Raw genomic sequence first — 72,089 nt, 5'->3', positions numbered from 1 at the left:
TCAATGGCCCTTTTGGACATCCTTCTCTTGTAGCACAAACAATAAGAAAATGTGAAAAGTGTTCCACAGTTCATCTATCGAGGAGGGAATATACAATGCAATTTAAAAATGTTTCTAGCAAGATAGAAAAAAGGAGAAATTGCATTTATTACAACATTCACTTAGACCAATACTTGATTCTTTGACAATGCCTAATCATGCTTCATTTTAGATTATTTTATGTTATTTTAGGAGTCCCTGGGTGGTGCAGTTAAGTGCTCAGCTGCTAACCAAAAGGTTGGAGGTTCAAGTGCACTCAGAGGTACCTCAGAAGAAAGATCAGGTGATCTACTTTAAAAAAAAAAAAAAGCATTGAATTCCCATGAAGCCACAGTTTTACTCTGACACACCTGGGGTCACCACAAGTCAGAATCAACTTGATGGCACCTGGTAATAGTACATTTTAGTGGCGTAGTGGTTAAGTGCTACGGCTGCTAACCAAAGGGTCAGCAGTTCAACTCCACCAGGTGCTCCTTGGAAACTCTGTGGGGCAGTTCTACTCTGTCCTGTAGGGTCGCTATGAGTCGGAATTGACTCCACGGCTCTATGTTTAGGTTTATGATTAAAATGTATTTCCTCTTATTCTTTGAACATTTCTGAAAAATAGGTAAAATAAAAGAATAATTTTCATTTACAGGTGGAATGAGAAGAAGCTTGCAAGCAACAAAAGTTTCTAAACAAAAATCAAATTGGATAATATGCTTGAAAAATAAAAATTCTAATGCTGTCCTCATCCATCAGAAAACTTTAATCTCTTTTTCACATATTTCTTGGTTGGTTTTATTTTTTAATGATTTTTTAAATTTAATTTCCATTATGGTGTTATGGTTAGAGATACACAATTATGGTTCACTGAAGTTTACAAGTCATTTGAGTGTAGCAATTCTTTCAGGGCATGTGCTTTGTTCGTGCTCTGTAATACTGTCTGGAGCATCCTTTAAACCTTCCCATAAGACCAGAGGAAAAGAATGGAGTGGTGAATGTGGGTAAAGAATATACCCAGGTGGACAGACAGAGCCTGTATTTTGAAATGCTTGAATGCTCTGGACTTTGTTCATGACTTTCCAAGGTATTCCCCATGAAATGGTATTCTGAAGACAAGCTCTTCAAATGTTAGAAACCAAGAGGTGGGCCAAGAGCCTAAAGCTTGGAAAAGCAAATTAAACATTTTAAAAGTAAGTCTGCTTGAAATGTATTTTGATTGTATTTACAGATATCTCTGTAAAGCATAATGGTGTTTTGGGGGGTTTTAGTTATTGGGTTTTCTTCCCCCCAACCCCCCACCCCCTACCCCCACCCACCATAGTACATTTTTTTAATGAACTTGTTTGCAATAACAAAAATATTTTCATCTGCTGGTTAAGTATGATCAAATTAAAGCTCAGATGACGGTGTTAGGTATACTGCATATCAGTAGAGTTGGTTTAAATATTCTTTTATTTTACATGGCAATTGTCAAAAGGTGAAAGCAGACACTAAAACCAGTCTCATTATACTGAAGGTTATCAAAACCCATTAAAGAATTGTTTTGCTCCTTTCTCCCTTTATGCATGGCCTTCTAGTTGGTGTCAAAATAGAAACTAGAAAAAAAGAAAGTTGTTTATGTGGCTGAATTAATTTGATTACAAAGTAAGTTCCTGATGTACTGACTTGGTCTTGTGGCCACTACATAAATACTATTTCAGAATGACGAGTGGGGATTTACTTAGATCACTTTTTTAAAACACCGCCCTAAGTTGAAGTAAAATGTTAACCTTGGGCCTGCTGCCTTCAATTTTATAAGAAGACTGGGATTTTTTTTTTTTTTTAACCAATCATCACTAATGGATAAAGTAGGGGGGAGATAAGTTATTTTCTAGATAAAGGTGCAGTCCATATCCTCACATGGAAACCTCCAGGACCAAGGAACAGCCACCTCTGCCTTTGCACAGCTTCCTGAGTGATTCAGGTATACAGCCAGGATTGAGAAGGGCTGATCGGGCTAATCAGGGTTACAGTTGAGAGAAGCATGCTCAAAGAGGGCTGAACATGTACTTAATTCATGTGTTTTTGCTCTACAGTGTATCTGAAGTGTGCACTATCAAACGAGATTGGCTCCCGCTGACATTCATTAGATCAAATACATTCTCCCAGAAAGGCATTGAGTTTGACTCTTTTTCTCTTTCTTCCCTTTTCATATTTATGTTTAGCTGTAAGCATCGAGTTCTAAGTTTTAATACTCAATGGTCAGTGTGATAAAAGATATAAGGATTCTTGCAAAAAATATGTATTAAAATGTACTCTGCTGAACTGTGATCCAATATTGCATACTTTGGGCTACTCTGTTTACATTATGAAAGCAATAGACAAAACAACAACAACGAGAAAAATACAGCTGGAGTTTAATAAAGATTTTCCCCAGCACATTAGAGGCTTACTATATAAAGCTACATATTTTTCTAATGCTTTGTAGTGGAATTACAAGTGTTTCGGTTTAATTCTCACACATGCATTTGGGATACATGAGAGACTTATATGTTAATTATGTCCACATTTATAATAAAGCTTCTTATTGGCGTGGAATTATAGGCGGTTGGAGGACGAGACCTGATCATACAGGAAAGAAATCTCTTCCTTCAACATTTTTTAAAATGTGCAATTTAATAATTATTTAGTAGTAATCCTTCCAAGCATGGTGAAATCACTGTATTAGCTGACCATGTTTGGAGTAGAGGAGAAAGCTTAATAAATATGTCCATATTTTTTGTAAGATAATACCAGGTGATTTGCAGGAGTATGATATCAGATATGTTCCTAATACGTTAGTTTGGTAGTTAAGTTTTCATCTAAATAAAATATACTAAATTCACGCATAGACTTTGATATATGTGTATGTAAAAAAAAAAAATTGTTTTATCACACATATGATATATATCATACATTTATACCACATATATGTATATATATGAACAAAATAGCTTAAAAACTTTCTGTGTTCTCTAGAGTTTTATTGTTTCTAAAATGCAGGTCATAGTTGTATAGGTCACAGTTATCACTTATTTCTGAAGACAAGTTTTCATAGAGTCTCTTTTGCTGTGAATAGGGCTAACTACTTTTTCTTCTTAAATTATGCTGTAGACAGATGTTTTCTGGCATAGTCTATAAGATATAAAAAAGCAAATAAACCCATATAAGTGTTAAGAAAGCATAGATCCAAGATTACTGTTCAAAGTCATAACATACATGTTCCTAGATTGTTTAAACAGGGAAAGTCTCAAATGTCTGCTTAATAAAGGTTATATAGCCTTCATCCATTATTTGAACTTCTTGTTTTAATAACTGTTGACACAACATTCAAAAACAAATCACACTACGATAATTTAAAAACGCAGCTTAACCCTTAACTGTTCTAAAAATAGTAGTTACAGATCTTTTTTCTGAAAAAAAATGGTTTATTGCATATAGATATCAGTAGATAACTTTTGCAAAAAAAGGTTAGGATAAAGATTTCATATTTGTAAAGGCACATATGAAACATTATACAATAATAAGAAGGGCATGAGAACATAATATGCAACTAAGACCATCATCTAAATAAGACTTTATAAAAACAGGAAACAGGAGGCGGAGCCAAGATGGTGGACTAGGAGACGCTACCTTGGATCCCTCTTACAACAAAGACACGGAAAAAACAAGTGAATCGATCACATACTTAACAATCTATGAACCCTGAACAACAAACACAGATTTAGAGACAGAGAACGAACTAATACGGGGAAGCAGAGATTGTTTCCAGAGCCTGGAGCCAGCGTACCAGTCAGGTACGGCACAAGCACAGAGAGCTGCTCCACCCCCCTGAACTAACCCCGGGAGGGAGACCAGCCGGTTCCGCGGGCGGCGTGGGACGCAGCCGGTAGGAGAAGTCCCCGGGAGGCAGTGACTGGTCTTGGAGCAGGAAGAGCAGCGTCCCAGCCGGGGAAACATCTCGTCGGGATTTGGACTGGACGCAGGTATGGCATAAACACGGAGAGCTGCTCCACCCCCCTGAACTAACCCCGGGAAGGGGCCCAGCCGGGTCGCGCGGCATGGGACGCAGCCGATAGGAGAAGTCCCCGGGAGGCAGCGACGGGTATTGGAGTGGGGAGAACAGCGTCCCAGCCAGGACACTCGGTCACGGCACAAGCACGGGGAGCTACTCCACCCATCTGAACTAACCCCGGGAGGGGGCCTACCTGGTTTGCGGGGGCGACACGGCCACGCGGCTGGAGGGACGAGAAGTCCCCGGGAGGCAGCGACTGATTTTGGAGTCGAGAGTGCACCGTCCCAGTAGGGGAGCCTTCACGCTGGGCGTGGGGCTGGAAGCGGAGGATCTGACCGTGACTCCAGCGGGCCAGACCCCCCGGGCAATCTCCACACAGCCAGCACACATAGGCGACATGCCCACGGGAATCTCAGATATAAAAGTCATTCCAAGCAAGACAAGCAACTCTGGCTATATTCTGAGGTGCTACTCTCCTATCTCTCTGTTCCCTCCCCCACCCTCCCCAGGCGGCTTCATTAACATCTGAATAGCCTGAGCCAGAGGAAGAACTCTGATAGGGATCTGACTGCATTTTTTTTTAGCGGATTTTCAGGAAAAACTAGTTTCCCAGTGATGGCTCGGAGACAACAATCCATATCAAACCACTTAAAGAAGCAGACCATGACAGCTTCTCCAACCCCCCAAACAAAAGAATCAAAATCTTTCCCAAATAAAGATACAGTCGTGGAATTATCAGATACAGAATATAAAAAACTAATTTACAGAATGCTTAAAGATATCACAAATGAAATTAGGATAACTGCAGAAAAAGCCAAGGAACACACTGATAAAACTGTTGAAGAACTCTAAAAGATTATTCAAGAACATAGTGGAAAAATTAATAAGTTGCAAGAATCCATAGAGAGACAACATGTAGAAATCCAAAAGATTAACAATAAAATTATAGAATTAGACAACGCAATAGGAAGTCAGAGGAGCAGACTCGAGCAATTAGAATGCAGACTGGGACATCTGGAGGACCAGGGAATCAACACCAACATAGCTGAAAAAAAATCAGATAAAAGAATTTAAAAAAATGAAGAAACCCTAAGAATCATGTGGGACTCTATCAAGAAGGATAACCTGCGGATGATTGGAGTCCCAGAACAGGGAGGGGGGACAGAAAACACAGAGAAAATAGTTGAAGAACTCCTGACAGAAAACTTCCCTGACATCATGAAAGACGAAAGGATATCTATCCAAGATGCTCATCGAACCCCATTTAAGATTGATCCAAAAAGAAAAACACCAAGACATATTATCATCAAACTCACCAAAACCAAAGATAAACAGAAAATTTTAAAAGCAGCCAGGGAGAAAAGAAAGGTTTCCTTCAAGGGAGAATCAATAAGAATAAGTTCAGACTACTCAGCAGAAACCATGTGGGCAAGAAGGGAATGGGACAACATATACAGAACACTGAAGGAGAAAAACTGCCAGCCAAGGATCATATATCCAGCAAAACTCTCTCTGAAATATGAAGGCGAAATTAAGGTATTTACAGACAAACACAAGTTTAGAGAATTTGCAAAAAACCAAACCAAAGCTACAAGAAATACTAAAGGGTATTGTTTGGTCAGAGAACCAATAATATCAGATATCAGCACAACACAAGGTCACAAAACAGAACGTCCTGATATCAACTCAAATAGGGAAATCACAAAAACAAACAAATTAAGATTAATTAAAAAAAGAAATACACATAACAGGGAATCATGGAAGTCAATAGGTAAAAGATCACAATAATCAAAAAGAGGGACTAAATACAGGAGGCATTGAACTGCCATATGGAGAGTGATACAAGGCGATATAGAACAATACAAGTTAGGTTTTTACTTAGAAAAATAGGGGTAAATAATAAGGTAACCACAAAAAGGTATAACAACTCCATAACTCAAGATAAAAGCCAAGAAAAACGTAACGACTCAACTAACGTAAAGTCAAACACTATGAAAATGAGGATCTCACAATTTACTAAGAAAAACGCCTCAGCACAAAAAAGTATGCGGAAAAATGAAATTCTCAACAACACACATAAAAAGGCATCAAAATGACAGCACTAAAAACTTATTTATCGATAATTACCCTGAATGTAAACAGACTAAATGCACCAATAAAGAGACAGAGAGTCACAGACTGGATAAAGAAACACGATCCATCTATATGCTGCCTACAAGAGACACACCTTAGACTTAGAGACACAAACAAACTAAAACTCAAAGGATGGAAAAAAGTATATCAAGCAAACAATAAGCAAAAAAGAAGAGGAGTAGCAATATTAATTTCTGACAAAATAGACTTTAGACTTAAATCCACCACAAAGGATAAAGAAGGACACTATATAATGATGAAAGGGACAATTGATCAGGAAGACATAACCATATTAAATATTTATGCACCCAATGACAGGGCTGCAAGATACATAAATCAAATTATAACAGAATTGAAAAGTGAGATAGATACCTCCACAATTATAGTAGGAGACTTCAACACACCACTTTCGGAGAAGGACAGGACATCTAGTAAGAAGCTCAATAGAGACACGGAAGACCTACTTACAACAATCAACCAACTTGACCTCATTGACTTATACAGAACTCTCCACCCAACTGCTGCAAAGTATACTTTTTTTTCTAGCGCACAAGGAACATTCTCTAGAATAGAGCACATGTTAGGTCATAAAACAAACCTTTGCAGAGTCCAAAACATCGAAATATTACAAAGCATCTTCTCAGACCACAAGGCAGTAAAACTAGAGATCAAAAACAGAAAAACTAGGGAAAAGAAATCAAATACTTGGGAAATGAACAATACCCTCCTGAAAAAAGACTGGGTTATAGAAGACATCAAGGAGGGAGTAAGGAAATTCATAGAATGCAACGAGAATGAAAATACTTCCTATCAAAACCTCTGGGACACAGCAAAAGCAGTGCTCAGAGGCCAATTTATATCAATAAATGCACACATACAAAAAGAAGAAAGAGCCAAAATCAGAGAACTGTCCCTACAACTTGAACAAATAGAAAGTGAGCAACAAAAGAATCCATCAGGCACCAGAAGAAAACAAATAATAAAAATTAGAGCTGAACTAAATGAATTAGAGAACAGAAAAACAATTGAAGGAATTAACAAAGCCAAAAGCTGGTTCTTCAAAAAAATTAACAAAATTGATAAACCATTGGCTAGACTGACTAAAGAAATACAGGAAAGGAAACAAATAACCCGAATAAGAAACGAGAAGGACCACATCACAACAGAACCAAATGAAATTAAAAGAATCATTTCAGATTACTACGAAAAATTGTACTCTAACAAATTTGAAAACCTAGAAGAAATGGATGAATTCTTGGAAAAACACTACCTACCTAAACTAACACATACAGAAGTAGAACAACTAAATAGACCCATAACAAAAAAAGAGATTGAAACGGTAATCAAAAAACTCCCAACAAAAAAAAGTCCTGGCCCGGATGGCTTCACTGCAGAGTTCTACCAAACTTTCAGGGAAGAGTTAACACCACTACTTCTGAAGGTATTCCAAAGCATAGAAAATGACGGAATACTACCCAACTCAATCTATGAAGCCACCATCTCCCTGATACCAAAACCAGGTAAAGACATTACAAAAAAGGAAAATTATAGACCTATATCCCTCATGAACATAGATGCAAAAATCCTCAACAAAATTCTAGCCAATAGAATCCAACAACACATCAAAAAAATAATTCACCCTGATCAAGTGGGATTTATACCAGGTATGCAAGGCTGGTTTAATATCAGAAAAACCATTAATGTAATCCACCACATAAATAAAATAAAAGACAAAAACCACATGATCTTATCAATTGATGCAGAAAAGGCATTTGACAAAGTCCAACACCCATTCATGATAAAAACTCTTACCAAAATAGGAATTGAAGGAAAATTCCTCAACATAATAAAGGGCATCTATGCAAGGCCAACAGCCAATATCACTCTAAATGGAGAGAACCTGAAAGCATTTCCCTTGAAAACGGGAACCAGACAAGGATGCCCTTTATCACCGCTCTTATTCAACATCGTGTTGGAAGTCTTAGCCAGGGCAATTAGGCTAGACAAAGAAATAAAAGGTATCCGGATTGGCAAGGAGGAAGTAAAGTTATCACTATTCGCAGATGACATGATCTTATACACAGAAAACCCTAAGGAATCCTCCAGAAAACTACCGAAACTAATAGAAGAGTTTGGCAGAGTCTCAGGTTATAAAATAAACATACAAAAATCACTTGGATTCCTCTACATCAACAAAAAGAACACCGAAGAGGAAATAACCAAATCAATACCATTCACAGTAGCCCCCAAGAAGATAAGATACTTAGGAATAAATCTTACCAAGGATGTAAAAGACCTATACAAAGAAAACTACAAAGCTCTACTACAAGAAATTCAAAAGGACATACTTAAGTGGAAAAACATACCTTGCTCATGGATAGGAAGACTTAACATAGTAAAAATGTCTATTCTACCAAAAGCCATCTCTACATATAATGCACTTCCGATCCAAATTCCAGTGTCATATTTTAAGGGGATAGAGAAACAAATCACCAATTTCATATGGAAGGGAAAGAAGCCCCGGATAAGCAAAGCACTACTGAAAAAGAAGAAGAAAGTGGGAGGCCTCACTTTACCTGACTTCAGAACCTATTACACAGCCACAGTAGTCAAAACAGCCTGGTACTGGTACAACAACAGGCACATAGACCAATGGAACAGAATTGAGAAACCAGACATAGATCCATCCATGTATGAGCAGCTGATATTTGACAAAGGACCAGTGTCAATTAATTGGGGAAAAGATAGTCTTTTTAACAAATGGTGCTGGCATAACTGGATATCCATTTGCAAAAAAATGAAACAGGACCCATACCTCGCACCATGCACAAAAACTAACTCCAAGTGGATCAAAGACCTAAACATAAAGACTAAAACGATAAAGATCATGGAAGAAAAAATTGGGACAACCCTAGGAGCCCTAATACAAGGTATAAACAGAATACAAAATATTACCAAAAATGATGAAGAGAAACCCGATAACTGGGAGCTCCTAAAAATCAAACACCTATGCTCATCTAAAGACTTCTCCAAAAGAGTAAAAAGACCACCTACAGACTGGGAAAGAATTTTCAGCTATGACATCTCCGACCAGCGCCTGATCTCTAAAATCTACATGATTCTGTCAAAACTCAACCACAAAAAGACAAACAACCCAATCAAGAAGTGGGCAAAGGATATGAACACACATTTCACTAAAGAAGATATTCAGGCAGCCAACAGATACATGAGAAAATGCTCTCGATCATTCGCCATTAGAGAAATGCAAATTAAAACTACGATGAGATTCCATCTCACACCAGCAAGGCTGGCATTAATCCAAAAAACACAAAATAATAAATGTTGGAGAGGCTGCAGAGAGATTGGAACTCTTATACACTGCTGGTGGGAATGTAAAATGGTACAACCACTTTGGAAATCTATCTGGCGTTTATCTTAAACAGTTAGAAATAGAACTACCATACAACCCAGAAATCCCACTCCTCGGAATATACCCTAGAGATACAAGAGTCTTCACACAAACAGATATATGCACACCCATGTTTACTGCAGCTCTGTTTACAATAGCAAAAAGCTGGAAGCAACCAAGGTGTCCGTCAACGGATGAATGGGTGAATAAATTGTGGTATATTCACACAATGGAATACTACGCATCGATAAAGAATAGTGACGAATCTGTGAAACATTTCATAACATGGCGGAACCTGGAAGGCATTATGCTGAGCGAAATTAGTCAGAGGCAAAAGGACAAATATTGTATAAGACCACTATTATAAGATTTTGAGAAATAGTAAACCTGAGAAGAACACATACTTTTGTGGTTACGAGGCGGGGAGGGAGGTAGGGTGGGAGAGGGTTTTTTTATTGATTAATCAGTAGATAAGAACTGCTTTAGGTGAAAGGAAAGACAACACTCAGTACATGGAAGGTCAGCTCAATTGGACTGGACCAAAAGCAAAGAAGTTTCCGGGATAAAATGAATGCTTCAAAGGTCAGCAGAGCAAGCGCGGGGGTCTGGGGAACATGGTTTGAGGGGACTTCTAAGTCAATTGGCAAAATAATTCTATTATGAAAACATTCTGCATCCCACTTGGAAATGTGGCGTCTGGGGTCTTAAATGCTAACAAGCGGCCATCTAAGATGCATCAATTGGTCTCAACCCACCTGGAGCAAAGGAGAATGAAGAACACCAAGGCCACACGACAACTAAGAGCCCAAGGACAAAAAGGGCCACATGAACCAGAGACCTACATCATCCTGAGACCAGAAGAACTAGTTGGTGCCCAGCCACAATCGATGACTGCCCTGACAGGGAGCACAGCAGAGGACCCCTGAGGGAGCAGGAGATAAGTGGGATAGAGACCCCAAATTCTCATAAAAAGACCAAACTTAATGGTCTGACTGAGACTAGAGGAATCCCGGCGGCCATGCTCCCCAAACCTTCTGTTGGCACAGGACAGGAACCATCCCTGAAGACAACTCATCAGACATGAAAGGGACTGGTCAGCGGGTGGGAGAGAGATGCTGATGAAGAGTGAGCTAATTAAATCAGGTGGACACTTGAGATTGTGCTGGCAACTCTTGTCTGGAGGGGGGCTGGGAGGATAGAGAGAGAGGGAAGCCGGCAAAATTGTCAAGAAAGGAGAGACTGAAAGGGCTGACTCAAGAAGGGGAGAGCAAGTGGGAGTAGGGAGTGAGATGTATGTAAACTTATATGTGACAGACTGATTGGATTTGTAAACGTTCACTTGAAGCTTAATAAAAGTTATTAAAAAAAAAACAGGAAACAGCGCAAAAATACTGTCAAAAGTCAGTTTTATACACCTAGTAACTATGTATAAAACTGACAAGCACAAGCTTATTTACTGATATAAAATAGCACATAGAATAGCATGCACAGTTTTATTTAAGGCTTTTATATATATCAAATTGTTAGGGAGTTTATACCAAACTAAAGTTGACATGGGTATTGATAAAAAATTTGACATGGGTATTGGTAAAAATCAGTCCCCCACTTAAAAAAAACCCACTTAGGGAATATCATATAAGCTTGTCTGTCCCTCTGACCCTTTACGATTATAGTTTGGTGGGAGAGGGACTGCGCTTCCCTTTTGCAGCATAGCGAGTAACACCCATGGGGAGGAGAATGTGCTCTCAGGATCCCAAGTCCCAACCTGGAATGCATTTCTTAGGGCAATAACACACTAGGTGGTGGTTAAATTTCCAGCTCGGCTCCCAAAAGGCAGCTGGATCTTGCCAATAGATTTTTAATCGGGTACAAGTGTTACTAAAATCTAGATGGACTTTAGATTTTTCACAATATATGCCTAGATTCAGTTAACTTGAATGATATTCTAGAGTATCACCAATAATTGACCTTTATCATCAAACAAATGAACCATTTCCATTTGATGTTACTATCGTAATAATTAAGGCAAAATTTCCATGTTAACCCTCCACGGAAAACCTGTCTTATTCTTCCACATAACAGCACTCGTTCATGGAGTCATTAGTGTCCTAATTATTTTTTGTCAGCTTAATAATGTAAAAGCAATTTTTCCTGCACACTTCATTTAAGAAATAAGGCGTGAAATTGTAAAACTGTTAAATTCAAAGAACTCTCCTTTCAGCATGCTGTGAATGAGATCTCTTAAGATGATTCATATTAGAAAAAAATCTTGTAGACCATATATTTTAAATGTCATGCATCTGTTTATTTTCCTTCATCTTTTTTCTTTGATCTTTTTTCCTTTATATAAAATTTTAAAAATACAAAACAGGAAAAAAATACGTATAAAACATAAACATATTTCTACTGCCTAGAATGCCTACTAGTGATATTTCATCATATATTTCCTTACTCATTTTTAAAATAAAATAAAAATTCAGAGATTTAGCTAAAATCTCTTTTAATGAACCTCCTCAGAACTAGCCTCCAAATTCTCCAGAAGCTAGAACTATCTGACTTTCATGTGAATTCTTCCAACCTATTTACTGTGAGACTAGTATATGTGTGTTCTGAAATAGTAAATGGTTATGTGTTATATTATCATCCTCCATCTTTCTATTTTCAGTCAGTCTTCCATGTTGATCTATCTAGGACCAGTGCCAACATTTTGAGCAGTCCTCCATTAATGGACCATTAGGTTGTTTCAAATTTGTCACGGTTATAATTATTTATAAAATGCAAGTATTTGCACAGGTGTCCTTTTTCTCTGGAGTATGTTTCCAGAAATAAAATATCTGAATTCTTGGGTAGACATGTTTTCAAGTCAACTAGAGGCTGCCATATTGCTTTTCAAAGTAACTGTGCCACTAACCACTAACATTGTCATACCTTTTCATTTTGGGGAATCTTTTTTTTTTTTTTTAATTAACTTTTATTAAGCTTCAAGTGAACGTTTACAAATCCAATCAGTCTGTCACATATAAGTTTACATACATCTTACTCCCTACTCCCACTTGCTCTCCCCCTCTTGAGTCAACCCTTTCAGTCACTCCTTTTGTGACAATTTTGCCAGCTTCCCTCTCTCTCTATCCTCCCATCCCCCCTCCAGACAAGAGTTGCCAACACACTCTCAAGTGTCCACCTGATTTAATTAGCTCACTCTTCATCAGCATCTCTCTCCCACCCGCTGACCAGTCCCTTTCATGTCTGATGAGTTGTCTTCGGGGATGGTTCCTGTCCTGTGCCAATAGAAGGTTTGGGGAGCATGGCCGCCGGGATTCCTCTAGTCTCAGTCAGACCATTAAGTATGGTCTTTTTATGAGAATTTGGGGTCTGCATCCCACTGATCTCCTGCTCCCTCAGGGGTCCTCTGCTGTGCTCTCTGCCAGGGCAGTCATCGATTGTGGCCGGGCACCAACTAGTTCTTCTAGTCTCAGGTTGATATAGGTCTCTGGTTCATGTGGCCCTTTCTGTCTCTTGGGCTCTTAGTTGTCGTGTGGCCTTGGTGTTCTTCATTTTCCTTTGCTCCAGGTGGGTTGAGACCAATTGATGCATCTTAGATGGCCGCTTGTTAGCATTTAAGACCCCAGACGCCACATTTCCAAGTGGGATGCAGAATGTTTTCTTAATAGAATTATTTTGCCAATTGACTTAGAAGTCCCCTCAAACCATGTTCCCCAGACCCCCGCCCCTGCTCCGCTGACCTTTGAAGCATTCATTTTATCCCGGAAACTTCTTTGCTTTTGGTCCAGTCCAATTGAGCTGACGTTCCATGTATTGAGCGTTGTCTTTCCCTTCACCCAAAGCAGTTCTTATCTACTGATTAATCCTTAAGAAACCCTCTCCCTCCCTCCCTCCCTCTCCTCTTCGTAACCACAAAAGTATGTGTTCTTCTCAGTTTTTACTATTTCTCAAGATCTTATAATAGTGGTCTTATACAATATTTGTCCTTTTGCCTCTGACTAATTTCGCTCAGCATAATGCCTTCCAGGTTCCGCCATGTTATGAAATGTTTCACAGATTCGTCACTGTTCTTTATCGATGCGGAGTATTCCATTGTGTGAATATACCACAATTTATTCACCCATTCATCCGTTGACGGACACCTTGGTTGCTTCCAGCTTTTTGCTATTGTAAACAGAGCTGCAGTAAACATGGGTGTGCATATATCTGTTTGTGTGAAGACTCTTGTATCTCTAGGGTATATTCCGAGGAGTGGGATTTCTGGGTTGTATGGTAGTTCTATTTTTAACTGTTTAAGATAAACGCCAGATAGATTTCCAAAGTGGTTGTACCATTTTACATTCCCACCAGCAGTGTATAAGAGTTCCAATCTCTCTGCAGCCTCTCCAACATTTATTATTTTGTGTTTTTTGGATTAATGCCAGCCTTGCTGGTGTGAGATGGAATCTCATCGTAGTTTTAATTTGCATTTCTCTAATGGCGAATGATCGAGAGCATTTTCTCATGTATCTGTTGGCTGCCTGAATATCTTCTTTAGTGAAATGTGTGTTCATATCCTTTGCCCACTTCTTGATTGGGTTGTTTGTCTTTTTGTGGTTGAGTTTTGACAGAATCATGTAGATTTTAGAGATCAGGCGCTGGTCGGAGATGTCATAGCTGAAAATTCTTTCCCAGTCTGTAGGTGGTCTTTTTACTCTTTTGGAGAAGTCTTTAGATGAGCATAGGTGTTTGATTTTTAGGAGCTCCCAGTTATCGGGTTTCTCTTCATCATTTTTGGTAATATTTTGTATTCTGTTTATACCTTGTATTAGGGCTCCTAGGGTTGTCCCAATTTTTTCTTCCATGATCTTTATCGTTTTAGTCTTTATGTTTAGGTCTTTGATCCACTTGGAGTTAGTTTTTGTGCATGGTGCGAGGTATGGGTCCTGTTTCATTTTTTTGCAAATGGATATCCAGTTATGCCAGCACCATTTGTTAAAAAGACTATCTTTTCCCCAATTAATTGACACTGGTCCTTTGTCAAATATCAGCTGCTCATACATGGATGGATCTATGTCTGGTTTCTCAATTCTGTTCCATTGGTCTATGTGCCTGTTGTTGTACCAGTACCAGGCTGTTTTGACTACTGTGGCTGTGTAATAGGTTCTGAAGTCAGGTAAAGTGAGGCCTCCCACTTTCTTCTTCTTTTTCAGTAGTGCTTTGCTTATCCGGGGCTTCTTTCCCTTCCATATGAAATTGGTGATTTGTTTCTCTATCCCCTTAAAATATGACACTGGAATTTGGATCGGAAGTGCATTATATGTAGAGATGGCTTTTGGTAGAATAGACATTTTTACTATGTTAAGTCTTCCTATCCATGAGCAAGGTATGTTTTTCCACTTAAGTATGTCCTTTTGAATTTCTTGTAGTAGAGCTTTGTAGTTTTCTTTGTATAGGTCTTTTACATCCTTGGTAAGATTTATTCCTAAGTATCTTATCTTCTTGGGGGCTACTGTGAATGGTATTGATTTGGTTATTTCCTCTTCGGTGTTCTTTTTGTTGATGTAGAGGAATCCAAGTGATTTTTGTATGTTTATTTTATAACCTGAGACTCTGCCAAACTCTTCTATTAGTTTCGGTAGTTTTCTGGAGGATTCCTTAGGGTTTTCTGTGTATAAGATCATGTCATCTGCGAATAGTGATAACTTTACTTCCTCCTTGCCAATCCGGATACCTTTTATTTCTTTGTCTAGCCTAATTGCCCTGGCTAAGACTTCCAACACGATGTTGAATAAGAGCGGTGATAAAGGGCATCCTTGTCTGGTTCCCGTTTTCAAGGGAAATGCTTTCAGGTTCTCTCCATTTAGAGTGATATTGGCTGTTGGCCTTGCATAGATGCCCTTTATTATGTTGAGGAATTTTCCTTCAATTCCTATTTTGGTAAGAGTTTTTATCATGAATGGGTGTTGGACTTTGTCAAATGCCTTTTCTGCATCAATTGATAAGATCATGTGGTTTTTGTCTTTTATTTTATTTATGTGATGGATTACATTAATGGTTTTTCTGATATTAAACCAGCCTTGCATACCTGGTATAAATCCCACTTGATCAGGGTGAATTATTTTTTTGATGTGTTGTTGGATTCTATTGGCTAGAATTTTGTTGAGGATTTTTGCATCAATGTTCATGAGGGATATAGGTCTATAATTTTCTTTTTTTGTAATGTCTTTACCTGGTTTTGGTATCAGGGAGATGGTGGCTTCATAGAATGAGTTGGGTAGTATTCCGTCATTTTCTATGCTTTGGAATACCTTCAGAAGTAGTGGTGTTAACTCTTCTCTGAAAGTTTGGTAGAACTCTGCAGTGAAGCCGTCCGGGCCAGGGCTTTTTTTTGTTGGAAGTTTTTTGATTACCGTTTCAATCTCTTTTTTTTTTTGTTATGGGTCTATTTAGTTGTTCTACTTCTGAATGTGTTAGTTTAGGTAGGTAGTGTTTTTCCAAGAATTCATCCATTTCTTCTAGGTTTTCAAATTTGTTAGAGTACAATTTTTCGTAGTAATCTGAAATGATTCTTTTAATTTCATTTGGTTCTGTTGTGATGTGGTCCTTCTCGTTTCTTATTCGGGTTATTTGTTTCCTTTCCTGTATTTCTTTAGTCAGTCTAGCCAATGGTTTATCAATTTTGTTAATTTTTTTGAAGAACCAGCTTTTGGCTTTGTTAATTCTTTCAATTGTTTTTCTGTTCTCTAATTCATTTAGTTCAGCTCTAATTTTTATTATTTGTTTTCTTCTGGTGCCTGATGGATTCTTTTGTTGCTCACTTTCTATTTGTTCAAGTTGTAGGGACAGTTCTCTGATTTTGGCTCTTTCTTCTTTTTGTATGTGTGCATTTATTGATATAAATTGGCCTCTGAGCACTGCTTTTGCTGTGTCCCAGAGGTTTTGATAGGAAGTATTTTCATTCTCGTTGCATTCTATGAATTTCCTTACTCCCTCCTTGATGTCTTCTATAACCCAGTCTTTTTTCAGGAGGGTATTGTTCATTTCCCAAGTATTTGATTTCTTTTCCCTAGTTTTTCTGTTTTTGATCTCTAGTTTTATTGCCTTGTGGTCTGAGAAGATGCTTTGTAATATTTCGATGTTTTGGACTCTGCAAAGGTTTGTTTTATGACCTAATATGTGTTCTATTCTAGAGAATGTTCCATGTGCGCTAGAAAAAAAAGTATACTTTGCAGCAGTTGGGTGGAGAGTTCTGTATAAGTCAATGAGGTCAAGTTGGTTGATTATTGTAAGTAGGTCTTCCGTGTCTCTATTGAGCTTCTTACTAGATGTCCTGTCCTTCTCCGAAAGTGGTGTGTTGAAGTCTCCTACTATAATTGTGGAGGTATCTATCTCACTTTTCAATTCTGTTATAATTTGATTTATGTATCTTGCAGCCCTGTCATTGGGTGCATAAATATTTAATATGGTTATGTCTTCCTGATCAATTGTCCCTTTTATCATTATATAGTGTCCTTCTTTATCCTTTGTGGTGGATTTAAGTCTAAAGTCTATTTTGTCAGAAATTAATATTGCTACTCCTCTTCTTTTTTGCTTATTGTTTGCTTGATATATTTTTTTCCATCCTTTGAGTTTTAGTTTGTTTGTGTCTCTAAGTCTAAGGTGTGTCTCTTGTAGGCAGCATATAGATGGATCGTGTTTCTTTATCCAGTCTGTGACTCTCTGTCTCTTTATTGGTGCATTTAGTCCATTTACATTCAGGGTAATTATCGATAAATAAGTTTTTAGTGCTGTCATTTTGATGCCTTTTTATGTGTGTTGTTGAGAATTTCATTTTTCCGCATACTTTTTTGTGCTGAGGCGTTTTTCTTAGTAAATTGTGAGATCCTCATTTTCATAGTGTTTGACTTTATGTTAGTTGAGTCGTTACGTTTTTCTAGGCTTTTATCTTGAGTTATGGAGTTGTTATACCTTTTTGTGGTTACCTTATTATTTACCCCTATTCTTCTAAGTAAAAACCTAACTTGTATTGTTCTATATCGCCTTGTATCACTCTCCATATGGCAGTTCAATGCCTCCTGTATTTAGTCCCTCTTTTTGATTATTGTGATCTTTTACCTATTGACTTCCATGATTCCCTGTTATGTGTATTATTTTATTTATTTATTTTTAATTAATCTTAATTTGTTTGTTTTTGTGATTTCCCTATTTGAGTTGATATCAGGACGTTCTGTTTTGTGACCTTGTATTGTGCTGGTACCTGATATTATTGGTTTTCTGACCAAACAATATCCTTTAGTATTTCTTGTAGCTTTGGTTTGGTTTTTGCAAATTCTCTAAACTTGTGTTTATCTGTAAATACCTTAATTTCGCCTTCATATTTCAGAGAGAGTTTTGCTGGATATATGATCCTTGGCTGGCAGTTTTTCTCCTTCAGTGTTCTGTATATGTTGTCCCATTCCCTTCTTGCCCACATGGTTTCTGCTGAGTAGTCTGAACTTATTCTTATTGATTCTCCCTTGAAGGAAACCTTTCTTTTCTCCCTGGCTGCTTTTAAAATTTTCTGTTTACCTTTGGTTTTGGTGAGTTTGATGATAATATGTCTTGGTGTTTTTCTTTTTGGATCAATCTTAAATGGGGTTCGATGAGCATCTTGGATAGATATCCTTTCGTCTTTCATGATGTCAGAGAAGGTTTGTGTCAGGAGTTCTTCAACTATTTTCTCTGTGTTTTCTGTCCCCCCTCCCTGTTCTGGGACTCCAATCACCCACAAGTTATCCTTCTTGATAGAGTCCCACATGATTCTTAGGGTTTCTTCATTTTTTTAAATTCTTTTATCTGATTTTTTTTCAGCTATGTTGGTGTTGAATCACTGGTCCTCCAGAAGTCCCAGTCTACATTCTAATTGCTCAAGTCTGCTCCTCTGACTTCCTATTGCATTGTCTAATTCTGTAATTTTATTGTTAATCTTTTGGATTTCTACATGCTGTCTCTCTATGGATTCTTGCAACTTATTAATTTTTCCACTATGTTCTTGAATAATCTTTTTGAGTTCTTCAACAGTTTTATCGGTGTGTTCCTTGGCTTTTTCTGCAGTTTACCTTATTTCATTTGTGATGTCTTGAAGCATTCTGTAAATTAGTTTTTTATATTCTGTATCTGATAATTCCAGGATTGTATCTTCATTTGGGAAAGATTTTGATTCTTTTGTTTGGGGGGTTGGAGAAGCTGTCATGGTCTGCTTCTTTATGTGGACTGCTGTCTCCGAGCCATCACTGGGAAACTAGTTTTTCCAGAAAATCCGCTAAAAAAAAATGCAGTCAGATCCCTATCAGAGTTCTCCCTCTGGCTCAGGCTATTCGGATGTTAATGAAGCCGCCTGGGGAGGGTGGGGGAGGGATCAGAGAGCTAGGAGAGTAGCACCTCAGAATATAGCCAGAGTTGCTTGTCTTGCTTGGAGTGACTATTATATCTGAGATTTCCGTGGGGTGTGTCGCCTATGTGTGCTGGCTGTGTGGACATTGCCCCCGGGGGTCTGGCCCGCTGGAGTCACGGTCAGATCCTCCGCTGTCAACCCTACGCCCAAGGTTAAGGTTCCCCTACTGGGACGGTGCACTCCCCACTCCAAAATCAGTCGCTGCCTCCAGGGGACTCCCCATCCCGCCTGCCGCGTCTCCGAGCCACCCCCGAGACCCGGCTGGGCCCCCCCCCGGGGTCAGGTCAGGAGAGCGGAGCAGCTCCCCATGCCTGCACCACGACCGTGCGTCCCGGCTGGGAAGTCGCTCTCCTGGGGACTTCTCCCACTGGCTGCGCCGTCACGCCGCCCACGCAAACCGGCTGGGCCCCCCCCGGAGTCAGTTCAGGGGGATGGAGCTTCTCCCCGTGCTTATGCCGCGCCCGCGGCCCGCCAAAATCCCGGCGGCACGGCTCCCCGGCTGGGACACTGCTTTCCCCGCTCCAAGACCAGTCACTGCCTCCCAGGGACTTCTCCCACTGGCTGCACTGCCACGCCGCCCGCGTGAACCGGCTAGGCCCCCTCCCGGAATGAGTTCGGGGGTCAGGACTGGGCCCCTTGTTTGTGCCGTCTGCACCCCTGGGCTCTGCCCCAAATCGGGCGCCGAAGGTCACCTGACTGGTACGCTGGCTCCAAGGTCTGAAAACAATCGCTGCCTCCCCGTATTTGTTCGTTTTCTGCCTCTAAATCTGTGTTTGTTGTTCAGAGTTCATAGATTGTTATGTATGTGATCGATTCACTTGTTTTTCTGAGTCTTTGTTGCAAGAGGGATCCGCAGTACTGTCCACCTAGTCCACCATCTTGGCCCCGCCTCCCTTTGGGGGAATCTTATGGGGAATAAAGTGCCTTGTTTCATTTATTTTGCATTTTAATGTCTTTTATGGTTATTTAAATATCATGTACACACACATGAAAACATACATATGAAAAGCATCAAAACTTACAGAAGTGTATGATTGAGAAATGAATTATCTGATAATCCCATTACTCTGAGATAACCACTTTTTAAAATTTGGCCATATAACTTTCCATATTTTTTTCTAAGTATATGTTAGTTAAATACAACCCAATACAATTATATATTGATTACATAAAAATGAGATGGTAGAGGGAGGGGTAGGTGAAGTTAAGAAAAGGTTTTTGAGATGGAGGAAATAACAGCACAGTTGTATGCTGGTGGGAAAAGCTCAGTGTAGAGAGAAAAATGAAAAATGTTGAAGAGAGGATAACCTCTAAAGAAATATCTTTGGGTACATAAAAGAATATGGGATCAAGTATCCAAGTGAAGGACATAGACAGTTCATCTATAGTTTCAAAAGGGAAAGAAGAAAATCTGGGTGTAGAATCAGTTAGGTGGGTACCTGCAGTTGTGTAAGTTTGTGGATGCGCTTTTCTACTTCTGATTTGCTCAATGGATTAAGAAGCAATATCATTAGCAGATAGGAATGGAGGGAGGATGCTGGGATTTTGATGAGAGAGAACATGCGGAGTCTTCAAAAGAGTGGAAAAATGAATGACCAGGGAAAAAACAGCATCATTTCTGGGGAGCCTGGCGAGCTCATTTGAAGTCTGTGGTCATGAACTGAAATTCAGACCAGTCAGCGTAGACCCATCAGCATGTTGTGTCTTTCTCTCCAGTTATGTTTACCTTGTAGGCATGGAACAGTTGGAAAGATAGATTAAGTTAGATCGTGTATCCGCCCACGAAGTACAGCGAAGCAGGAAAGAGGCAAGGAAATTGAGGTGTACACAAGGAAATAAATTATTAAAATGATTAATTGTGAATGTTAAGTTGAATAAGGAAGAAATAGAGAGTGGCCATCAAGGGATGATGGGATCAATGGATTGTAGATTTATATACACCAGAAGGATAAAATAATGGTACTTAAACAATAGGATTTTAGAAATTAAATTATGCACATGATATGTCTGTCATGTATTTAATAAATACCAGTTATTACTCCTGATATTATTACCACTACAATGATCATGAGGATGACCTGCCATAATATTGGCAATAATGCAATATTTATTATGAAAGAATAGACTGTCCACTTTAAAAATAAAGGGAAAGTGCACCAGATTGTGTCTAAACCTAGTGGGAAATCAAAATAACCTTTAATTGAAAACTTGAAAATATTTAGAAAGCATCTGGCACTCAGTATTTGTCAGCTATTACTATCACTGTTATTATTGTCTTTACTGGTATTTTTATCAGCATCTGCTACCTATCAGGTGCTTTCGCTATGCAATTAATATATATTACTGCAGACAACAAGACTGCATGATTAATGTAATTATCTCAATTCTGCCAACAAAAAACCACACCCAAACCCGGTGCCGTCGAGTTGATTAGAGCTGCCCCAGAGAGTTTGCAAGGAGCGCCTGGCGGATTTAAACTGCAAACCCTTTGGTTAGCAGCCCTAGCACATAACCACTACACCACCAGGGTTTCTGCCAAGAAGGCATAGAAATATTTATTTACCCACAATAACAGTAAGGAGCATAGCTCGGAATTTATCAGTCCTTTCAGATTCTAAACACCTATCCTATAAACCATGAGCATTAAACAATAGCTTTTAAAATAAAAATAAGCAGATTTATAAACTTCACTTTGAATCTATATATGATGATGTTTTCTGCTTTTAACCAGTTATGAAACTAAGCAGTGCTCTAAGCCGTGCGATTCCGTGGATTGCTCCGCTGAGACTCTTAACTCAACTGATGAGTGAGACGTTTTGAGGCCATTTTCTTTCACCGATAAATTACAATATATACTTTGATTTACTTTAGAAGGATTAATGTAGCTTAAATCCCTACTTGAGCAGTTTTGAAAGCATACATTAATAGCATATTTTGTCTCTAGAGATCTAACATCAAAATAAATGCTGTATATGATTAAATTCAGGACAGCACAAGCAATTGCCAAAAGTTTAATGAAAGAAAATTCCATTTGTACTGAATACGCTTCACATGAGTAACTCTAAAATACACTATAGAAAGGATAAGGTAATGGTGTATGTGTGGGTGTGTGTGTGGGTGTGTACAGAAAATAAGGAAATTAATCAATGTCACGTTAAAATTAATACTTGCTTCTTACATGAATTATTTAAAATTAACATTGCTATTCATAGAAAAAATCTTCAAATATTAGTAAAAACTAAAGAAATAGAAATAAAATAAGGACTTTAGATAATAATAATATATAAATAATAGCCCATTAGCTGTGAAAAATGTACCATGCTAATATAAGTTGTTAACAAGAGGGGAATCTGGGTACAGAATAGGTGAGGATTCTCTGTACTATTTTTACAACTTTTCTGTAAATCTAAAACTATTTTAAAATAAAGCATTTATTAAAATATTAGTATTCAGTGCCCTATATGACTATTCCAATCTCCTCTTAAATAAAATGTATGATGCCCAGTTGATTGGAATGTTTTTCCGCTAAAAATGGCATTGCTCTGTCCTTCATGTATAGTATAAAAATTATTATGCATGTGTTCTAGGTCTGACTGCCTCGATTCAAATCTCAACTTTCCTACTCTATCTATGTGATGTTGGAAAATTTTTATAGTTTTTATCCAACTTTCTTACCATCTATTTAATAGCCATCATGACAATGTTACCTCATAGAGTTAGTATTAGGATCAAATAGATCAATGCATGGAAAATTAGTTAGAACGTGCCTGGCACATAGTAAGCTTCCAAAAAATTTATTTTTATAAAATTTCCTCTTCATTTTTTCCCTTTGGATAGTCATATTTTATTGTCTCTTAGGAGTGATTGCTCCTCTATCGCTCAAACTTCCTTGAACAAATTTATGTATTATCATTCTTAAAAATTTGAGATCAAGAGATATGCTAAAATAGCTTGTTCCATATCGTTTTGAGATGATAACTCATAGATGAGGCACCAATCCTTCTGGAGTAGAAGGTCTGAACCTATCCTAAAACATATTAGTTTCTTTTAGACAAATGCTTTTCTTGCTACAGACTCAGAATTACCCTGTTGAGGCCCTAAGGAGAATGATTCAAATTGCCTCTCGATATGAAATGGCTGCTTCACTTTATCTATTCTACATCGAATCAATAACAGAAGCATAATCAAGATTCAAGTGTGTAACCAACATAAAATAATCCTGCCCATACACAAAAAAGTCATAGAAGAAAAGTGGTGCGGTAGCTGTACAGGCCTTGTCATGGGCTGAATTATGTCCCCCAAAATATATGTTTATCAATTTGGCTGGGCCATGATTCCCAGTATTGTATGATTATCCACCATTTTGTCATCTGATGTGATTTTCCTTATGTTGTAAATCCTGCCTCAATGATGTTAATGAGGGGGAATGGGCAGTAGTTGTGTTAGTGAGGTAGGACTCAAACTACAAGATTGGATGTGTCTTGAGGCAATCTCTTTTGAGATATAAAAGAGAGAAGTGAGCAGAGAGACAGGCAGACCTCTTACCATCAAGAAAGCAGAGCCAAGAGCAGAGTGTGTCCTTTGGACCTGGGTTCCCTGCTAGAAGAAACTCCTAGTCTGGTGGAAGATGGATGAGAAGGTCGACAGAGAGAGGAGGCTTTCCCTAGAGCTGACACCCTGAATTTGGACTTTTAGCCTACTTTACTGTGAAGAAATGAACTTCTCTTTGTTAAAGCCATCTGCTTGTGGTATTTCTGTTACAGCAGCACTACGTGACTAAGACAGGTCTCTCTGTCAAATAATTCGGACATCATCTTTGCTATTTACTGGTACTCAATCTCTCACATGGAGTCCCTGGTTGGTACACATGGATAAGCTCTGGACTACTAACCAAAAGGCTGGCAGTTCAAACACACTCACAGGCACTTTGGAAGGCAGGCCTGGCAATCTGCTTCTAAAATGTCATAGTTTTGAAAACCCTACAGAGCACAATTCTACACTGTAACACATGGGGTCAGCATGAGTCAGAATCAGCTTGAAAGCAACTGGTTTACCTCTCACATCTAGAGTGACTTATGTCCCACTTACAGCCTGGGGGCATTACTAGGTGTAGCTCTGCTATCATATCCTTTCAAGTTAGTACCCCCCTTTTATTCTTAAAAATTCCCAGTCTGATTAATGAATTATACCCAACCAGTCACCAAAATATGGCAATACAGCCCAATTTTTAACACTGGTATTTTCTCCAGTATTAATCATTTCAAACTAGATAATAACATAGAGCATCATTTCAAGTTATATGTTAAAGTTAAGCAAAGTTAGCATCACAATAATAAACCTGTGACATCAAATCATGCTCTTCTCACAAGCAGAGTTGTTAGCTATACATGCCACATAAAATAACTAACACAAAAGAAATGGGTATATGTAGACAACTAAATGTAGCAAACATATTGCCTTTATAATAAAAAGTTACTATGGCTATATTTTGTTTTTTTATCATATGAAACAAATACTAGGCCACTGGATTTTTATATTATGGAAAAACATCAATTTAAATGATGGAGGATTCTTGATTGTTAAAACTTTTACTTGAAAAGAGCTCATGCCTTCTGCAAGAAATAAAGCATTCTTAAAGTGTTTTGTTTTGTTTTAACATATGATATCCAATAATACACCTTTTAAAAAAATACAAAAAAACTGGGCAGAAATAATAATATACAAGGACTTCCATGCTTAACATGACAGATAAATAGGATTCCCTTTGCTTGGCTCAGTCTTCACCAAAATCCAAATACCTGAATCACAGATCTTCCTATGGCAAGTCCATAGAGATATGAATGAAGCGTAGCAACAAATATTACAAAATAACTTGTGGAACATTCTGAGAAAATTAAATGTGAAAAATGTTATTGCAATTTTAATATTAGCAACAACCTTTGGGAAAGTACAGCTTGCACCTCATTGAAATCATACACCCACGTGTAGGAGGGTGCAGGGTCACAATGTGTCATCCCTGAATATGGAAAAGAGAAGCTGTAAGGACCTCACTTGGCAAATGAAAACGTCCCCTAGGCTCGTTTAGATTAAAGCCTGCCAAACATGAAATTTCTACACAAAACTGTCAACTGAGCTGTGGCACTGTTGTATCACTACAGATTTCAGGAGAGGAGACCAAACAAACGAAGCTAAAACACATGCACAAAGATTAAAACCAGTTTTGCATGTTTGGGAGCAAGGGAGGACAGAGCTCTAAATTGAACTCAAACTATGTGAGGAATCAAAAGAACAAATATTACATGATTCCACTAATATGAAATATCCAAGATAGGCAAGCATATAGAGAGTCAAGTTTACAAGTGGTTATGAGGGATGGGTGGGAGGGAGGGAAAAAGGGGAACTCACTCCTTAGAGGATACTTAGCTTCTATTAAGGGTGATGGGAAATTTTGGAAATAGATAATGGTAAATTTTTTTTGAACAATATGATAAACGTAAGTAATGTCACTAAATTGTACATGTGAAGAATGTTGAAAAGGCAAACAATTTATTACATATATATTTACCACAAAAAATAATAATTAAAAAAAAAAAAGCCCTACAAGAAAAAAAACATGTGAGAAACTTATACTGGACAAGGCAGTTACTTGACTCAAAGTGGCACACCAAAATTCAGCCCTACTTGCTGTTCCCTTTTCATGTAAATCCAAAAAGAGAGTTGAAAGGGACTAAAGGGTAAACCAGTGAGGAGGCAGATGAAGGCTAGGAGCTTAGGATGTGAGTTAGACACTCCTAGACTTGAATGCTAGCTCTGCCACATATTTAAATTTGATCTTGGTAAATTCACTTAATTTTACTCCCCATGTTAATATCTTCATTTGTAATATGGGTATGATACCATCCATAATTTCGTGATAAATTTTAACTTAAGTAATGCAGTTAAAATAGTACAAGACTTGGCAAATAAGCACTAAAGAAAAATGTTTATTATTTAATTGTCTACTTGATAAATTTAAAGATGTAGAAATCAGGCACCATAAGGATAAATAAATTTTCCAAGGTCACAAAACAACACGGTCCGTTGATTTCAAGCAGCCACTTATTTTCACTATACTCAGCTTTTTAACATAATGCAATGGTAGGAAACTAGAATGTAGATTTATAATTTTTTAAGTTTATATATTGGATTTATTAATTTTAGATAATGAACTCAAGGAATCCTACAAGATGCAATCAAGCTAATCATATACACTAGGTAAATGATGAATCTGAAATTACAACCTATTAACATAGGGTGAAAACTGGCCAACTGGCTATTGTTTTATCATTGTCATTATGCCTTGCCCCTTTCTTCTCTTTCAGTTCCCCTCTTCCCCTTTCATAAAATATGAAGACCCGGGATTAGGAAGGGAAAACACAGCTTTACACCTTAAGTGCTTTAGCAAAAGATTGAATTGGGTTAGATTTAAATGTAGATGCAATTTAGTTTAAATATGTTCACATTTATGTTGTTAGTCCAAAAGTTTCTCACTAGCATCAGCAACCTTTTTCATTATTTCTCTCTTGAATTAAAAATAGATTATTTTAAATTATTGATAATTTTCCCAGGATCTTGACAGAGAACTTTACACAATTTGGCAATTGATTCTAAAGAGAGTGGCAACGATAATGATTGCTATGATGCCAGTAATCTGACTACAGATGAACAGAGATGAAAATTGGTTTAAGAGGGGATGAGTTTCCATTCTCTGCCCTTACCTGTCATTCTCTCCACCGCCGCCCACTATTAACTTGGAATTGGGTGAAGAAAATCTTTATATTACCCCATGGATAGCTACTGCCGTCTCCAAATTTTAATATGGCAATGGATAATTTTTTTTAACAATAAGTAGAGAAGTCAAAACTTTGCCCCATTTATAAAATTTATTTTTTAACAAACAACTCTAAATTCAGTTTGCTGCAAAGAAATTATTAAATAATGTATAGTTTAATAATTTTAAATGTGAAAAAAAGAATCTTCAGTTTGAAATATTTTCCAATTTAAAGAATAGCTGTTATTGTTAGCTGCCGAGTCAGCCTAATTCATGCACAATGGGAGGAAATGCTGCCTGGTACTTGGCCATCCCCATGATCAGTTGTGGATAAGGACATGGTGATTCATAGGGCTTTCATTGGCTTATTTTCAAGAGGAGATCTGGCCTTTTTTCCTAGTCTGGAAGCTGCACGGAAACCTGTTCACCATCACAGCAACCTGCAAGTCTCCACTGACAGATGGGTGGTAGCTGAGCATGAGAAGCACTGGTCAGGAGTCAAACCTAGATCTCTGACATGGCAGGTGAGAATTATACCACAGCCACCACCAGACTGAAATTTCAGGAACTATTTCACTTAGGCCATTCCAGATAGAAGAGATACTTTATTATTCTAAAGCTCTCTGAAGATTGGGATGCTAATGTCCTCTGGGAAATTGTCTGAGGATTAACATTTCTCATCTAAGCACGTCTTTTTCTAATAATATTGAACAGAAATTTCTACTCATCTCTTCATGTTCTATTTTCATGGATACATAGATCAGCTTCTCATTATTTGGTCTTATATAGTGTGGTGGCCCTTGAATATATTTTTTGACATTATCTTTCAGTTTTCTCTATTTCAAAATGAATAATACCATTGCCTTCAACTTTTCCTCAATAGTCATATTTTTTTAACCCCTTATTTAACTCTGTGACTCCTTCATGAACAGTTAAATGTCTCTTATTGGTTAGGTTGGCAGGTTATTTCTTCTATATTAATTTTAGGTAAAACATCAAGTTCCAGTCTTTATTTTTATTAGGAATTGCTTTTCATTTTAAAGTAATATTGTATTTGCTTTCCATTCCTGTATATATATGAAATTTCAATCATGCATCTAAGTTCAAAGTCATCTATTATAAGGAATATTATTTTAATTGGTAATATACTCATCAAGTCCAGTTATACAATTAGTCTGCCTTATAGGTTAGAGTCATCACATTTCCCAATGACACTTAAAAAAAAAAAAAAAAAAAACCCTTTGCTGTTGAGTCAATTCCAACTCATAGCAACCCTACAGGACAGGGTAGAACTGCCCCATACAATTTCCAAGGAGCGGCTGGTGGATTCGAACTGCTGGCATTTTGATTAGCAACCATAGCTTGTCATAGCTCTTTACTGCACCACCACGGCTCCCAATGACACTTTGTTGTTGTTGTTAGGTACCGTCAAGTTGGTTCCAACTCATAGCGACCTATGGACCACAGAAGGAAACACTGCCCGGTCCTATGCCATCCTTACAATCGTTGTTATGCTTAGTCCCTTGTTGCAGCCACTGTGTCAATCCATCTCCTTGATGGTCTTCCTCTTTTCCACTCCCGGGACTGATTCCTCCTGATAACATGTCCAACGTATGTAAGACACAGTCTTGCCATCCTTGCTTCTAAGAAGCATCCTGATTGTACTTCTTCTAAGACAGATGTTAGTTCTTTTGGCAGTCCATGGTATATTCAATATTCTTCGCCAACACTACAATTCAAAGGCATCAATTCTTTTTCAGACTTCCTTATTCATTGTCTAGCTTTCACATGCATATGATGCAATTGAAAATACCATGGCTTGGGTCAGGTGCACCTCATTCTTCAAGGTGACATCTTTGCTTTTCAACACTTCAAAGAGGCCCTTTGCAGGTTTGTCCAATGCAATGTGACTTTTGATTTCTTGACTGCTGCTTTCATAGGTGTTGATTGTGGATCCAAGTAAAATGAAATCCTTGACAACTTCAATCTTTTCATGATGTTAATTATTGGCCTAGTTGTGAGGATTTGTGTTTTCTTTATGTTGAGGTGCAATCCATACTGAAGGCTGTGGTCTTTGGTCTTCATCAGTAAGTGCTTCAAGTCCTCTTCACTTTCAGCAAGCAAGCTTGTGTCACCTGCATCACGCAGGTTGTTAATGAGTCTTCCTCCAATCCTGATGCCCCGTTTTTCTTCATACAGTCCAGCTTCTCAGATTATTTGTTCAGCATACAGACTGCATAGATATGGTAAAAGGTACAACCCTGATGCTACCTAAGAACTGAAGCACACAGTATAACTGAGGACTAGATTAAAGCCACAAAATCTAATTAAAGTTCAGAGGCACCATCTTCACCCAATATACAAAGATCTGAAAATGAGTGTTAACATTACCTCATTCTAGGCTTCTATAGATATCAACATAAATAAAACTATTTTAGAGCCTTATACCAAAACCAAACCAAACTCAGTACCATCGAGTCGATTCCGACTCATAGCGACCCTGTAGGACAGAGTAGAACTGCCTCGTTGAGTTTCCAAGGAGCACCTGGCAGATTCAAACTGCCGACCCTTTGGTTAGCAGCCATAGCACTTAACCACTACACCACCAGGGTTTCCTTAGAGCTTTATAACTTAGGTAAATGCCAATGTAGATACAGATAGCCGTACAATTCTTAATGTTTGTCACCTGCTTCTCCTTACCAGCAACTCAGCCAAGATGACCTTAATCTCACAGAGAATCATTACATTTAGAATCAGGAAATTGGTGTATGTAAAATGTATGTTGATGAGCCCTGGTGGTGCAACAGTTAAGTGTTGGACTGCTAACTAAAAGATTGGTGATTCAAACCCACTCAGTGGCTCCACATGAGAAAGACCTAGTGATTTGCTCCAGTTAAGATCACAGCCTACAAAATTCTATGAGGGCAGTTCTGGTATCACATGGGGTCACTATGAGTTGAAATTACTCGACAACACCTAACAACAACAAGTGTTTCTTCACATATAGAGTATATTTTCACAGCCAAAGCACATTTTATTCATTTAGCTATTCTTCTCATTCACAGTTTTTAAATTTTAGAGAAAAATTACAAAAATGTAATGGAATTAAAGATCTAAAAAAAATTAAAATTAAACTATTAGAAGAAAGTAGAAGTGAAAAATATTATTCTAATGGAATTCTTGTTGCTAGCTGCCATCCAATTGGCTCCCAACTCAGGGCAACCATATATGTGTTAGAGTAAAACTGCTCCATAGGATCTTCATGGCTGTAATCTTTATGGAAGCAGTTTAATAGGCTTTTCTTCCACTGAGCCACCAGATGGGTTCAAACCACCAACCTTTAGGTTGGCAGCAAATCACAAACCACTTGTATCAGCCAAGCTCCTATTCGAACAGGGTATGGGATACTTTATTAAGTAAGAACTTGAAAAAAAAAAAAAGATTTCAAATATTGTCACACTTACTACAAAAAATTCAAATATTTAGAACAATAAATAGATCCTATAAAAAAAAAGTGAAACTTTAAGCTATCGAATAGAAAAAGATATTTGAAAATGATATAGCAAAACAATGGAATCAGTATACATGGAGAATTACTAAACTGATTTAAGAAAAATATAAACAGACTAACAGAGAAATGGGCAAACGGGGAGTATCTGTTAAAAGAATGTTATCGTTGTGTGCCCTCATGTCACTTCTGACTCATGGTGACCCTGCAGGACAGAGTAGAACTTTCCCACAAGTTTTCCTAGGCTGTAATCTTTACAGAAGAAAATCGCCAGGTCTTTTCTCCCACAGGGCAGCTGGTAGGTTCAAATCACAGGCCTTTAGGCTAGCATCGAGGAACTCTACCATTGCATCACCAAGGCTCCTTATTAAGAGAATAGGAAAACCCAGATTACCAATGAACAGAGTAGAAGACTTCCAATTTGAAAAATAACCCAATCCTTTGCTGTCTAGTTGATTCCAACTCATAGTGAACCTATAGGACGGACTATAACTGCCCCATAGGGTTTCCAAGGAGCAGCGGGTGGATTCCAATTGCTGACCTTTTTGGTTAGCAGCCAACCTCCTTAACCACTACACCACCAGGGCTCCACCCACTTATCTATCTACTGATATATAAAAAAAAAATATATATATATATTTTATATATATATGTATAGTACACCCACGTGTCTGTCAGTTTGTTGTACTATGGAGGCTTGCATGTTGCTGTGATGCTGGAAGCTATGCCACCCATGGAGGACAGGTTCAGCTTAGCTTACAGACTAAGAAAGACTAGGAAGAAGGACCCGGCTGTCTACTTCTGAAAAGCATTAGCCAGTGAAAACCCTATGAATAGCAGTGGAACTTTGATATAGTGCTGGAGAATGAGCCCCCCAGGCTGGAAGGCACTGAAAAGATGACTGGTGAAGAGCTGCCTCCTCAAAGCAGAGTTGACCTTAATGATGTGGATGGAGTCAAGCTTTTGGGACCTTCATTCACTGATGTGGCATGACTCAAAATGAGAAGAAACAGCTGCAAACATCCATTAATAATCGGAACCTAAAATGTACAAAATACGAATCTAGGAAAATTGGAAATCATCAAAAATGGAACACATAAACATCGATATCCTAGGCATTAGTGAGTTGAAATGGACTGGTATTGGCCATTTTGAATTGGATAATCATATAGTCTACTATGCTGGGATCGACGAATTGAAGCGCAATGGTGTTGCATTCATCGTCAAAAAGAACCTTTCAAGATCTATCCTGAAGTACAACGCTGTCAGTGATAGGATAATATCCATACGCCCACAAGGAAGACCAGTTAATACGACTATTATTCAAATTTATGCACCAACCACTAGGGCCAAAGATGAAGAAATAGAAGATTTATCAGCTGCTGCAGTCTGAAATTGATCGAACATGCAATCAGTATGCATTGATAATTAATGGCGATTGGAATGCAGAAGTTGGAAGCAAAGAAGGATCAGTAGTTGGAAAATATGGCCTTGGTGACAGAAACAATGCCAGGGATCGAATGATAAAATTTTGCAAGACCAATGACTTCTTCATTGTAAATACCTTCTCTTACCAACATAAACAGCAACTATACACATGGACCTCGCCAGATGGAACATGCAGAAGTCAAATTGTCTATATCTGTGGAAAAAGACAATGGAAGAGCTCAATATCATCAGTCAGAACAAGGCCAGGGGATGACTGTGGAACAGACCATCAATTGCTCATATGCAAGTTCAAGCTGAAACTGAAGAAAATCAGAGCAAGTCCACGAGAGCCAATGAATTTAGAGACCATCTGAAGAATAGATTTGACGCATTGAACAGTAGTTGTGGAATGACATCAAGGACATCATACATGAAGAAAGCAAGAGGTCACTGAAAAGACAGGGAAGAAAGAAAAGACCAAGACTAATGTCAAAGACTCTGAAACTTGCTCTAGAATGTCAAGCAGCTAAATGTTCTGGAATTCCCATCCTCTGCAATGTTATCCATAATTTGTTATGATCCCCACAGTCAAATGCCTTCACATAGTCCATAAAACACAGGTAAACCTCTTTCTAGTATTCTATGTTTTTAGCCAAGATCCATCTGACATCAGCAACAAACTGTTACAATTCAATAATAAAAGGCAAAAATCCAACTTAAAAATATTATCAAAGCACCTGAAAAGACATGACTCCAATGAAAACATACAGATGGTCAATAAGCACAGAAATATGTTCAAAGTCATTGACTGATATGGAAATACAAATCCAAATGACAAGAAGATACTTACTTTACATCCACTGGGATGGCTGTAATGACAACGACAGACAATAACGTTTCTGAGGAGAAATTGGCAGTCTCAAAGTTCCTCAAATGGCTAAACAAAATGTTACCATGTGGTGCAGCAATTCCACCCCAGGTATATACCCAAAAGAAATAAAAACATATGTCCACACATAAACTTGTGAACAAATGTTCATAGCAGCATATTCATAATAGCCAAAAAGTGGGAATTGCTCAAATGTTTAACTGATGAATGCATAAATAAGAAAAAAAAAAAAATTTTTTTTTTTTCTTAAATAAGATGGTGTATATTCATACAATGGAATTCATGCAATAGAATGCATTGAAATATTAAAGTCCATAAAAAGGAATGAAGGCTGATGTATTCTACGCATGGATAAACCTTGAAAACATTATGCTAAGTTGAAAGAAGCTAATCACAATGGGCCACGTATTGAATGATTCCATTTATATGAAATGTCCAGAGTAGGCAAATCTATAGAGACATAAAGTAGAATACTTGTTGCCTAGGGCTCAGGGGGATGGAGGATTGATGTTTGATAACTAAGCAGTACAGAAGTTGCTTTTTTGAGCGATAAAAATGTTTTAGAATTGATTTTTGTGATGGTTGCATAACTCTGTGAATGTATTAAAAAACATTCAATTTTATATTTTAAATGGGTGAAAATTGTATGGCATGTTAATTATATCATAATAAAGCTGCTTAAAACACACACATATATATGTATGTATATAATAATACATGCCTAATAAAAATGATAGCACAGCTTTAAATATGTTAAATCTTTAAGAAATACATCAATACTACAATTAAATATGGCACTTTACCTTGAAAAATGGATACAATTAGTGCCATTTTATAAATGAATTTTGAAGAGTTATATTTACTTCCTCAAGTCACACAACGAATAAGTGTTAGTCCTGAAATTGAATTTTGTCTGACTGTATTTTACCATATTTTATTCCAGTATATCAGGCTGTGTCAAGGAGCATAATGTGTGAGAGAGAGATATCAAAAGAAGTGACGAAAATACGGCATTTTTTCATGATAGTACATAGAAAAATTGAGATAAATTTTCCTGTAGGGATTAGGGGACTAATAAATTTTTAAGTTGGACCTTGGTGATTGAGGAGGAATTTACCAAATGGACAAGGCAGGGAAAAGCTTTAAAAAAAAAAAGGGGGGGGCAATGGAAACTAAGCGTTGGAGAAAAGTACCACAACTAGGGAGATTTTACTGAAGCCAAAGGCGTGGAGAGCTGAGTTGCTAGAGTAAAAGGCGAGATGAAGGTCATGAAGGATTATATAAGGTAGCAAAAAGTCTTTACTTTTATCCTTTTAAGATAGAAAGCTACTGGAGTTTTTTATGTAAGTAGCAGTATGGCAATAACGGTGAGTTAGTAAAGCATCTTTAGCTTCAATGTAGGATACTAGTAAACAGAAAATTACTTTGAAGCAAAGGGAGCAGGAGCCTTATAAAAGGATTTTTTAAATATATTTTTTATTGTACTTTAGATGAAGGTTTACAGAACTAGTTCTCTTTAAACAGTACACATATTGTTTTATGACATTGGTTAACAAGCCCATGACATGTCAACACTCTCCCTTCTCAACCTCGGGTTCCCCATCACCAGCTTTCCTGTCCCTTCCTGCCTTCTAGTCCTCGTCCCTGGGCTGGTGTGTCCCTTTAGTCTAGTTTTGTTTTATGGGCCTGTCTAATCTTTGGATGAAGGATGAATCTCAGGTGTGACTTCATTACTGCGCTAAAAGGGTGTCTGGGGACCACATTCTTGGGGTTTCTCCAGTCTCTATCAGGACAGTAAGTCTGCTCTTTTTTCGTGAATTAGAATTTTGTTCTACATTTTTCACTAGCTCTGTCTGGAACCCTCTATTGTGACCCCTATCAGAGAAATCTGTGGTGATAGCCAAGCACCATCTAGTTGTACTGGACTGTCTGGTGGAGGCTGTGGTAGCTGTGGCCCATTAGTCCTTTGTACTAATCTTTCCCTTACATCTTTAGTTTTCTTCATTCTCCCTTTCTACTGGAGTGGTGAGACCGGTGGAGTATCTTAGATGGCCGCTCACAGGCTTTTAAGATTCCAGATGCTACTCATCAAAGTAGAATGTAGAACATTTTCTTTATAAACTATGTTATGCCAATTGAGCTAGATGTTCCCTGAGACCATGGTCCCCACAGTCCTCAGCCCAGCAATTTCATTCCTCAAGGAGTTTTGATGTGTCTATCATAAAAGGATTTTTGATAGACCAGGAAAAAAATCGTGGGGAATTTAAATAATCCAGTGGTAATTGGGATGAAGAAGAGGCAACAGATTAGTAAGAAGGTAAAAGTAACATTTTTTTGAAGAAGAAGAAGTAAAAGACAACAAATTTGGTTTGAGACTTATTGAAATGTAATGTCCAATGGGTAATTGAGACAAAGAGTAAATAGGCCATTGACACATGGGAACAAAACTCAAAAGATCTATATGGAATAAATGAAATTGAATCCCTACCTCACACTATATACAAAATTTAATTCCAGGTATATTAAAGAACTAAATATGAAAAGTAAAACTAATTATTTTAATAAAATAACTTTTATTAAGAACTAATTTTATAAGTTCAGAGTAAGAATATATTTCTTAAATAGGGCCAAAAAACAGATTTTATTAAATTGAAATTTAAAATATTTATGCACCAAAAGAAAAACTGGACAGGATATTTGCAAACTATTTAACATAAAGAATTAGCAGACAGAATATTTAACAAACTCCTACTATTCGATAAGAAATATAAACAACCCAATTTTAAAAAATCCACTGAGAAAGAAATAAAGATAAATAATAAATGTATGAAAAGTTACTGAAACTCACTAGTGATGAAGAAAATGCAAAATAAAGACTTTGGGAGATAAAATTTTATAACCATTGCATTAGGAAATATTTAAGTCTCAGAGTTGCATTGTAAATGGAGTAATAAGGCAATGAAAATTCCTCTACATTGTCGTAGACATAAATTTTTCACAACAATTTTGAACAGTAATTTGATATTATCTAGTAAAGGTGAATGTAACATTTTGTTAAAGACCATATACTTGAGAGAAAATTTTGTGCATGTCTTCCAAGAAATATGCATAAAAATATTCATAGTAGCATTGATTGTAACGGAAAAAAAAATCTTTTTGCAGCAGAAAAATCTAAATCTTCATAATGGACAAAAATAAATTGTGATACATTCATACACTGGATTACTATAATTCAGTTAAAAAGAATAAAGCTACATGTTTCAACAAGTATAAGACTCAAGGGCATTATATTAAGAAAAAACACAAGTTACAAGATAATATAAACAGTATAGTATATACGTCAAGTTTTAAAACATGCAAAATGATATTATATATCGATGGAGATACACATATATATGAAAGTATAAGAAATACGTTGTAAATATACAATTGAATGGTCATAGTGGTTGCCTCTAGGGTATGCGATGATACTCAGTGAGGGGAATAGTCTTAGGGAAATGGTCAGGGACTTTTAAAGCAATATTTTAGATTTGTTTCTCTTATTGTATCCGGTTTGTTTTTTCCCCCATAAAACAATTTTCCCCTATTTTTCTGTTGTTCAGAAATAATGCGTCTGATTAAGAGATATGTTAATCATAACGCTGAATGGCTAAGCCCAAACAAGTCCAAAGACAGAGGTGAGTTCTAGCCTCAACTGGGTAAACATTAGCAACTCACTTTATTCTCTTATGCCTCAGTTGTGTCAATTATGATGGAGGTAACCACATTGACCGTCCCCCATAGGTTTGTTGCGTGGATTAAGTAGGACAAAGAGCACAGTGCTTAGCACAGACCTGTGAATATGCATTAACTATCACTATTCTCCTCTGCATCCTGAGGCGCAGTGGTTAAGCACTCTGCTCTTAACTGAAAGGTCAGTGGTTAGAACCCACCAGCCACTCCTTGGGAAAGAGATGTGGCAATCTCTTTTCTGTAAATATTATAGCCTTGGAAACCCTATAGGGCAGTTCTACACTGTCCTATAGGGTCATTATATGCCAAAATCGACACAATGGCAGTGGGTTAACTGTCAATACTGAAGAAAGAGGAGCATGATTCACACTATCCTATACCTTGTGCAGCTTCTGAGGGAAGAATCAGAAAATACGTTATAGAGCGGAGGGATTTATCGTTCTGTTCATCTTGAAGGAACACTAAAACCATGTTATACCACGCATTAGACATGGGACATTTCACCTGGAAGATGCAAGAAAGAACTAATATCTCCAGTCCAGGTGTGTGTGTTGTGGGGGAGGCAAGTAGAGGCTGTAAACAAATTGTCTGTGGCTTCATTTGGTACTGTATTAGTTTCCTATGGCTGTTGTAACAAATTGCCATAAACGCGATGGGTTAAAACAACTTGCATTTACTCTTTTACAGTTCTGGAAGTCAGAGGTCTGAAATCCGTTTCACTAGGCAAAAATCAAGGTGTCAGCAGAGGCCCTAGGGAAGGATCTGTCCCTGCCTCTTCCTGTTCTGGTGGTGGTCAGCATTTCTTGTCTTGTGGTCACGTCATTCCTGTCTCTGCCTCTCTATATACATTTTCTTCTACTCTTCTGTATAAAAATATCCCTCTGCCTCACTTTTATAAGGACAGTTATGATGACAGTTAGGACTCACTCAGACAATCCAAGATAATCTTCCCACCTCAAGATCTTTCACAAAGCCTCTTCTACCATATGAGTTCCCCCCACGTATCTGCCAGTTTGTCGTACTGTGGAGGCTTGTGTGTTGCTGTGATGCTGGAAGCTACACCACCTGTATTCAGATACCAGCAGGGTCACCCATGGAGGACAGGTTTCAGCTGAGCCTCCAGACTAAGACAGACTAGGAAGAAGGACCCGGCAGTCTACTTCTGAAAAGCATTAGCCAGTGAAAGCCTTATGAATAGCAGCAGAACATTGTCTGATATAGTGCTGGAAGATAAGCCCCCCAGGTTGGAAGGCACAAAAAGATGACTGGGGAAGGGCTGCTTCCTCAAAGTAGAGTTGACCTTAATGACGTGGATGGAGTAAAGCTTTCGGGACCCTCATTTGCTGATGTGGCATGACTCAAAATGAGAAGAAACAGCTGCAAACATCCATTAATAATCGGAACCTGAAATTTATGAAGTATGAATCTAGGAAAATTGGAAATAGTCAAAAATGACATGGAACACAAAAACATCAATATCCTAGGCATTAGTGAGCTGAAATGGACTGGTATGGGCCATTTTGAATTGGAAAATCATATAGTCTACTATGCTGGCAATGACAACTCAAAGAGGGATGGTGTTGCATTCATCATCAAAAAGAATGTTTCAGGATCTATCCTGAAGTACAATGCTGTCAGTGATAGGATAATATCCGTACACCCACAAGGAAGACCAGATAGTACAATTACTATTCAAATTTTAGCACCAACCACTAGGGCCAAAGATGAAGAAATAGATTTTTATCAGCTGCCGCAGTCTGAAATTGATCAAACATGCAATCGAGATGCATTGATAATTACTGGCAATTGGAATGCGAAAGTTGGAAACAAAGAAGAAGGATCAGTAATTTGAAAATATGGCCTTGGTGATAGAAACAATGCTGGAGATCGAATGAAACAATTTTGCAAGACCAAAGATTTCTTTATTGCAAATACCTTCTTTCACCAACATAAACGGCGACTATACACATGGACCTCACCAGATGGAACACAGGGAAATCAAATTGACTACATCTGTGGAAAGAGATGATGGAAAAACTCAATATCATCAGTCAGAACAAGGCCAGGGGACAACTGTGGAACAGACCATCAATTGCTCATATGTAAGTTCAAGCTGAAACTGAAGAAAATCAGAGCAAGTCCATGAGAGCCAAAATATGACCTTGAGTATATCCCACCTGAATTTAGAGACCATCTCAAGAATAGATCTGATGCATTGAACATTAGTGACCGCAGACCAGACGAGTTGTGGAATGACATCAAGGACATCATCCATGAAGAAAGCAAGAGGTCACTGAAAAGACAGGAAAGAAAGAAAAGACCAAGATGGACGTCAGAGGAGACTCTGAAACTTGCTCTTGAACTTTGAGCAGCTAAGCAAAAGGAAGAATTGAACTAAAAGAACTGAACAGAAGATTTCAAAGGGCAGCTCGAGAAGACAAAGGAAAGTATTACAATGACATGTGCAAAGAGCTGGAGATGGAAAACCAAAAGGGAAGAACACACTCGGCGTTTCTGAAGCTGAAAGAACTGAAGAAAAAATTCAAGTCTTGAGTTGCAGTAGTGAAGGATTCCATGGGGAAAATATTAAACGACACAGGAAGCATCAAAGGAGTTTGAAGGAATACACAGAGTCATTATACCAAAAAGAATTAGTCGATGTTCAAACATTTCAAGAGGTGGCATATGATCCGGAACCGATGGCACTGAAGAAAGAAATCCAAGCTGCTCTGAAGGCATTGGAGAAAAACAAGGCTCCAGGAATTGATGGAATATCAATTGAGATGTTTCAACAAACAGATGCAGCGCTAGAGGTGCTCACTCAACTATGGCAAGAAATATGGAAGACAGCTTCCTGGCCAAGTGACTGGAAGAGATCCATATTTATGCCTATTCCCAAGAAAGGTGATCCAACCGAATGTGGAAATTATAGAATAATATCACACACAAGCAAAATTTTGCTGAAGATCATTCAAAAACGGCTGCAGCAGTATATTGACAGGGAACTGCCAGAAATTCAGGCCAGTTTCAGAAGAGGACATGGAACCAGGGATATCATTGCTGATGTCAGATGGATCCTGGCTGAAAGCAGAAAGTACCAGAAGGATGTTTACCTGTGTTTTATTGACTATGCAAAGGCACTGGACTGTGTGGATGATAACAAACTATGGATAACACTGCGAAGAATGGGAATTCCAGAACGCTTAATTGTGCTCATGAGGAACCTTTACATAGATCAAGAGGCACTTGTTCTGAAAGAACAAGGGGATACTGATTGGTTTAAAGTCAGGAAAGGTGTGCATCAGGGTTGTATTCTTTCACCATACCTATTTAATCTGTATGCTTAACAAATAATACGAGAAGCTAAACTATATGAAGAAGAACAGGGCATCAGGATTGGAGGAAGACTCATTAACAACCTGCGTTATGCAAATGACACAACTTTGCTTGCTGAAAGTGAAGAGGACTTGAAGCACTTACTAATGAAGATCAAAGACCACAGCCTTCAGTATGGATTACACCTCAACATAAAGAAAACAAAAATCCTCACAACTGGACTAATGAGCAACATCATCATAAATGGAGAAAAGATTGAAGTTGTGAAGGATTTCATTTTACTTGGATCCACAATCAACAGCCATGGAAGCAGCAGTCAAGAAATCAAAAGACGCATTGCATTGGGCAAATCTGCTGCAAAGGACCTCTTCAAAGTGTTGAAGAGCAAAGATGTCACCCTTGGGTTCGCCTGACCCAAGCCGTGGTATTTTCAATCACATCATATGCATGTGAAAGCTGGACAATGAATAAAGAAGTCCGAAGAAGAGTTGAGGCCTTTGAATTGTGGTGTGGCGAAGAATATTGAATATACCATGGACTGCCAAAAGAATGAACAAATCTGTCTTGGAAGAAGTGTGGCCAGAATGCTCCTTAGAGGTAAGGATGGCAAGACTGTGTCTTACATACTTTGAAAATGTTGTCAGGAAGGATCAGTTCCTGGAGAAGGACATCATGCTTGGCAGAGTACAGGGTCAGTGTAAAAGAGGAAGACCCTCAATGAGGTGGATTGTCACAGTGGCTGCAACAATGAGCTCAAGCATAACAATGATTGTAAGGATGGCACAGGACCGGGCAGTGTTTCATTCTGTTGTGCATAGGGTCGCTACGGGTCGTAACTAACTCGACACACCTAACAACAACAACAACCATATAAGGTCAAATTCACCAGATCCAAAGAGTGGGACCTGAATATATTTGAGTGACATTGACTTAACCTACCAAAGGGATCTAACCGTCCAGTCATATTATTTCATGAGCTGCCACTCCCTCACATATAATTAGCCAAAAGAAGATTTTGTGTTCATTGTCTACCATGTACATGAACTGCATCCCTACAGGATGAATTGATATCCTCAAGACTTTAATCATAGTCTATGGGATCTGGATTTAAGCCTCCTGAGTTCAAAAACTGGCTCCGCCATATATTAGGTATATGACCTTGAGAAGTTTATTTAATTTCTCTGTGCCATAACCTCCTCATTTACAAAATAGGAATAATTATTTCATAAATTTGGTGTGTGGATTAGTGTATTTTTACACAATAACACACCCTTTGTACCTTTATTTGCCAACCACACTCTCCCCCCGTGAGGTATTTTTGTAAGTGTGCATTGCCATTTTTTTTTTTACAGCAACACATAAAAAAAAAATGGCATAGTAACATGAACAAATAATTTCTTTTATAAGGATCAGCACAAAGCTAGTTCCTATGAGGCAGAGGTAAAAAAAAAAAAGGTTAAACATGTCCCAAATACCCAAGTTTTCCAAGCTGCTGTACCATACCACTAACATCAACTACTCCCTTTCCACTCAGTATACTCCCTCGCTTCTTTGGATTCCCTAATGCACTGCAGTGTCTCACAGAACTCACTAACTCTGTAAAAGAAATGGCTCATTAGGTTCTGGAGGCGGGCAAGTTCCAAATTCATGGGTCAGCCGTAGTCTTCTCCCTAACCCTCAGCCTCTGCCCAAAGACACACAGCTTTCTTGCTCCATGGGCCAGGAAGCCCACTGTACCATCTCCTGCTGGCCTCTCCTGCAGGTCTCTTCTCCTAGTCTCTCCTTCTTTGGTGGAGATGAATTCCTCTCTCTGCTGTGAAATTGGCTGTTCTTTAAAAGACAAAACTGACCAATCCCATTGGTGGGCCACAATTATTTTATTTGCACAGCCATGCTCAATCATACGGGTGGAAGTTATAAGACTATGACAAGAAAGGCCATACTAAGTAATTCATGACACTTCACAGCACTTACGAAAATACTTCACGGGGCGGGGAGGCGGGGGGAGGGCACAGTTGGCAAAGAAACATAGAAGGTGCACATTATTTACGTAAAAATATGGTAAATAACATCACATCTATAAAGTGCAATAGTACCTAGCACATTAATAAAGAATAGTTATTGCTATTGTTAAACATAATTGCATCTGAGTAACATTTTTTAATCAATGAAGGCCAACATGCTTATCACATTCAGGTGAAAATTTAACCTAAATCCCACCATCAAGCCAGACTAAAGAGAAAAAGGAAGAGGCTCAAATACAGCAAAGCAGTACGACAGCCCCTTACAGTTTCCATCTATTTTCCTTAACTCAGCAACAATGCAAAATATACTTGGAATTTAGAAGATTAACATTTTTTAAATGAGTGAAATATTATTCACAAGCTTATAAAAAGAGTTTATGAAATACATAAAAAAATCTTAGTCATGTTTTACAAAATATTGTAATTAGCATCAATAAAATTTAGTAGCTTAAAATATTCACAGGACATATCCTGAATTCTTCATGTATGTATCACACATTAGTTTTATAACTAAAGCTGTTCTCATTGCCTCTTACATATACAAAATGTATTTTTTAATTGAACATCTTTTCTATGAATTGTTTTCAAAGTGCTCGAGTGTGTACTTGTTGAATGTTGTTGTCTGCACTCCCGGGGCAGTATAAGCATATATGACATGGCTTCTTAATTCCTCAGGGGTCCCAATTCAATACTAAAATTACAACATTAAAGAGCTATACTACATGGTAGTGTACAAAAAGGCATATACTGGTGAAATTTATAACAAGTAATAACGCATTGCTCTACGAATTACCACATACACAGATATTTTATCCTCAGAAAATTCAAATTATTAGCCCATGACTTCATAGTTAGATCTTAAATGACTCAGAAAATGAATCTCTCTTGACTCAAACCTCCAAGCTTTTTCTACCATGCTTTGCTGCCTCTCAAAGGTTCAAAGAAAAAGTGCTAGAGAATTTCAAAGGAAAAGGTGTTCCTCTCCATCTGAGAATAACGGAAGAGGGTTCATTGAAGTGGTCAAATTTTACTCAACTTGATGCATAAGTATAATAGATTAATAATGTCAGGGAAAGTATTATTGGTACAAAGGATACAACACAAACCAAGATTTAAAGGAAAAACGTACAAAATGAACTGGCAACTATCAAGTCAACAAATATGATTCCTTTAGAGAAATAGTGAGAGACAGGCTGATATCAAATGGTTGCAAAGCTCTAAAGAAAGACTGAAAATCGCAAATTTTATTAGGCAGGCAGTAGGGAGTTAAAGTATTTGAATAGAAGAATAATATGATACAAATATTGTATAAGGAGGATGAGAGTAATAATATTGTAGTGGATGGACAGAAGAATGTAGTGAAAAATCATTGCTACGACAGCACTGGGTTTTACAGCTTAACTGGGGGTAACATAGACCTTTACTGTGGCTTCACCACAGTAGATGTAAAGAGAAAGAAACAGTGAGAAAATTGATTGAAAGAATGTGTTCATTTATTTTTTAAAAAAGTGTTTTTAGATTCTTACTAAATAATAATTAGTATTTTTAGATGCACTGAATTAGGTGCATTACATACATTAATTTATGAATATTTTAAATTCTTCTACAAGGTAAGTATCAATATTTTAACTGATTATTTCATCAGTATTAGTACATAATTTAAGGGCTAAGAAAACTCAGACTCAGTTATTGAATAGCTTAATCAAGACCAGACAGATAATAAATGCACAATCAGGATATAAAGAGATGTATTCGCTCTCACCATATAGAACAAGGAAAAGAGAAGAATAAACGATGGCTTCAAATTCAGACATGAATGGCTTCCTTTAAAAGGAATAGTATATTGCAGGTATTAAGAACTTGAGCATTGATACCTCAACTCTACCTCTTATTAGGTGTAACTGATTTGGGTAAATTGTTTACTTTATTTGAGTTTCAGATATATCATTTGTAAAAGGATATTGTCACTGTTGTCAGTTGACATTGAGTCAGTCCTGTCTCGTGTCAACTCTAGTGAACAACAGAACAAAACATAGCCAGGTCATGTGCCATCGTCATGAACGTTGGTGTGTTTCAGTCCATTGTTGTGTCTATTGCATCAAGCCATCTCATTATGGATTCCCCTCATTTTCACTGACCTTCTAATTTACTAACCATTATCTTCTTTTCTAGTGATTTGTCTTTCCTAATGATGTGTCCAAAGTAAGCAAGATGAGGTCTCACCGTCCTCGCTTCTAAGGAGAATTCTGGTTGTACTTCTTCAAAGACTGATTTGTACGTTTTTGTGGAAGTCTACAGTACATTCAATATTCTTTGCCAGCACCACAATTCCAATGCATCAATTCTTCTGTCTTCATTTTTCATTGTCTGGCTTTCACATGCATAAGGGGCTATTGAAAATACCATGGCTTGGGTCAGACACACTTTAGTCATCAAACTGATATCCTTACTTTTTAAAACTTTAAAGAGGTGTTTTGTAGCAGATTTGTCCGATTCAATACATTGTTTAATTTCTTGATTTCTGCTTCCATGGGCATTGATTCCTGAAGAATCAAATCATTGACAACTTCAATTTCTTCTCTATTTATCACGAAGTTGTTCGTCTGTTCTTTTGTGAGGATTTTCATTTTCTTCATGTTCAGGTGTAATGCATATGGAAGGCTGTAGTCCTTGACCCTCTTCAGTAAGTCCTTCAGTCATTTTCATTTTGAGCAAGAAATTTTGTGTCATCTGCAGGTTGTTAATTAGTCTTTCTCCAATCCTGATACTACATCATTTTCATATAGTCTAGCTTCTCATATTATTTCTTCACCACCCATCTGTTCGTTTGCCAAACTGTGGTAGTATGGTGGCTTCTTTGGTGCTATGATCCTGAAAGCTATGCCGCTAGTACTTAAAATACTAACAGGGTCATCCATTGTGGACAGGTTTCAGCAGAGCTTCCAGGCTAAGACAGAGTAGGAGGAAAGGTCTGGTGGTCTACTTCCCAAAATTAGCCAGTGGAAATCTCCTGGATCACAACAGATGGGCAGGGAACTGCCATAAAAATCATTACATAGAACATTTCCTTATTCCAAAATGTTTTTTTATATCTCTTTGCTCTCCCAGCCCCAGACAATCACTGTTCTGCTTTCAGTGAACATAATTTTGTCTTTTTTTAAATTTCCCATAAACGGAATCAAACATCACAAAGATTTTAGTGTCTTTTTTTAATTAAAAAAATGTTTTTGATATTAAAAAAATAATTCACCATGACCAAGTGGGATTCATACCAGGTATGCAGGGGTAGTTCAACATTAGAAAAACAATCAATGTAATCCACCACATAAGAAGCACATGATCTTATCAATTGATGCAGAAAAGGCATTTGACAAAGTCCAACACCCCTTCATGATAAAAACTCTCAGCAAGATAGGAACAGAAGGGAAATTCCTCAATATAATAAATGGCATTTATACAAAGCCAAGAATCAACATCATCCTAAATGGAGAGAGTCTGAAAGCATTCCCCTTAAGAGCGGAAACCATACAAGCCCTTTATCATCACTCTTATTCAACATTGTGCTGGAGGTCCTAGCCAGAGGAATTAGGCTAGGAAAAGAAATGAAGTGCATCAAAATTGGTAAAGAGGAGGTAAAATGATCTCTATTTGCAGGTGAGATGATGTTATACACAGAAAGTCCCAAAGAATCCACAAGAAAACTACTGGAACTAATAGAAGATTTCAGCAAAGTATCAGGATACAAGATAAACATACAAAAATCAGTTGGATTCCTGTACACCAACAAAGAGAACTTTGAAGAAGGAAATTGCCAAATCAATACCATTTACAATAGCCCCCAAGAAGATAAAATACTTGGGAATAAATCTTACCAGAAGCATAAAAAACCTGTACAAAGAAAACTACAAGACACTACTGCAAGAAGCCAGAGACCCACATAAGTGGAAAAACATACCTTGCTCATGGATAGAAAGACTCAACATTGTGAAGATGTCAATTCTACCCAAAGCAATCTACAGATACAATGCAATCCTGATCCAAATTCCAACAGAGTTTTTAATGAGATGGTGAAACAAATCACCAACTTCATATGGAAAGGGAAGAGGTCCTGGAAAAGTAAGGCATTACTGAAGAGGAACAAAGGGGGAGGCCTCACACTACCTGATTTTAGAACCTATAATACCACCATGGTAGTCGAAACAGCCTGGTACTGGTACAACTACAGATACACAGACTTTCAGGTATTGACTTGTGTCCCCTAAAAATATATGTCGACTTGGTTAGGCCGTGATTCTCAGTATTGTGTGGTTGGCCTCCATTTTTTAATTCCAATTTTATGTTAAAGAGGATTAGGGTGGGATGGTAATACCCTTACTAAGGTGACATCCCTAATCCATGGTAAAGGAGATTTCCCTGAAGAGTGGCCTGCACCATCTTTTATCTTACAAGAGATGGTAGGAAAGGAAAGCAAGCAGAGAATGGGGACCTCATACCCCCAAGAAACAGTACAAGTAGCAGAGTATGTCCTTTGAACCCAGGTTTCCTTCATGGAGAAGCTCCTAGTCCAGGCGAAGATTGATGACAAGGACCTTTCTAGAGAGCCGACAGAGACAGCATTTCCCTACAGCTTATGCCTTGAATTTGGACTTCTTGCTACTACGCTGTGAGAAAATAAATTTATCTTTGTTAGAGACATCCAGTTGTGGTACTTCTGTTAAAGCAGCATTAGATAACTAAGACATAGACCAATGGAATAGAATTGAGAATCCAGACATAAATTCATCTGCCTATGAGCAGCTGATATTTGACAAAGGCCCAAAGTCTGTTAATTGGGGGAAAAGACAGTCTCTTTAACAAATGATGCTGGTGTAACTGGATATCCATTAGTAAAAAACTGAAATAAGACCCATACCTCACACCGTGCACAAAAACTAACTCAAAATGGATCAAAGGCCTAAATATAAAATCTAAAATGATAAAGATCATGGAAGAAAAAATAGGGACAATGCTAGGAACTGTAATACATGGCATAAACAGTATACCAAACATTACTAACAATGCACAAACTCCAGAAGAGAAATTAGATAACTGGGAACTCCTGAAAATCAAACACTTATACTTATCCAAAGACTTCTCCAAAAGAGTAAAAAGGCAATGTACAGTCTGGGAAAAATTTTTTGGCTACAATATAGCTGATCAGGGTCTAATCCCTAAAATCTACAAGATACGGCAAAACTTTAATCACAAAAAGAGAAATAACCCAATTAAAAAATGGGCAAAGGATATGAACAGACACTTCACCAAAGAAGACATTCAGGAGGCTAACAGATACATGAGGAAATGCTCATGATCATTAGCCATTAGAGAAATGTAAATCAAAACTACAACGCGATACCATTTTACCCCAGCAAGGCTAGCATTAATCCAAAAAACACAAAATAATAAATGGCGGACAGGTTGTGGAGAGATTGGAACACTTACACACTGGTGTTGGGAATGTAAAATGGTAGAACCTCTTTGGAAATTGATTTGGCGCTTCCTTAAAGAGCTAGAAATAGAACTACTATATGATCCAACAATCCCACTTCTTGGACTATATCCTAGAGAAATAAGAGCCATCACATGAATATATATATGCACATCCATGTTCATTGCAGCACCATCCACAATAGCAAAAAGATGGAAACAACCTAGCTGCCCATCAACAGCTTAACTGCTTAACTGTTTGGCAAAGCTGCATTCTCACCAGCAATACATGAGAGTTCCAGTTATTCACATTAATGCAAATCTTTTGGTATTGCAAATCTTATTAGTTTTAGCCATTCTATGTTTGTGTGAAGTGGCATCCCATAGTGGTTTTACTTTCATTTCCTTGATGATTAGTGATGTTGCCTATTGGACATTTAAATCTAAATATAAATCCTGACTTAATAAAAGGATTTATGTAATGGATGTTTATCAGTAAGAGTGAGTCTCTGAAACCAGTGCCTGTGTAATCAAAACTTTCTCATGATTCTGATTTTTTACAAGTGGAATAAACTTACATTGAACCAAAACAGATGTGAGTCTGAAAGTGTGCTAGTAGAAGTCCAAAATTCTCAGAGGAAGTTTATTCTTCTAAGACTTGTTTCATGGTTCACTGGATAAAATACATCTTCTTGTCCCATGATTTCAAAAATAATTCTTGGAGACATTCATTATGCCTTCAAGAGTACTGGCAATTCATTTTAAAACAGGCAAAGAAGATTAGGGAAAAGAAACTTAAAACACCTCACATTGTCTAATTTCCTCTATGTTACTGGTGTGATTGAAATTATGCTTAGTTTATTCTGTTCCTCTTGGATGTTTCCAATATTTAATTGTCCTCCGATAAGACTTGAACCCTAATGGAAAAGTCTCTAAAGTTTAAAATTCAATTTCTCTTTTTACTTTATAAAATATGTTAGGATTTCAGATAGGTTTGATGATTATTCCAGTCCTTATGGTATGTGACAGTTGTCTAATCAAGGTGTGTAGAGTATTATCAGGTTTTCTTCCTGAGTGAAAACTTTAATAAGGATAGCACAAGTAAAGTAAAAGAGAGAGAGAATATATGTGTGTGTGTGTGTATATATACACACATATGACCCATTGTCAAGGAGTTGATTCCAACTCATAGTGACCCCATAGGACAGAGTAGAACTGCCCCATAGAGCTTGCAGGGAGCACCTGGTGGATTTGAACTGCCATCCTTTTGGTTAGCAACCATAGCTCTTAACCACTACATCACCAGGGTTTCCATACACACACACACACACACACACGTAAAAAACCAAACCCATTGCTGTCAAATCAATTCCAACCCACAGTGACCCTATAGAACAGATTAGAACTGCCCCATAGGGTTTCCAAGGAGCCCCTGGTGGATTTGAACTGCTAATCTCTTGGTTAGCAGCCATAGCACTTAACTACTACACCACCAGGGTTTCCACATATATACATGTATATGTATATATATGAATTTAAAACATTGGAAGGTCATGTGGTCATTCTAAGTCACTTTTCTGCTTTCTTATACTTTCATTTTTTTATGATTCAAAGAGTATTTCCATTATTTTCTTCTCAATGGTAAAGTTTTTATTTCATCTCACTGTTGAAGAGATGAAATTTTGTTTATATTAGCATAATAGTACTAAAGATTGCTTTTTTTTTGTTTGTTTTTCATCACTGGACTGAGATCATCTTGAGGTTTAAGAGTTGTCCACTTATTTGTTGAGCCCTCAATGCCTACCACAATGTCTGGCATATAATAAGCAATAATAATTTCTGGCTGAACGAATGAATAAAAATTGAATTTCATTTTCTAAGTTCATATCCATTCTGATATTCATTTTCAGTTAATTATAACACTTTTTTTTTAGCCTCAGTGGAAAAGAGAAAGGGGTCAAATTTCAGTGAGAAAATTGAAGTAAGAGTACAATGCAGTCAGTAAACCACTATCAGAGCATACAGAATCCATCACTATTAGCCTGTTACGAAAAATCAGGTAATCAGATCACTGACACAAAATCATCCTTGAGAAGAAACAGTGAATTGATTAAAGCTTTATTCACCTGCACTGGCTGATTTTCAGCATTTTTATGTTTTATATAGAGCATAGATACACTTTGGATTCTCTAGTCCAGGATTAGATGATATACAAAGAAGACTGGTACCACAGACTTTTTCTCTCTACTAGCAGTGTCTACAGTAATCTGTACCAGATGGTGCTGGAAAAGTCTTTAGTTCAAAACATTTTCCAGAAAACTCATGACTAAAATCAGAGTAGAATTGAGAAATAAAATTGTAAACTTTGTGGAATAAAGTTGACTGGTTTTACTTTGGAAATCTATCCGGCGTTTTCTTAAAAAGTTAGAAATAGAACTACCATACAACCTAGAAATCCCACTCCTTGGAATATACCCTAGAGAAATAAGAGCCTTCACACGAACAGATATATGCACACCCATGTTTATTGCAGCTCTGTTCACAATAGCAAAAAGCTGGAAGCAACCAAGGTGTCCATCAATGGATGAATGGTTAAATAAGTTGTGGTATATTCACACAATGGAATACTACGCATCGATAAAGAACAGTGATGAATCTGTGAAACATTTCATAACATGGAGGAACCTGGAAGGCATTATGCTGAGCAAAATTAGAGGCAAAAGGACAAATATTGTATAAGACCACTGTTATAAGATCTTGAGAAATAGTATAAACTGAGAAGAACACATACTTTTGTGGTTATGAGGCGGGGAGGGAGGGAGGGTGGGAGAGGTTAATTTACTGATTAGTTAGTAGATAAGAACTACTTTAGGTGAAGGGAAAGACAATACTCAATACACAAAGGTCAGCTCAACTGGACTGGACCAAAAACAAAGACGTTTCCAGGATAAACTGAATGCTTCAAAGGTCAGCGGAACAAGGGCAGGGGTTTGGGGACTATGGCTTAAGGGGACTTCTAAGTCAATTGGCTAAATAATTCTACTATGAAATCATTCTGCATCCCACTTGGAAATGTGGCGCCTGGGGTCTTAAATGCTAACAAGCGGCCATCTAAGATGCATCAATTGGTCTCAACCCACCTGGAGCAAAGGAGAATGAAGAACACCAAGGTCACACAATAACTATGAGCCCAAGAGACAGAAAGGGCCACATGAACCAGAGACTACATCATCCTGAGACCAGAAGAATTAGATGGTGCCCAGCCACAACCGATGACTGCCCTGACAGGTAGCACAACAGAGAACCCCTGAGGGAACAGGAGATCAGTGGGATGCAGACCCCAAATTCTCATAAAAAGACCAGACTTAATGGTCTGACTGAGACTAGAGGAATCCCGGCGGTCATGGTCCCCAAACCTTCTGTTGGCCCAGGACAGGAACCATTCCCGAAGACAACTCATCAGACATGGAAGGGACTGGACAATGAGTAGGAGAGAGAAGCTGATGAAGAGTGAGCTACTTGTATCAGGTGTACACTTGAGACTGTGTTGGCATCTCCTGTCTGGAGGGGAGATAGGAGGGTAGAGAGGGTTAGAAACTGGCAAAATTGTCACGAAAGGAGAGACTGGAAGGGCTGACTCATTAGGGGGAGAGTAAGTGGGAGTATGGAGTAAGGTGTATATAAGCTTATATGTGACAGACTGACTTGATTTGTAAACGTTCACTTAAAGCTCAATAAAAATTATTTAAAAAAAAAAGTTGACTGGTTTTAAGTAAGTTAAAAAATACTTGTACTCTTCCTACATATATTTATATCCTCTTCCATAGTATATTTTAAAAGGATGTTGTATAAACAAAATCAAGGGGAAATATCTGGTAATAAAAATGAATAATTACATTTTTGAGCATTTTTGTTATTGAAATACATTGAAATTTTTATCTATATATATGTATGTATATATTTAAAAATTAATCAGATTTTGGTTTGCTGTATAACAGTGTCTTAAATAAGAACAAGTTAGGCGTTTCCCAGTTTTCCACTTATGTATTATTGAGGAGTTGGTGTTCTGCTGCTGGTGCTACTCAGCATCCTGGTGGATATGTTTCTCTCATGGAAAATGCTGTAGATATGAGAAGAGACATTAGGTATCCCGATAAAAATATATACTTGGATCTGAAATTTTTCAGTCAGTTAATATGCTAAGAGTTTTAAAGTGTCAGGTACTAGAAGTATGAGGAGTTTATGCCAGCAACACTACAGTAAATAAACTGACAAATACTGGGGATGGAGTCATAAACCACATACAATAACCTGTCCAGCAGTTATAGAAATTATAAGAGGATTCCACCAGCATCGATATGGACAAAGAACTTGCCCAAGGGCTCTCCTTATCTTCAAACTACTGGCAAATACATGTGGTTGTATTTCCCTTTGATCAAGGATTTATAAATATTAAAACACCCAATGTGGTAGCTTTGAAAAATTCTTTTGAATAAAATAAAGGTAACATATTTGGATCACAGGAAGAAAGATAACACCTCTAAGAATATTCTAAAAGAGAAAGCAAAAAAGTATTTAATGAAACTATTTTGCATCTTCAGTGGGATAAAATATGCCGTAGTTCAGGCAACACAGAAATCCATTTTGGTAAAGAGAAAATTAGATGAAATAAAAAGGCAAGGATACGTGATGAATAGTAAATAGATGAGAAAAAGAATACTTGGAAAAAACAGAATTATATAGCAATTTACATTCTACACGTGAGGCTTTAAATATATTCAGTATATTAAATCAAATGAGCATTACGAAGGAAAAACTCAAATTTTGTATAGCATTTGTAAAAAATGGACAAAAAAGTAATAAGGCAGAATTGGAGAACAGGAAGTGGAGAACCAATATAAGAATTATTTCAAAAAAAAAGATCAACTGAGATGGAAGCAATAATCAAAAATGTGAATGAAGTAATTCATGAGCTAAAAAGAAAAGTTACAGAGTGTGCAGAAATAAAAGCTGTCTACGGTCTATAGCAAACACCACACTTACAGTGAAATGTTGGAAACATTTTCTCTCCAAGAGTGAAAAGACAAGGATGCGCTCTTACTGCTCTTAAATATTTTTATTGCAGGTCCTAGTGAATGCATTAATCAAGAAAAGGCATAACAGTGTAAGAGCTTGAAAAAATATTAATTATAGGTAATGATGCATACACATGATCAAAGAAAATAAACAGATAAACTACTAGAATTAAAATAATATTTAGTATGTTGCTGAATACATAGTAAGTGTGACAGTCATTTTTCTGTTGCAGGTTCAATTCGCGTGCTTCTCTGCCTTGCTTTGTATAGTAGGCAACTGCATTTTCCAAGTTTTCTTGCCTGTAGTTTCCAAATAGCTTTAGTTTATGGAGGTATAGCAGAAGATTGCAACACAGAAGGACAGGAAAAGGTAGGATATTCCTAGTCACCTGCTTTGAGCAATATCTCCAGAAGCAGCTGCGTTCCTTCTCCTCTCTCCTAATTGGCCTATCACCTGCTGAACAGCTCTTCATAGTCCCAACTGTCACCTGGGGCCCAGCTCCCAGGTCCACTGTAATCTCCCTGATAGCCCTGCTCTTGGTCTCTGATAATACCATCTCTTCCCTTTGTTCCTTTAGCCCTAAAGGTGCAAGCGAATTCCTGCCATTGCTTATTTTTGGATTGCCTCGTCTTCCCATGTTTGGTTTCTCTGCTCTTCCATTGTATGTGTAATCATGCCTCACATTAAATTACGTCTGTCTGAAAGCTGTTGTTAGCTGCACTGGAGTCAGAGCCCAACTCACGGTTACCCCATTCACAAGATGGTTGACCACTGTGAACCATGTGGTTTTCTTTGGCTGATTTTTGGAAGTAGATCACCAGGCCTTTCTTCCTAGTTCATCTTAATCTGGAAGCTCTGCTGAAATCTGTTCAGCATCACAGCAACAGGTAAGCCTCCACTGACAGACAGGCGGTGGCTGCTCTTGCGGTGCATTGGCCAGGAATCAAGCACGTATCTCCTACATGGTAGGTAAACGTTCTACCACTGAACCACCGCTGCCTCTCGAAATACATGTAGTGATTTTCATTTTCTGACTAGATGACTAACTGACACAGTTCTTGCTATCAGGACTCTCAATATGAGATGATGGGATTTAATTGCCCGATTCTTTGAGCTTAAACACTTTAATGACATTGTTTCTGGTGCAAATAGTATATTAACAACACATGGCTTCGTAAAATTATCATCTATAAATGCTTGGCATAAAGTGATGATTGACCACAGGCTTTAGGAGGTCAAGTAGCTAATCTATTTGACCATATAGATGTAAAAATGACTATAAAGTCAGAGGGGTGGGATGACTACTTATGACTATGCTAGAGTTTACAGAAAGAGCACTGAATTTTTATCTCAAGGATCAAAGCATTGTCAGAGAACAGCAGCATTCTACGGGATCTTAAAATAATCACTTTTTTTTTTTTTTTTGTAGTTTGGAAGCTGACAAAGTTTTTCTGTGAAGGACCAGATAGTAAATATTTTAGGATTTGGGGGTTTATAAGCAGTCTGTGTCATATAGTCTTCTTTGTTTTTGTATTTGTTTTTTTAACTATTGTAAAAATGTCAAAACCACTCTTAGTATGGACCATCCGATCCATGGGCCGTAGTTTGCAGATCCCTATTCTAAAAGCCTCACAGAAGATGTGGTTACAATTAGATTAAAAAATCTACATGTGTGTATTTCAGAATCAAACTCAAGTGGAATACACAGCCTCAGCCAAGTGATTTTTGTTTAAGTTAGGTCGTTTATTTGGAATGAGCGAGACTCTGAGCTGTGACCTGGGTGTATTAGGTAGACTTTGATGAAACTTGATCCTCTGAATACTTCTGAGCTTCCCTTGCCAGCAAAATCAGCCTCTCCTGACCTGTCTCAGTAGATTACATCTCCCTTTTTTAATGCCCCTGTAATGGCCTTACCAGAGGCAGTTGTTTTGCAAGGACTTCCTCTTCTCCATTATGCTCAAGCCCATAAGTAGTCAGATACCAATATGCCATGGGAGGAGAATTGCAGAACCTTCTCTGGAAGGTGATGAGTTATCAAACCAAAAGAATTGCAATATTTTGCTAATTTATATCAACTTGAAATTTGAGGAATATGTGCGGGGATGGATTCTAAGAATGCTACACCAGGCAAGGATACTAAGTTTGTTGAAATGCATATACTTCAGATTCTTAATTTAGTGTGTCTACTTGAGTGGCTGGAGGTAACTCTAACAGATTATTAGTTTGCTTGATTGAATCTTGGATTTAATGGTGGCTTTCATTCAAGGAAATTGAAAAGACAGAACTTCTCTGGCATAATTTATAGCAACTAATCAAAAGACTTACGGAAATGGAAATGATGGATTAAAGTTACTATGTGCAAACAGCACACCCTCCCTTTGACTATATCCACCAAAGGACCCAGCTGATACTCCCTTTGCTAAGGCATTAATAAATTAAATAATAAGAAAAGAGGCACCACCCATAATAACTCTAGACTAGGAATAATGGTTGAAGATGGTGCCATTGAAAAGTACTGCCTGAATTCAGCAGATTCTGGAATTCTGTCGCAAAAGAGTCCAGGTGGCAGCAACTAACCATCAGACAAAATGTAAGCACCAACACTGTGATAAGTGTATGGAATGAGTATAAGTTATTTTGACACAAAAGAAAGTGTGAAAGTGGTTTGTTGTTTACAGTGAGCCAAGGAATAAAATAGATGGTCACCATAGTAAAGTGTTACTTGATCTGTATAACAAAAAAATCCATAGGCCTGGTGAGAGAATACCTCATTTGAACTGTTAGCATAGTATCATAGCTTCTCACTCAGTTATCAGTCTTTTATAGAAGGGGGGTGAGGGAGGCTGGGACTCCTCAAGGAAATACTTGCAATAAAGCCATAGTATTGTAGTAGTCAAAATAATGGTCCTCCAAAGATGTCCATGTACTCATCCCTGGAACCTGTGAATATCTTAGTTTATTGGCAAAGGGGAATTAGGGTCGCAGGTGGAATTAATATTGCAGTCAGCTGACCTTTAAATAGAGTGATGGTCTTGGATTATCCAGATCAGCCCAACTGAAACACAAACATCCTTAAAAATAGAAGAAGGAGAAAGAGGAGGGAGTTAATGAATCAGAGAATCAGAGGAAGTTGTAACTATGGAAGAGTGGTAAGAGAGATGCAAAATTGTTGGATTTGAAGATAGAGCAGGAGATCTAGGAGCCAAGGAATGTAGGCAGTCTCCAGAGACAGAAAAGATAAGGAAACAGATTCTTCCCAAAAATCTCCTGAAAGGAGCATAGCATTGTGACACCTTGATTTCAGTCCAGTAAAACCTGTATCAGATTTCCAAACTACGGGAATTAAAGATTGTAAATTCAGGTTGTTTTAACCCACTAAATTTGTGGTAATTTGTTACATTAGCAAGTGAAAACAAATACAAATATACACTGAAAATATTGCTCCAAGATTTTTTCAAAGGCCCTGGAGCTATTTACAAAGATGTCTATACAATGAGAAAAGAAAAAAAAAAAAAAGACTTTATGGACACTGGCTCTGAATTAATGCTAATTTGGGGGAATAAAAGAATAGTATTTTATATATGGAAGTTAGTTGTGTGATAAGTGGAGTTTTGGCCTGAATCCATCTTATGCTGGGCCTAGTGAATCAACAGAAACATCCTGTGGTATTCTACATGGCAATTCTTGTGTTGATAGTTGAAATAGCTGGACTCAGCAAATGGAAAGAAAATCTACACACTGACTTCCTGGATCATGGACTGAGGAAATATGGTAGAGAGACCAAGTGGAAGTCCCTAGATTCACTCTTCCCTAACAAAATACTAAACTAAATGCAATACCGCATCGCTGAGTGAATAGCAGAGATTAGTTAAGCCATTGAAAATTTGAAAGATGCAGGGGTAATGAGTCATTAGCCCATCTTTATTTATTTTGCCTATTTGGCCAATGCAAAATCTGAATGGATCTTGTGGGTTATTGTGAATGTAAACAAAGAGTGATTCTAATTGCAGCTTTTCTCCAAATATGTGTCTTTACTGGAGCAAATGAATACAGCTGGTGGCACATGATATACAACTATTAATCTGGTAAATAAAATTTTTCTCCATTAGCAAGGCATAGCTGAAGTAATTTGATCTTATAAGGCTGGATCAGCAATACATCCTTACTGTCTTACCTCAAGCTAAATTAATTCTCCTGCTCTATGTCTTAATATAGTTCCCAGGAACTTCAATTTTCCGATGTCTCACAAAATATCATGCTGATTCATGACACTGATGATCTCATGCTTCTGCCTGTGAATATGAAGTACCAGATATCCAAGTAAAGTATGTTAGAGAGTAGATGATGAACTCCAGTACATCAAGGAGATTTCTAGAAATTCAGAGGTCTGGGTATTTCATGAATATCTACTCTAAGGAGAGAACAGGTTGCTACATCCTGTAATACCTACTAGTTATAGAAAAGCACAACATTATTGGACCTTTCTACATTTGAAAAACATCGTAAAGAACATCTAGGTATGGTATTTTGACATTTTACTTAATAACACATTAGTGAGCTAGCTGTGAGTGGGATCCAGAGCAAAAGTCGGCCTTGAAGTAGACTCAAGCTGTGATTCAATTACTTTTTCCACCTGATCTTTGTAACCCAGTAGAACAAGTAATAATCAAAGTGCCTGTGGTAAATAAAGGTCTTCTAATGGAGCCTGTGAGACTTCCTGGGTGGAACAAGTAGTTAAGTGCTTGACTACTTACTAGCTGAAATGTTGATGGTTCAAACCCAGCTAGAGGTGCCTCAGAATACAGGCTTGGCGGTCTGCTTCTGAAAACCCAATGGAGGGTCATGAGGTCATCATAAGTCACAGTTAACTCCATAGCAACTAATAACAACAGCTACAATGAAGGTGGTAGCTGGCCCCAATAGAAGAATCATTACATTAAAGGGCATGAATAGAAAGAGATGTTGAAGCACAGAGGGCTGTCTTAGTTGTCTAGTGCTGCTGTAACAAAAATACCACAAGTGGGTGGTGTTAAGAAACAGAAATTTATTTTCTCACAGTTAGGAGGCTAGAAGCCCGAATTCAGGGAGCCAGCACTAAGAGAAGGCTTTCTCTCTCTTCTGGAGGAAAGTCCTTGTCTCTTTTCAACTTTGGCTCCTCAGTGATCTTCGTGTGGCTTGGCACCTATCTTAACCTATCTCTACCCTTTTGCTTCTTGTTTAATCAGCTTTTATATCTCAAAGAAGACTGATTTAAGGCACGGACTATACTAATACTGCCTCATTAACATAACAAAGAAAACCCAATCCTGAATGGAATTATAACCATAGGGATAGGGGTTAGGATTTATAGTGCATATTTTGGTGGGGACACAATTCAATACATAATAAGGCCAATAATTCAATCTACCACCATGACAACAGAGTCTGTGTGCTCATACCCACACCCATACACATGTGCACATAGATACAAAATATATAAAAACAACGCAAACCTTGGAAGAAATATTTCCTCGAAAGCCTTTGGAATTCTGGAGGAAAGCTGAAATTGCTATAATTGTACTGTGGAGATTTTACAAATCTCTAGGCATAAAACAATAGCTGCTCCACAGACTAGGTGACAAAGGAGGTCACTCTTCCTGTCCTGCCTGGATTCTAAGGGGGCTATGGTTTGGAAAGCATAACAATAATGTAACACTGGCAGGGATATCATTGTTCCCATGATAGGCATCATCATCAATGACAGCAGGAAGACTTCTAAACTGATTTTTGGGCCATTGACTCCAATCACTGGGACCCAAAGAGAAGTAAGAACGGATCAGACACCGCATAGTAACTACAGTTTAGAAACTCTAGTATGAGCAGCCCCTAAGGAACACTGCCAAATAACTGAGGAATCAATTAAGAGTGTTAGTTTTCTCCTGAAAAGAATGATGGGCAAAGAAATACTATAGTTTAGAAATACACTTTGAGCCCATTTCATAATCATTATCAGTGATATAATTCTTCTGTTATTCTTTTGACAAGTAACATTAAAGAAATTAATATAATTTTTAAATCTCACTTCTCTTTACTACCCATTTCTTCCTTCTCATGGGAAAAACAGGAAAAATACCACCCCAAATTTTCAATTTGAAGAGAAAGTTTGTTCCTATAAGATTATGTGAGCGCTTATAGATGTTACTAAGTTAAGATGGAACTATTATGCAAACTTTAAATTCTAAGTTCAATCCCCAAACACAAGTTATATTGCTAGCAGTTGTGATTTTTTTTTCCTGGTACACATTTTAATTCTTATCATGAAATGAAAATTTTAATTGCAAAGAAGTAAAATAAATTGCCTTAGGAAAAAATGAGTCACCTTTTGAGAGAATGTAGTTACTAATGTACTCAAACAAACACCATCTGATAGACTCCCTGAGTCTCAGCTCATATAAATTAGAATCTTTCCTAGTAAAACTTGTTGCTGTCAAGTTGATTCTGACTCATAGTGACCCTATAGGACAGAGTAGAACTGCCCCGTAGAATTTCCCAGAGTGTCCGGTAGATTTGAACTGCCAGCATTTTGGTTAGCAGACATAATACTTAACTACTGCACCACCAGAGCTCCTTCCGAGTAAGGCTGGTTTAAAAAAAGAAAAAAAAAAAAAAAAGAATCTTAAAAAGCAGGAGACATGATCATAAATTTAAAAAAAGCTAAATATTTAAAATGTTCAAAAATCTGTATTTTTTTTTTTGAAACTCTCACAAAAATAGTGCAAATCAATGTTAAACTAAACCACAAGTGTAATGGATGAACTTGGATGGGATCATTTATATATTGGCTATATGGACTGAAAAAACAAAATCAGTGTGCATGTCATAAACAAACAAAAGTGGGCAACTTGATATCTATGACATAGGGTAGGAAACATAAATGCTATTTTGAAGGAGGAAATCATTCAGCTATGAAATAAAATAAATAGTGATGAAGTGATCATTTCAGCAACAAAGGGATGTTCTCAAGTCTCTAGCAACTATTCAGGATCTTAAAACCTTAACAGGAAAACAACCTTCCTTTTAAGAAATATTATTCAATCCAGCAATGATTTATTAATGACTTACTCTACTCTGTGTGAAGAAAGCTTTTAGGTTTGTGGGTGAAAAAATGATGAATAATGATGAAAATATCTTAGAAAGGACAGGACAAGAACATGTTCTGCCATCTGAGGCAGAATGTGTTAAATATAATTAGAGAAAAGCAAAACACCCCAAGGCAAGGTGAGAATCTACCTAGTTTGGAGTCAGGAGAGGCTTCTTATGGTGAATAACATTTGTGGTCAACATATCCCTGGTTGATTTTCCTAAACCAAAATGTGACTGGAAACCAATGAAAATTTGAATTCAGAATTACTAGCAAAATCCATTAACAATAAATAACTGCAGTAATTATCTTTTTTTTTTTAATCTACAAATACTTTGAATAAAATTAAAAATCTCTAACATCCTTTATGGAGTTATTTGAAATTTGAAAATTAATTGAAATATGTCCACAAAATAAATCAGAACAATTGGAATTGAAAATAAACTTTTGCAAATCTCTTCTTCAAAGTTTTTAATACACCCTTTCCAACTTCTGCTTACAAATTCTATCCTTCCCATTTAGAACCATAATATAAGGGTTAGTGATGAATTGTTTGTGACAATTTATCTATTTATCAAACATTTATTAGGATTTATTAAAGTTATGCTGGAATTAGGAAAAGGAATCATACTCAGATTCAGTATACATACATGCATATATAATAAATATATAATAACTTGATAAGTAACAAAAGACAGATATGAGTGAGTATGAGTATGGTATGGAGTGCTAATTGAAATTGATATTTTCAGAAGAGGGTGTTTTAAAGGGCTTTTAGTAAGTGGTGATATTTGAGCTGACCTTGAAAAATGTATATGACTTGGTATGCAGAGATTTGGGGAGATGTAGTTGAAAAGATATTTCTGGAAAATTGCATGGGAATATCTGAAATGTCAAAACATCAAGGTACATCAATAGAGAACTCCTGGGAGGTAGTTCTGGGATGTAAACTGTGTGAAGAGTAATGGAGTTCTGGAAAACAAGATTTGCACGAAATCATAAAGGGCAATGGAGTTTGCCTTAACTACCTTTTCACTAGGAGTTTACTCTTGGTGTTTTTGATTTGGTTTGTTTTTTTTTTATAAGACAGAGAAAAGAACAGAGTTTGCTTCAAGAATCTTAATCTGAAAGAAGATTATAAAATACGTTAGAGTTTTGACAGACTAAAATGGAGAGGCTAGTTGGATAGTTATCACCATAATCCAAAGAAGTGGTTAAGAAAACCTGCCTCCAGTGAGGAATGAAGAGAATTTAGAGAGAACACTTCTCAGAAACAGATTGGATGTGAAATCAAGGCAAGGGAAAGGAAGGAGACAATGATTGATCGAGATTTCTGGACAGGATTAAACCATGAAGGAGACCCCTCTTTGCCCTCTGCTTTTTAAAGCCCAGTTTCAGATGGTCCCTGTTTTGATAGTTTTCTCCCTCAAACTCTGTTTTGATCACCAGATAAAGCCCTGAAAACTTCCTAAGCCTCTCAGTCCCAATGAGAAAACACTGGTGTCTCCTTGCTCTTTGCCAGTATAACTAATGAATGTCAGAGCTGCCAACTACATGAGCCTAGCATTTTTAGATGAGAACACTAAGGTTTAGAGAAAGTAACTCACTCAGTATCACACACAACTAATTATTGTCATATCTCTAACAAAACCCCAAGTCTTCAGGCTTGCTAAGCTATTGTTTTTATTAATCTTATTCATGTTTTGCTTATAACCTGCATCATCCTGTGCCTGGATTAATAAGTGGCCTGTGAAGAGGAAAAAAGAAGCAATGTTTGGAGGAGTGATGCCAATGGAGAAAGTGCTTGTAAATACAGCACTCAGCATGCACCTGACACACAGATGTTACCTTTAGGGATACCACTTAGCTGCCACGCACTTGATGGGATTGATAATTCATCTCCAATTATAAACGCATATTTTAGAAGTATTATATAGGCAAATGGAGTCCTGGGTGAATCAAGAGATTGATACACTCAGCTGCTAACCAGAAGGTTAGAAGTTTGAATTCACCCAGAAGAACCTTGGAAGATAAGACCTGGGATGCTACTTGCAAAAAAATCAGCCATTGAAAACCCTATGAAGCATAGTTCTACTCTGACACACATGGGGTCACCATGAATCAGAGTCGACTCAACTTGTTACGTAGACAAATACTTTATGCTTATGAGATAGAAATGCTTTGTCAATCCCTTGATTTTTCCCCTAAAATCTCTCTTAAATAAAAACAGGGAGGTAGCAGCCATAAGTACCAAGCTTAAACCAGCAGACAATACTTGGGCACTCTATCTACAAAAGATCCACAGACTGATCAGCTTCAGTTACATGAGTAATAGGTAAGATCAGAACACTGTAGTATATAAGCTTAAGATGTAACCAATAAAGAATAGTCTGTTTATTTAGACTCAAATAATCGTTGGATCTGTGTAAATAAAGTGGTATCTGTATTTTCAAGGATTATTATTTTTTTTTTTTCATTCTGCCAGATTCAAACTAAACATAGTGTATTACTTGGGTAAGCATCTTTCTGCTTTGAACAGAAAGGCAGACACAGGCTGCCAGGGTACCACATGTAAAAGGCCTAATTGGGGGGAACAATAATTTGGTCATCTGTGCCTAAAGACTTTCTGTGCTTAATGAGCAGAAAAATCTACTAGATCGCGACACAGCTGAGCCAGTAATCCTTTGTGGTCAATGGTGTCTACAGATGCTACTGTACCCAGAGTTCATTGACAGTGTATAGACCAGAAATTATGTACTAGGAGCCAATGAATGGTCCTTTTGGTTCACACTACCATATCCCAAACAAAGCATATTATTTCCAAGAATATAAAAGACGTAGGACATAGCAGAATGCCACTTATGGGTTTTTTTCCCTATGGTGCAAGGAAAATTAAACCAATTGCTATCAAGTCGATTCTGACCCATAGTGACCCTATACGACAGAGAAGAACTGCCCTATAGAGTTTCCGAGGCTACAATCTTTATGGAAACAGATTGCCACATCTTTCTCCCATAGAGAGGCTGATGGGTTCAAATTGCTGACCTTTTGGTTAACAGCCAAGCACTTAACCACTGCATCACTAGCCACTGCTCCTTCAGGGAAAATTACTAAGCTTCGATTTCCTCAGCTGTAAAAAAGAACTTCAAGTAAGTCTCTTGCATATTTGATATAAAGATTAAATGTAGACTGTCTAGTAAAAAGACTAATGCACAGTAGGCACTTGGTAAATTGTACCTGCTGTTATCACTAAGGATTTTATAGCTCCAAAATATTATTTGATCTTTCTTTAATATAATCTTCATATAATCAATTAGAGTGAGTCATAAATGTGGAAATACTAATTAAGATATCAGCTTATTTGATTTACTTCTCCCTGGGAGATAAACATTGCTAAATTATTGGAACTAGATCTTCATTCTCAGGTACCACAATTTGTTGTTTTATAACTCAGAAGATGGTGGATGAATCCAGATATTGAAAAAGAAAAATAATGTCATTCTTGGAACTGAAATACAATATTCCTTAAATCCACAGATTCATTTAATCCACTTTTTTTTTTTAATGAGTAGAACTGGAATGCAGTCATTAACAGGATATAGCCCTTGCCTTTTAGAGAAGTCAGTTTAGTAGGGAAAGCAGAAAGTTGAACAAAGAAACAAGCCCTATGTGTGTAGGGGTGATAAAGAGAAAGGCATTGAGATCTGTGCTAACAGAATGGTTTGCAAAGTTTTGTGAAAACACACACAGTGGAGCAAGTTGCTGTTCAGGAGCCAGTTCTTCAAAGGATCGTTGCCAGGGTACCATTTTTAAAGCTTTTTATGATGGAACATTACTCTAGAAAGCTCCACAGTTGAGTCTGACTGTGTTCACCCAAATCCAACTCCTTCCATTTTGTAATAGCTAAAATTGTTCTTAACTGGGAAACTTAGTGAATAATGAAAGAATGTAGCTGGAAAGAATCCAGAAATACTCTGGGCAAACTGTGTACAGAGTTACTAAACAATATAGGTGCACGGACAGTTTAAGAACTTGTGTCTTATAAAAAGTGTTCTTGTTAACTGTGTATTCAGCTTTACTAATAGATTTTGTGTAACTATGTTCTTATAAAACCAGTGCCATGACCCTCTTCTCCAATTCAGGGCTGCTAGGTGGCTCCACAATGGTCTCAGGACTTCACTAACTCCCCTTTCTCTCTAATCATGCTGATGACCCTGGATACAGTGACTGCTAGCCAGAAGTGGTCACACACTCACCACCTCACCTCAGAGGTTCTTAGGGGTTTCTCTGGCTCCTTTCAGCCCTTTAACCAGGCTATTTATCCACTCCCTGAGGGAAGGACTCTTTTTCCAGTAAGACCCAAGAAGGTATTTTAGAAACTGTTTTCAGAGGAAACTCAATTAGCTCTCTGTTAGTGGTTCTTCCCTGCTTACCATTTCAAAATTTTCCAAAACCTGCCCAAAACTGGTAGCCTTCAGTTGTGTTATGGTTGGGACTAGAAAACCCTCAAATTGCTTTCCTTCCCACTAAAGGTGGGCTACGAATTCAGAAATACAGAAAGTCTTTATTATCTGGAGTCACTGCTGTTAGAAAAAATATTTAAATTTAAGATGAGGAAGAAATTTATAAATTTAAAAAGTTCAAGTGACATTTTATCTTAAAAATGAAACTAAATTTGACAATATTTGTTTTATACTCAATAGCATTCAGAATATAATTGAAATTCTATGCTAATTTTAAGAATGGACAAAAAAATTAAAAAAGAATCAATCACATATTTTATGAAAGCTCTGAATGACAACATCTTTAATTTTATATTTGGCTTTCATAACAAGATCACAGAGTGCAAAAATATTTGAGATCTTCACCATTTTCCCAAGAACCTCTCTTAAACATTTGATAATCTAGCCATTCTCTTTAGAAACATCTATCTTGTCATCATCCTTGTTATTTTCCCTTATTTAATTGTTAAGCAGTCTAAATACGCAGATTCTAATTTGTCAATGGTTTTGCCTATAATTTGATCAACTCGTCAATACTATATTGCAAAATCAGCATTTTCATTTGTAAATAATTTGTGTTGTATTTACATTGTATTATTTGGTGTTTGGGAAAACCTGGTGGTGTAGTGGTGAAGTGCTACAGCTGCTAACCAAAGGGTTGGCAGCTTGAACCCAAGAGGTGCTCCTTGGAAACTCTATGGGGCAGTCCTACTCTATCCTATAGGGTCACTATGAGTCGGAATCGACTCGACGGCACTGGGTTTGGTTTTTTGTTTTTTATTTGGTGTTTATGATATCCAAAACTCATTAAGACGAAAGTAGGCAGAGGTACTAATTAATTCTCAACTGTGGAATTTATTTTATAAAGGGTTAATTCATTCATAAATAATTCCCTATAATGATGACTTTTACTTCCTGAAATATAACTTTTCTAATTGGAAGTACATAAAGAGTAAATATTTATATGATGAGGACCCTTTTATTATCTTTACATTGCCTTTAATAACTATGTGCCCAATCTTTTGTTCATAATTAATCTCAGGCAGTGTCTACATGTCGCAAAATAAAAAACAGAAGTTATCTGATTGCCCAGATATTTGTTAATGTAGTATGTAAGCAGTGAGAAATTTTCATGCCATTTAGTAACCCTCACAATTTTGATCCAAGGCATATGATTAATTGATAATGTAATTTTTTTCAGGGGTGAAGCAGGTGCTCAACTCAAACCCTATGACAGTGAGGGGCAGCTCTGAAGCATTGAGTTTTAGGTATTGTCACAAAGTACCTCATCTATTCTAGGTAGAAATGCAATGAAAGTAGAAGACCCTACTTGGTACAGTCCCAGGCCGGAGAACTCCAGTTGGATTAGAGGATAGAGAGAACTCCCCTGATCTAAGAGTCCAGAATTTTCATTAACTAGAGTACAACTTCACAACAGCCTCTGTAACCACCATTATTTCCATTTCTCTATCTGCCAAATAGGATAATAACCCATGCCCTCTTAGTCCCTGTGGTAGGCTGAACAGTGGCCCCTTAAAGATGTCCATGTACTAATAGAATCTGTGAATATGCAAACTTACCTGGTAAAGGAAATTTTTGAAATGTGATTAAGTTAAAGATTTTGAAGCAGGGTGATTATTCTGAATTATCCTGGGGGGCTCAATGTAAACACAATGGCCCTTATAAAAGGGAGGCAAGAAAACTAGAGTGAGTCATAGTAGGTCTGACCATGAAAACAGAAAGTTTGAGTGATCTGAGGAAGGCTCTATGAGCCAAGGAATGCAGATGGCCTCTAGAAGCTGAAAAGTGGTGAAGAAATGGATTCTCCTTTGAAGATTCCAGAGGAAACACAATCCTGCTGACATCTTGATTTTAGACTTCTGACCTCCAGAACTATAAGACAATAAATCTGTGTTGTTTTAAGCCACCAAGTTTTTGGTAATTTGTTATACAAGCAATAAGAAATTAGTACAATCCCTGAATGACTATGAAGATCAATTGGGCGATTAGCATGAAATCCCTTGGTAAAGACAAAAAAAAAAAAAAGTATTTAAAAGCAAAATAATAAGGTGGATCATATACCTGTCTACAGGTAATTAGTAAAAATTCCCTAAATTATAATTATTTAGGAACCAGGATGTTGGAATTGTTGCTCATTTTCCCCATGCATTAAAACAAATGGAGACAGTACAATTAGAGGTGGAATGGATGTCCCAGCCTTCTTGATCATAACATGAAGGTCGCAAGATACATTCCTTCTCATCTGTATGACATCATTCATCAGCTATACTGTCCCTTTTTACCCAATATCTTTTTCCCATCTGTACTCTCATACTTTTTACTTTATAAAACTTGATGGGCTCTGTATTTTGTCAGGAGAAAAAAGCAAAACAGAAAACTAAAAAGAACCTGCAGTTCTAACATCTTAAGTCAACTTTGTCAACTGAATAAGCAGCTAGAAACACATATAGAAATAAGGAATAGGATTAGCATGAGTGGAAAACTTGAAACATACAATCAACACTCAAATTGTGACTTGGGAGTCCACAAAATGAAATGAATCTCTTATACTATTGTTTTGTGATCATAATTTCTTTGGCTTCAAAGCCACTTGTTCTAAAGCCACTTATTCTAATATTTGCAAAATCTAATGTGATATAGGAAAATTTACCAGAGCAGGAATTATGGTTTTGAGGATTATTTATAGTCCTCAGACACACTAAGGGAGTGTTGCTTCATCTGGAATATTCAGGTAGAAAACTACACTCAGCAGTGGTCCCTTTCATTTTCTATATTTACACTATAAATAATTAGATACTCCTCATTGCAAAGCCAACAACAAATAGAATTTAATATTGATTTTTTATGTTTGTTTGTCTCTTAGTAATTCCTAAAGACACTTTCTTAGAGATGACTATAATATTTGCTGCTTGTAATAGTGACTATGGTATCGTAGTTAAGTAGCAAATCATTATGGCCCCAGGTTCTGCACACTTTTCTGAACAATCTCAGATTTTTGTAAATATCACTAATGATATTAGGAAAGAAAAGGTAGCAATAACAAAAATGTTTGTTCTGTTGTATCACTTCTGAGTCTATCCCAATGTAGCACGTGAGATACAATCTATAAAAACAAACTCTGGGGAAGCGGGCCAAGATGACAGAGTAGTCAGCCACTTCCTGTGGTCTCTCTTACAGCAAAGACCCAAAAAAACAAGTGAGTTGATTATACTTGACTATCTAGGAGCCCTGAACATCAAAGACAAAGTTGAGGACTCAGATTGAGTGGTGTGGGGAGGGAGAGACAGTACAGAAGCAACAAGGAGTTGCCAAACCTGACCTGGTTGGTACCAGCACCCTGCAGGCTGGATCAGCTGGCGTGCACAGTGAGACAAGCAGTGGTACTCAGGACACATGTCCCACATTGGGAAAGGCCAAGAGGTGGGGAGTTGGCTCAAACCTCCAGAACCAGAGAGAAAGAGCACTCAATCAGCAAAAGATAAGTACAAGCATCTAAGCTACCACACAGATTTAAAAAAAAAAAAACCCTCCTTTTGGGCAATACCTCTCTCACATTTACCTGCTCCCTCCCTACTCTGCTCCAGTCCTGGTCTAGCTTCAGAGATTGCTACATTCCCTGAGCGTGAATTAAGACCCACCGTGTGCCCTGACCCACTCTCTTGCCTTTGGAGAGGGAACAAATTAACAAACAGGAAAAAACAATCTGCCAGCTTCCCTGAGCTGACAACCCAGAGCAGGTACAGCCCTTTTGCCTAGGCACAGGCATAAGGGGTCCACGGACTTTAAATGCCTTTCACCTCTGCATAGACCTGTGTGGGCCCATTTCAACAGTGTAGGCCCTTAGTAGCACAGTATAACAAGGTAGATACCTGAGGCCTATTTTAATCTGTATCTGCCGTAAGGGGGATGGCAGATTCATGACATTTGACATCACCTAGTCCATTAAGCAGGGTCCTCATTTACCCACATCAGGGGCCTGAGGACTGGTGGCACCACCCACTTCACCAAGCTACATGTGACAGGGGTTCAAGAATAAGTGGTGACTCCCAGTCCTTACAGCCAACAGCATTGGGTACCCATAGTCTGGCTGCAATACCCACCTACCTACATGCTCTAGGGAACATGGACATGCCTTCCACCCAGACACTCAGGGGCAGCAGTCAGCCCCCTGCCTTGATCAGCACATGACCCCCTACTTCAACCAAATACCTGTGTCTATTCCAATCACCTCTGCCTATCTAGGACTGCAGGTGAGTGCCTACACCATACACTTGATGACCAATGACCTGGGCACCCAAGCTGAATCCACTCAAGAAAGGTAGGACCCTTGGGCTCACATACATACTAACAACTCTAGCCACCTAGAGACAGGACATGACAGCTTCAAAGACACCAATAATCAAAGTACCTCACATGACCAGACTATTTGGGCATATCAAAACAAAACAAAAAAAGAAGCTAAGACACAGGAAGCAAACATAAAATAAATATAATAACTTATTGATGGCTTGGAAACAACAGTCAATATCAAATCACAAAAAGAGACAGACCATGATGGTTTCACCAAGCCACCAAAACAAAGAATCAAAAAACCTTCTGGAGGAAGATAATTTCTTGGAATTACCAGATGTAGAATTCAAAAGACTAATATACAGAATTCCTCAAGAAATCAGGAACGAGGTCAGGCAAAATGCAGAACAAGCCAAGGAACACACAGACAAAGCAATAGAGGAACTTAAGAAGGTTATTAAAGAGCATAATGACAAATTTAAAAGGCTACAAGAATCCATAGAGAGCAAATAGGAATCCAAAAGAGTAACAACAAAATTTCAGAAATAGACAACTCAATAGAAAGTCGTAGGAGCAGAATTGAGGCAATGGAAGTCAGGATTGGTGAGATTGAAGGTAAAGCACTTGACAACAACTTATTTGAGGAAAAATCAGGTAAAAGAATTAAGAAAAGAAAAGAAAAAGAAACCCTAAGAATTTTGTGGGACTTTATCAAGAGGAATAATCTACAAGCAAACAGAATACCAGAACTGGGGGGCGGGAGGGCGGATATCAGAGGATACAGAGAGAATTGTTGAAGATTTGTTGGGAAAAAAACTTCCCTGATATTGTGAAAGATGAGAAGATATCTATTAAAGAAGCTCATTGAACACCACACAAGAGTAGATCCCAAAAGACAGTCACCAAGACATAATATAATCAAACTGGCCAAAAGCAAAGATAAAGAGAGAATTTTAAGAATGGCTAGGAATAAATGAAAAGTCATCTACAAAGGAGAGTCAATAAGACTAAGCTCTGACTACTCAGCACAAACCATGCAGGTAAAAAAAATAGGATGACATATATAAAGCCTTGAAGGAAAAACGAAAACAAAAAACTTGGCAGCCAAGAATTATATATCAGCATAACTGTGTCTCACATATAATGGCAAAATTAGGGCATTTCTAGACAAACAGAAGTTTAGGGAATTTGTAAAAACCAAACCAAAATTACAAGAAGTAATAAAGGGAGTCCTCCAGTTAGAAAATCAATAACAGAAAACAACCCAAGACTAGAAAACAGGATGGAGCAACCAGATATCAACCCAGATAGGGACATCACAAAAGTAAATCAAAGCTAAAGCACTAAATGGAGGGAAACAGAGATGTCAATATGTAAAAGATGACAACATTAAAAAAAAAAGGGGGGGCAAAAATGTAGTCATAGTTCTTTAATATGGAGAGGAAGTTAAGGCGATTTAAAGAAATAAAAGATTGGTTTAAACTTAGAAAAACAGGGATAAATATTAAGGTAACCACAAAGGAAATTAACAATCCTACATATCAAAATAAAAAACAATAAAAACATAAAGACTTACCAAATACAAAATCAACAACAATGAAAAACACTAAAAGTAAATACATAAAGAAAAACGGTTCAGTGCAGAAAATTAAATGGAACAAACTGTCAAAAGCACACACACAAAAATACATCAAAATGACAGCACTAAACTCATAAAACTCATACCTACCAATAATTATGATGAATATAAATAGACTAATGGCACAAATAAAGAGATACACAGTGGCAGAATGGCTAAAAAGAAAAAAAAAAACATAATCCATCTATATGCTGCCCACAAGAGATACACCTTAAAGACACAAACTAAAACTCAGAGGATGGAAAAAAATATATCAAGCGAACAACATTCAAAAAAGAGCAGGAGTGGCAATGTTCATCTCTGACAAGACAGACTTTAAAGCAAAATCCACCACAAAAGATACAGAAGGAAACTATATAATGACTAAAGGGTCGATATACCAGAAGGACGTAACGATAATAAATATTTACATAACAAATGACAGGGCTTCAAAATACATAAAACAAACTCTAGAAGCATTGAAAAGAGACATAGACACCTCTACAATAATAGTAGGAGACTTTAACACACCGCTTTTGGTGAAGGACAGAACATCCAGAAAGAAGCTCAATAAAGACATGGAAGATCTACATGCCACAATCAACCAACTTGATCTCATAGACATATACAGAACACTCCACCCAAAAGCAGCTAAGTATACTTTCTTTTCCAACGCACATGGAACATTCTCCAAAATAGACAACATATTAGGTCACAAAGCAAGCCTTAACAGAATCCAAATCATCGAAATATTACCAAGCATATTTTCTGAACAAAAAGCCATAAAAGCAGAAATCAATAACAGAAAAAGCAAGGAAAGAAAAATCAAATACATGAAACTGAACAACACCTTGCTCAAACACTACTAGATTATAGAAGAAATTAAGGATGGAATAAAGAAAATCACAGAATCAAATGAGAAGGAAACCACATCCTACCAGAATCTTTGGGACACAGGAAAAGCAGGGCTCGGAGGTCAATTTATAGCAATAAATGCACACATACAAAAAGAAGAAAGAGCCAAAATCAAAACATTAACTCTACAACTCAAACAAGTAGTAAAAGAGCAGCAAAAGAAGACTTCAGATGCCAGAAGAAAGGAAATAATAAAAATTAGAGCAAAATTAAATGAAATAGATAAAAGAAAAACAATTGAAAGGGTTAACAAGACCAAAAGCTAATTCTTTGCAAAGATCAACAAAATCGATAAACTATTGACCAAACTGACAAAAGAAAAACAGAAGAGGAAGTAAATAACCCGAGCAAGAAGCGAGATGAGTGATATCACAACAGACCCAAATGAAATTAAAAGAGTCCTAACAGAATACTATGAAAAACTGTACTCCAAAAAACTTGAAAACCTAGAGGAAATGGACAAATTTCTAGGAACACACTACCTACCTAAACCAATACAAACAGATGTAGAACAACTAAATAAACCCATAACAAAAGAAGAGATTGAAAAGGTAACTAAAAACTCCCAACAAAGAAAAAGCCCTGGCCCTGACGGCTTCACTGGAGAATTCCACCAAATTTTCAAAAAGGATTTAACACCACTACTACTAAAGGTATTTCATAGCATAGAAAAGGATGGAATACTCTAAAACTCATCCTATGAAGCCAGTATAACCCTGATACCAAAACCAGGTAAAGACACCACAAAAAAATTACAGACCAATATCCTCCATGAATAGATGCAAAAATCCTCAACAAAATTCTAGCCAATAGAATTCAACAACATATCAACAAAATAATTCACCATGACCAAGTGTGATTTATACCAGGTATGCAGGGATATTTCAACATTAGAAAAACAATTAATGTAACCCATCACATCAATAAAACAAAAGACAAGAATCACATGATCTTATCAACTGATGCAGAAAAGTCATTTGACAAAGTCCATCACCCATTCATAATAAAAACTCTCAGCAAAATAGGAATAGAAGAGAAATTCCTCAACATAATATAGGGCATTTATACAAAGCCAACAGCCAACATCATCCTAAATGGAGAGGGTCTGAAAGCATTCCCCTTGAGAAAGGGCACCAGACAAGGATTCCCTTTATCACCACTCTTATTCAGCATTGTTGGGCTGGAGGTCCTAGCCAGAACAATTAGTCTAGAAAAAGAATTAAAGGACATCCAAATTGGCAAGGAAGAAGTAAAAGTATCTCTATTTGCAGATGATATGATCTTATACACAGAAAAGCCCAAAGAACCCACAAGAAAACTACTGGAACTAATAGACA

The sequence above is a fragment of the Loxodonta africana genome, chromosome 1, assembly GCF_030014295.1.
Source record: "Loxodonta africana isolate mLoxAfr1 chromosome 1, mLoxAfr1.hap2, whole genome shotgun sequence".
NCBI lineage: Eukaryota > Metazoa > Chordata > Mammalia > Proboscidea > Elephantidae > Loxodonta > Loxodonta africana.
The sequence above is the reverse complement of the archived record's forward strand: the minus strand, read 5'-3'. Positions refer to the sequence as shown.